Here is a 72,089-nt window from a genome sequence, read left to right on the forward strand (position 1 = left end):
CGCTTCTTCGAGTTGGGCCTTGAGGAGCAAGGACAGACAGAGTAAGGTATTCTGGTTATCATGGTTGCTCAGTCATCGATCAGGACGAGAATCCGAGAGGCCCAGGCCGGTGATCAGCATTTACAGTCCATTGGCAGCCAGATAGCTTTCGGACAGCAGACAGAGTTCACACGAGATAACGAGGGTATTATATATTTCCAAGGTTGATTATGCGTACCTCCATCTCACTCGATCAGGGAGGAGTTACTTCAGGAGGTTCATCACTCTCGATTTGCTATCCACCCAGGCGAAACCCGCATGTATCGGGATTTGAGGCATTCCTATTGGTGGAACGGCATGAAGAAAGACATCGCGGAATTTATAGCTAGATGTCTTGTCTATCAACAAGTGAAGGTTGAACACCAGAGACCTGCCAGATTACTTCAAATGGTATAAGTTGAAGTGCCTAAAAGTGTTTGGATAGCCTACAGAGGATTCATCGTTACTTGCGAGGAGATGTATACCCTATGGTCACTCGTTAGAATTATTACTCAATGTTTTTGGCCAAAGCATCACATGTTAAGAGTGCAAGACTCTTATACATATGTATGAGTAATTTGAATCCGTAGAACGAGGAAGTATTACTTGGGCTAGGTGTGACGTAGTCAGCTTAGTGGGGACAAGACACATAGATCATGTCATAAACTAAGTAGGTATAATACGAGTGAAAGGAACGAGGCATAACTCACAGTAGCTACTGAAGGGTTTAGAATTAATTCTAAGATCAACTATGATTTTCTGACTAATTGGGGATCATGATATACTACTAGGTGTCACTCATGATCGTTCTATAATTAAGTAGTTAATTATGGACAGACAAGATAAACTGGGAACCTATTGGGTCACACAGACTAATGAGTCTCTAAAAAATGTAAAACAAGTTAAAGAATAGGATTCTTAAATCAAGAGATAAATGTTTGGTTGGACCATACATAAGACAAATATGGAAATATTTGTCACAATGGAAGCGCGGATGGGTCGCATCTCTTATGGAAGAGTTGGACCATATTTGGTTTAATCATGAATTAGTCATGAACCAACTTGGTTTAGTTATGAATCAAACTAAGGGGTTAATGGGCTAATTTTTTGTTAAGGGATAATGGATTGGATTTGGGTTTTCTAATCTAACTCATTAATGAGGGCTATATATTGATATGGTTGAGAGAAAATTATAGACATGAGATCATTAATTGGCTTGTAAGGTTTTTAGAAAACCTTAATCCAATTTCTCTTCTTCTCTCCCTCTCCCCTCTCTCTTTGCTGCCGCTAACAAGGGGAATCCCTTCCCCTTGTTGTCGTGACCACCACAAGGAAGAAATCTCTTCCTTGTGTGCTTCTCTTCTTCTTTCTCTTCCTCTTGATCCCTCTTCTTCGCTCGTGGCTAGTAACTTTTGAAGGAGAGGCTTGTACTCAAGGAGTTGTCTTGAGGAGCTCAGTGTGGATACGAATAGAGGCAAGGTTCGACAACGTCGCTACAGTTGATGCCCTTCTTGTTACAGGTCATCCGTAAGGTACACCTACCGTAAATTTACTTTTCGTAAAAATTTAATTATGCGATCATTTTTGGCATGTTATATCCTTGTATGCATGTGGTACGTGTGATGTAATAATTTAAGAATTATTATTGTTTTATTTTCCTCTATGCATGTTTATGAAACGTGTTTTAGCACACACCGCATCGGGCATATTCTAACAATATATACTATTTAACTCTATTTTGTAAGAACCGGTCGGATCAGTCGACCGAATCAAGGGATTGATTGACTGAACTAGATCGACTCAAACTAGAGATCAGACCAAAGCAGAACAAAGCAGAGTCTGATCAAAACCTGATCGATCGACCGAACTAGCAGATTGGTTGACCGAACCATGATGATATAGCACTAAGCACAGATCAAATCAAGCTAAAGCAAAGAAGGAAACCAAGCTAATCTGTCGACCGAACCCAGGGATCAGTCGACCGAACAATCACCTCATTAATGATGAATTAAATACGAATCTCGGTGAACAGGGAAAGTTCACTGTTCGATCGATCGAATAAGATGATCGGTCGATCGAACCATTAAAGCTCATAAATGCACAAGTAACAGATCTCAGCAAATTCAGTCGACTGATAGGATCTTGGTCAACCAAATGGATCAGCCGACCGATGGATTTATTAGTTGACCGAACCATACTATAAAAGGGGAGCTTGAGGTCTGAGGCAGTAACGAAGTTTTATGTTCACCTCTGTGCAAAGGCTCTATTTGTTCTACTGCTCTACAACACATCTTCAAGCAAGCTAGTGCTCCGACAAGGCACCGACGATCTTCATCTATACTCTTTTTCGATATACTTTAATTTATCTTGCATTATACTTAAATTCAAATAAGATAGTAGGGTGTTACTATCTTATACATTTCATCTGTACGAATTGCTTCTTTCCAAAGTTTCAGAAAGAAGAGTTTTAGTGGATTGTCCAAAGGTGTGATCAAGAATCGTGGGCCTTGGAGTAGGAGTCAACATAGGTTTCGAATCAAGTAACCACCTGAGTATTCTATATTATTTTTCCGCTGCTACTTTGAAAATCATTCTACAAATCGACATGAAAAGAAAGAGTTTTAAATGAGAGATATTCACCCCCCCCCCCCCTCTATTCCTCCATTTCTATCCTTCAAATATATATTAGGATTAGAGGGAATTATAACTTAAACTAAAATGACTTACCATCTAATGAATTATGGGAAATAATGTTTGGTAAGTTTTTGTAAATTATATAACTAAAAATGGTAAGAAAATGTTGTTTGGATTGTCTAAGTAGCTGCTACAATGTGTAGCAGCTAGCTGTGGAAGTAGTTGCTATAACGTATAACAGTTAATTATCGAAGTAGCTAATATGACATGTAGCAAGTAACTACTGTCCAAGTGGCTGCTACACGTTATAACAGCTAGGGATTTTACATGGTAGAATAAATCCTAATAATAATTTAGATTAGAGGGAATTACTACTTAAATTAAAATGACTTACCATCGAATCAATTGTGGGCAATTGAAACGACTTAAATTGGCAAATTCCCTGTAAATTATATAACTAAAAAAATAAATTTTATCAAAAAAGATTATTAACATTGGAAGATTGTACGTTGTAGGCTTCAACAGCCCTTATTGGATCCTCTTTACTCTTCAAGGACTGGTATATCCCTTAAAATGATTAACTTGTGTAAATGTTGTTATTCATATTTCATAAACACTTGGCTGACACCCAATAAAGACAACTTATATTTTCCTCTATATTAATTAAATAGATTATTTAGAATCACGTATAAACAATATATTAGGATTAGAGAAAATTACAACTTAAAATGAAATGACTTACCAAGTAGCTGATGCACATTGTAGCAGCTAAATGTCCAAGTAACTGCTATAACATGTAGCAGCTACCTGTCCAAGTAGCTGCTACACGTTATAGAAGCTAAATGTCCAAGTAACTGCTACAACGTGTAGCAGTTAACTGTCCAAGTAGCTGCTACACATTGTAGCAGCTAAATGTTCAAGTAGCTCCTACAATATGTAGCAGCTAACTGTCCAAGTAGCTACTATACGTTGTACCAGCTAGCTGTCCAAGTAGCTGCTACACGTTGTAGCAGCTAAATGTCCAAGTAGCTGCCACACATTGTAGCAGGCATCAAGCTTATAAATCCTAATAATATGTTAAGATTAGAGGGAATTACAATTTATCATTGGTTATGAAATGTGGGAAATGATGTTTGTCGATTTCTGTGTAAATTATATAACCAAAAAATGGTAAGAAAAATATTGTTTAGATTGTCCAAGTAGCTGCTACACGTTGTTGCAATTAGGGCTTATACATTGTAGGATAAATCTTAATAAACAAACATTATACATAACTGAAAAATAGACAGTGGAATAGAAAGGCTTATGATCAAGAATGGAGAGAAGCGCTAAGAAAAGCAGTGTCAGCTATATATGTTTGCAGTGGCAGTTTGGGGAGCTTCTAGCTAACTTGAGAACAAGTATATAGCTGCTTAACTTGCAGCACCTTTGCTTTTCTTGCCAATAGGAGCGAGATAGAGTGAAAGACGGCGACGAAGGAAGGAACGAGAGCGAGGGAAATTTAGATTTGAGAAAGTCGAGAGATTAAAAGTTGAGGGTGGGGTTTTGATTAGAGGGCAAAAGGAAGAGAGAATAAAAGAAATTTAATAATGTAAAGAAATCGAGCTGACAATGTCACATAAGTACGTCACTCATAGTTGCACAAGAGTCGTTGGACAACAAATCATATATATATATATATATATATATATACCCGCGTGGGCACTTGACTGCATACGAGTGCCCGAATTAGTGTAAGTACATATGCACCCGGAACACTTTCGGGCACCCTGCATGCACTCAGTCATCTAAGTTAGGTGTCCAACAAATCACTTTTATATAGAGAGAGAAAGTCTTGGTACACTACTTATCTTATAGTGCTCACCTTGTAAGCCACATGTGTAATTTTTTAAAAAATTTCTTTAGTTTTAATATTATAACCTAAACCCTAAAGACTAAACTCTAAGCTTAAAAAAAATATATATATATATATTTAATATATATATATATATATATATATATATATATATATATATATATATAAAAGACTAAACTCTAAGCTCTAAAAAACAAAAAAAAATAATATATTTAATATATATATATGTAAACCGATCAATGCATTGAAGCAAAAGATAAATGATGATAAATGAATCAATGTTCATGAACAAATTTGATATTTGTCTTAATAAGAGTTTGTTTATATTTATTCAATGCATCTAAAGATCAATTGAATAAATAAACTTTAACAACTAATTAAATTAAATGAACAAACTTGAACACATATGTGTTTAACTCATTAATATTTGTGTGTTTAACTCGTTAATATTTGTGAACCTTATTCATCAATAAAACTCTTATCAATATGTTAAATAATAAATAAAACTTTCAAAATGAACAAACAAATTTATATTATCAAGTTTAATAATTAATCAAACAAGTTTAAAATGTAAAAATTTAAAATAACCAAACAAGTTTGAATTGAGAGTTCGATAAAATCTAAACGAACCAAGCTCAACATTATAAAAAAAATTAAGTCAAATTTGAACAATCATTTCAACGATTTGATTCCTTTTAGGTTTGACTTGACTTAACTCAATTATTTTATCAATTTGAATATCATAAAGCTGGGTTAACTTGAGTTGTTTAAGATTTAGGGTTTACAGCCCTAAAATTCACTTATCAACAATGAAAAATCATGACTGCATGAGCACAATCGGCATTATGGTCCAGTTTTTAATCATAGCATTGCTGGATGGTTGCATGATGAAAGCATTTTCATTTTTCCAAAGAGAATCCAATCACCACAGGCACTTAACTTACCCTCTTCTCTCTTTCACGGTTTCCTCTTCACCAATAATCCTCCTTTGGCTTCGCCCGAGAGAAGCCATCGAGCACACATCATCATCCTCTGGTTTTGCAACTCCTTCATAAGAAAGTAATTAAGAGGGAAGAAAGAAGAAGTAAGATTAAAAAAAAAAAGCAAAAGAACAGCCCTGATTTAGGCTGTCAGAAAAAGCAAAGGATATATATTGGAGTTTGATGGCAAAATTACATTCCAAGGGTGACTTGATACGAGTGAAAAAAGATGGTCAAGTCCATCCTCCAAGACCTGCTTTATTTATCGGAAACCACCAGTTTTTTTTCTTCTCCCTTTTACTTTCTTGAGAAATTCACTATGGAAATTGCAGGATGCTTTCGCCTCTAGCTTAAAATTCCTTCCCTCAACTCTACATTGAATGAAGATTTATAGTATTTCTTTAAAAACCAACAGTGGCTATAGTCTTATCTTACTTTGCCCTCTGTAATTTCTGGATTAAAATTTATATCATATCCTACATGAAAGGAAAGGTTCTTGAACCTTGAAGACAATAACAACAACAATATCTCAATTCTCAACCTTCTAATTAATGTAATTTTCACTCTTCTCTATTCAATGTACTAACCACCATAACTTTGATATCAAGTGACGAGGGGGAACTCAAATGCACCTCATGAATGTCTCAAAAGATGTCAATTACTATATGATCCATGTTCAAGTATAAGTCTTTGGCATCCTCCCCGAGGCTCTTTATCTCTTCTTCTCCTTTTGCCAGTGTTCAAGGAGTGGCAGTAGAAAAGAAAAGTGAAAATACAATTTAGATTCTCCATCGTTGAGGCCCATTGATGGATGTATAAAGGGCACCCTAAGCTCACAAACCTAATCCAAGCCAACAGCGACTGATACTTACACATTCTACCTCATCTCTCCTCTTTCTCCTAGTGAAGGTAAGTGAAGAAGAGATTTGATGTTTGTTCTCTCTCATTTCTTTTAGTTCTTTCTCGGTTTCTCTTGTAGTAATCTTCATGTCTTTTTACAATTGTTCTCCAGTGCATGAACATGAACATGAACGTAAAAGAGCTCAGAGTTGTCCTGTTACATAATCCAATTAATCGGTAATGGATTTTGCAGGGTTTTGATTTGAGAAGATGAACAGGAAACCTGGAGATTGGACCTGCAGGTCCTGCCAGCACCTCAACTTCAGCCGGCGTGATTCCTGTCAGCGCTGCGGCGACCAGCGGCCGACCGGCAGCGACCGCTCCGACTACTTCAGCTTCGGCGGCGGCCGCGGAGGCTCGTCGTTCGGCTTCATCGGCTCCGACGTCCGCCCCGGAGACTGGTACTGCTCCTGCGGCGCCCACAACTTCGCCAGCCGCTCCAGCTGCTTCAAGTGCGCATCCCTGAAGGAGGACTCCGCTGTCACCGGCGGCGGCGGCAGCTTCGACAGCGACACGCCGCGGTCCCGGGGTTACAGCTTCGGCGGAAGCGGCGGCGGCGGAGGCGTCCGTGCAGGATGGAAGTCCGGAGATTGGATTTGCAACAGGTGTCATTGGATGGATTCCTCTCTTCGCTGTCTAAATTTTAAACAAATGAAGAATAATATTTCCTAATCATGAGCGTGATTTTAAAAGGTCGGGCTGCAACGAACACAACTTCGCGAGCAGAATGGAGTGCTTCCGCTGCAATGCGCCGAGGGATTCCGGTACATTAACAATCAATTCGCGAGATTAATTGCCTGCTCTGTTCTTGAGAAAATTAACCTGAATTCATCGACATTTTTGCGATGACAGGCACCGAAGTCTGAGAAGAATCAAGGCGGAACGAACGAATTATGAACGAACGAATCAATGCATGAGAGCTTATGGTTTCTAGTTTTGTTTTGCTTCTTTGGTTTTGATGTTCATGCATGTACTACCGAACTAGTTAGTGTGTTTGCTGCACCTTAATTTTCTGCTTCATTTAGTATCTTCTTTTTTAGTTTCTTGTGATCGATGCATTAGATAATGAAATTGACGTCTGCTCTGTTGTTGGCCAAAGTTGACGTGCCAAAACTCATAATGCAAGTGTATCGATCTTTGTTCGGCCTTTTGCTTTTAAAGCATGTTTCTTTAATCAAGATTACTCCTGCACTAAAGGATGTGATATTTCATGTGATGAAAGAAAATTGCTCCGGTCAAAAGTTTTAAAGCGCCTTGAGTTTTTATTTGCATTGCATTTGCACCATCGTTACTTTCTATTTTGGCAGGATGCTTTTCCTTGATGTATTTGGATTGCACTTTAGGAGCTTTTCCAATCGCAATTTCATGATTTGTGTTCTTAAGAACGAGCTCGCTGTAATTCTGATTGGCCAAAACTTTATTTGGAGGGAGTAATAAGGCAGTTGCTGCAAGGGATAAAGGAAGCTCTCGATCGTTAGTACGTTTGAATCAACCCTCCCAACTCATTTAGTCATTTGTAGTCTATCTCTTGGTCTGCACCCCAGAAATGGTTCACTCAAGACTTAATTGGCTGACACCACTTTTAATAGCTCCAATCCATTGTATATCCCACGCGATAGCTTAGATGGAAGTAGCATTCCTGAAAAACCCCACGACACATGCTCAGATGGGATGAATTAGGTAAATTAGGCTGATTTAAGCTTGCAGACTGTTTACACTATTGGAGCAATATCAAAGAAACGCCAAAGAAATAACACAAAACAACAAAATCAAACAAAACATTGTCAGAATAATATTTATGAGATAAATTTGGCGACAGCAATGGAGCTTATACGCATTTTGGGAAAAGTAAAATTCAGTAGGGTACACTGTAAGGGGCTAATGGGTACACAGGAATTGGATGGCATCAACAAACTTACGATCTACCCAGATCCAGGGAAGAAAGTTCAAACGCGGCTTCACCTGTTAAGTGTACAACACAATCAGAGATTACTGACAAATTGCTGCTCACAAAGATTTTTTATCGTTTCAGATTGCATCCAAACAGTCAACTGATCCCTTCTGCTCCAATTCATCACTTTGATATCAAATGCAGTGCGTTTCGTTGAAACTGTCTGATGAAAGAAGGCGGCTCATTAGCACTTTAAGCCTCTCAGCACCGGGACCAGGCCGGAGCTCAGTGACATTCCTCACTTGATACTGTAGATCATCACTTATATTCATTTTTAGTGCATCATACCATTTGCTAGGCACAAAACCATCCAGATCACGGCCCAAGAGCTCCTTATCAATCTTGTCAAGAACAGTGTCATTTCTGCCAAACTTCCTGGCAAATGGAGCATTGCTGATGACCATCTTTGAGAAGTCTTCTAGGGTGAGAAGGTGAGGATGCTGCTGTGGAGGGTTATCCCAAGCTATGAAATGAAGATCATTGTTGACAGTCGTGTTACGAAACTCAGGGGCATTGCAGATGACTGTCTGAAAGTATCCCTCAGGGGACGATATATAGTTTGCATAATACATTAGAATTGTCCTTGGAAGGTTGTCCCACCCCCACAAACAGAATTCAATGAACTGATGAGAAAGCATCATCCAAGCAGAACCTGTGAGAAAAAAAAAACATATTAATAACCACTAATGCCCCAGTGGAATCATGCAAAGTTTGAACAAGGAAAATGTATCGAATAATTCACTGGAAATTGACAGTTCGTGAATAGCTTCCTTACTAAATCATCTATTTTGATTCTCGAGCTCTTTTGAACACAATTTTTTTTTCACCATTCAAACAGAAGGTGGAGGTAACAATAGCAAGTTCATGGTTTTTTCAAACATTTCCAATGAAAAACATAAGAGGCACAGATAGATAATATACATATAAGACAAACACGAACCAGAATTATTTGGGGTCAGACACACAATCTTATCCATTTCCCTTAACGAAATCTAACAAGGTTATATCACTGCTAAAATTAAGATCTCATAAGCCGCGTTTAATGGTGTTATGTTCTCTTTAATTTCTCTGTACCATTCGTACCTTCAATCCTAATTGACTTAGCTAATCTAATTATTCAATTCATTAGTTTCCTTTGAATATGAAGCTAACATCTCAATCAATTTTCTATCTTTTATGGTCCATTTGAACTACATCTAGCTACTTTTAGATAGTCATTGTCATCATCATCATCATAGTGTCATGTTTATCCTAACTATTTGGTAGTTCACTACATGAATCTTATCCTCTATTGAGCTCAATGCAAACCATATTGAAATTAATTAAAAAAAATTTGTTACATTGAATATTCTTTTTAAAATCCCTCACTATTGCTTACACAGTCCACTCTAATAGATTCAACTCTTCTAATTTATAGAACCAGTAACTACTTTTGAACATGGATAATAGTAATTTTTATGTTATTTTCTCATAAGTACACACTTTCCTATAAATATTTGTTTCTGTGTCACACTGAGCTTTTATGGCTGTCTTTTACAAAACTATCAATTATCACTGATAAAGTATGATTGACCATACATCACAATCTTATGAGAACTTCCATTTAGCCTAAGAAGCATTTGATCAAGACCCAGTACTGCAGAAACTCCTCAATTCTAACCATTCAGTCTTTATCATATTCATGATTGTTTCACCAGAACTCTTTATTTAATAATATTGTACATAAAAATTATTACAAAAATTTCCTCTTCATTGAACTTAACTATCACCTCACTTGTTTTTTTTTCTTATTGTTGAAACTAGATTTCCTGCATAAGAGTTTTTAAAGCTTCTCTTTATGATTCATGCATAAATTCATTCTCTATTCTCTAATCAATTAACCAATTATATTAGCAAATAACATACACCATTAATGTTTAACCCATAGAGGTTTATCCAGAATATATCTGGCAAATTTATCTTAAAAAGTGTTTAAAAAAAAGGATGAAACTCACTAGAAGAATCAATTATTATAACCTCAATAACTCCAATACTGGTAACTACATTATTGAACATATTTTTTCCACAGCGATATAAAAATAATGTACTACTGATAATAGTAACTAAACTAACAGATGAAAAGAACAATTAAACAAGTCATACAAAGGAGTACATTTCAGACAAAAACAACATGTAAGGAGTACATTGATCTCATGCTGCCATTGAACACTTATGTAAAGGATCTATGGCTAGAAAATATCTAGATGTCTTAAATTACACTTAACCACATTAAATCAAGTTTTCTTTATTCCTCCTCTAACTCTCACATTCAACTCTAATTGATTTGATTCATTTAACTACAGAAATTACTCAGTTGATCAAGAGTCAATCATGAACATGACTGTATCATCTTTATTTTCTCTTATTGTATTATTCATTGAAACTAATATCTAATTTCACTTGGACTCTATTTTATCTATCATAAATTGTGGGAGAATCATGGGTAATCAACCCAAGATGCTGTCATAAAAGTGTGCATAACTTCACATGGATGAAAAAAAAAAGATAAATAATAGAAACAAGGCATGGCTATTCAACCATTAGTCTCAAACAATTTTTGTGAATTTAAAAAGCAACGGAAGTTTGACATGAATCTTATTTCCCTTCTCTAATCCACCTAATGATTGTCATTCTTCTTCTCAAACTCACAATCTGTCTGTAGCATTCATGTTAAAACACAGGGAACTTCTGCCCAATCTTACAGTCTGTAGCATGAATGTTAAGACCCAGGAACCTTTTTTCAGTCACACAATGACTGTAGCATACATGTTCAGATTCAAGGAACCATACCCTTAGCTCCAAATGAAAGACTAGTGGTTCATATTCATTATTAAGCATACATCATGTAAGATCCAAGGAGCTTTACGATCTCACATCTCTGTAGCATACATGTTCAGATTAAAGAAAACCATACTCTTTTCTTCAAATGAAAGACTAATGATTCATAATCATGATTAAGTTTCCACCACCATAGAAATGGGTCCAAGCTTTCTTCATTTGGCCCCAATCAAGCAAACTGTTTTATCATTTTCATAGCAACACTCACAAGAAAGAGATGTATATGCCTATAGACTGGAACCACATGATTTCCCTGTCTTTGTATGCCATCCTTTCACATCAGTCATGCACAATTCCTACACTCAAGGAATATCTAATTTAGTTCCTGCATTGTAGACATGAGGGCCAGTGATATAGCCTTGTAATATTGTAGCCACAAAATGTACCCACCAATGAATTTGTGGCCTGTCCTTCACAAAAGATACAGGGTGTAAAAAATAGTCAATACAAACCATACACAGTGTACAAAGGTTATGCAAATTTATAAAAAATCAGGGACCTAGTTATTCTAGTCCAAACCAACCCCATTGTTGCGAAACCTACATAGCTATAATAGGTTAATTCTATTAAATGTCAAATTATTCCCTTTTCCAACTCTGCCTACAACTTGACTCCTGATTCCATATCCTAGCATTGTTCCAGACTGTAACGCTTAAAGTTCTTCTAAATTTAGAAAATAAAAGAATGAGATTATACTGAACACAATGATAGTAAGATTTACATACAACCTAAGATGAGAATATATCATGTCATCGACATACTGTACTAATTCCTTGAATGACAAATGATAAAAAGGAACATGCCACATTACCATGAACCACAATAATCGTAATAGTAAAGAAAGCAGTTTATTAGAAAATTGTCATATAAAAGTAAGATTGCAGATTTGGTAATGGTTAAACATCTCTCTTGTTCTACTCAAGTACTAAACTGCTGCAAATGTTATTATAAAAAGACTCGAGGATAACTTGGAAATCTAAAAAGTTCCACTTGGGCAAACCCCAATACGTGTTTCTATCATGTCAGTTTAAGCATCCAACAATAACTAACAACCCAAGTACTAGAGAAATAGCTGCTTCACAGAATAATGTGTTTAAAACATACACAGTAAAATGAAAAAGGAAAGAGCACATAATTCATGTACACCTTAAGTATAGACTAGTGGGCACTTAGTCTTTGTACCTATAAAGAGCTTGAATGCAGTGGGTACGGTTCTTTTCTCAGTAATCCAAAAGACATCAGTTTTCTGCAAACTATAAAGCCCAGGGTCGATAATTATTGGCTTAGCTCGGAAGTGCCTGATATTACAATTTCAAGAGCATCAATAAGCATGATGTAAATCAAGGGATGTCTATAATACTGCCAATCAATGAGTGTGTCTTACGTACTCCTTCCATCCAATGTCACTTGTATGCTCAATAAAGTTCAGCTCTCTGGGTACACTTGAAAGTGCATAGAGTAGATCTGCTCGAGAAAGATAAGAAACTATGCAGTAAGCAAAGCTTCAAAATGTTCTTTGCAATATGAGAATGACCAAAGTTGGATTTGATTTGAAATATCAATTAACAGAAATATATCCATGAAATAACACATTGGATCAATTGTGAGAAATAATCACCCAATAAAAGTTTTGAAAAGGTAATCAAGATTTTAGAGCATGGACAGTAACAAATGAACTAAGATACAGATAGCCATGACCATCCCATAACTATTCTTGTCACAAACTGGAGCGTGTTATTCAGCAGGGTTGTGTGCAAGAAAGACTGCTTGTTTCGGATGTAGAATGATCAGAAAGTCAAACAAATGATGATGTACTTTATTGCTGAATCAGGGAAGAACTAGCTAGAAACTTATTGCAATGCCTATAACCAAGGGTATCGTACAGTTGAGAACTACCTCAGATAAACAAAACAAACCTGATGGGGGTACTGCTAAGAGGATCCATTATTCAAATACTTTAGGCAATACCTAACTAGCAGTAACAAATGGGTAATAGGATTGACATTCCCAAGTATAGATCAAAAAGAAAACTAATCAACATCCAATTGCAGATGGGAAACTATATATGAGTGACAAAATAATAGTTGGGTTTCAAACCTCACCATCCTGGGTGACAAGAGGGTAGTCGGAGGCGCTGAGATTGATGAACCAATCCCAGTCGCCGCGCTCCTTAAGAAGGACAGAGGCGGCGTGAAGCGTGTTCGTAACCATAGTAGGGCCTCGGTAGGTGACCATATTCGCCCGATCTATGACCCTCACGTTTCCGAAACGAGAGTACACAGGATCGTTTCGTATAGCAGCGGCGACCTCTAGACGTTCCGATGCAGGGGCTTCAAGATCGAGGTGAACCACGTACTGATTGTTCGGGTGATAGAGAGCGCGGAGGGTCCGCCGCAAGCTACGGCCGTCTCCGGCCGAGCCGGAGATGAGGTATGCGAGGCGGGGGACCGGGCGAGGCGGCACGGCGTCATGCGGCGAAGAGGAGAGGAGCTTAGACTCGACGAAGAGAGGCTCATCGGAGACGGTGCTAGGGATCTGGGAGAAGGATAGGAGGAGGAGGGCCTGTTGGGACAAGGAGGCGGAGGAGAAGGATGAGATGGAAGAGGAGGAAAAGGCGAAGAGGGAGGCGGAGATTACGAGGGATGAGAGGAAGAAGGAGGTGAGCAGGGGAACCATCCATTTAGTCCTCCGCTGAAGCTGATACGGCGGTGGAGGCTGGGTCTCCATTGGCCAGGCGACGGGCGGTGGTCAGTCACTCCGCCGCCCTCCGTTTCGGTGCCACGGTGTAGTCAATCCGAGCTCAATTCGCTGTATTTACGAGTGGAAACGATGGCATTGGGTACGTGTCCGGGAGGTCAGTGGAATCCTGATGGACGGTTAAGATGGATCTGGTACATGGAAGGTGGGCGGTTGGTTGGTCGTCGACGACGACTGAGTCGGGTGACAAAAATGAAAAAAAATATTCAAATTCCCAGAGACGTGGGACAAAGTCGCCGTTGACCTGACGTTTGTGAATAATTCATCCTCTTCATTGATTAATATTTTACACATTAATAATTCAAGATAAACACGACTTTGTAAATTAGAATTTCTTTGCAAATCTCACTTGTATTTGTAAAGACATCCTCTAGTCAATTGTTTGCCAATGGAAGACGAGCATTTGGTGTGTGTTTTTAACTATTGGTATAATTTCATATAAATTTTAAAGAACGCGAAGGTAAGGCCTTCCAAGTAACTCGATATACCACGAAGAACATTAATTATATCCCCCTGTTCCATCACAAGACTCAACCCATTTAATTGGCAATTAATGCATCTAGGATATTTACAACACGACCTACCAATTAACATAATTTCCACTGGCAATTAATTCAATTCGGTTCTCAATAATACGATTCCATTGTCCTTTTCTCTCGTAGCTTCAAACAAAAAAGGCATTTGTTTCACTCGATTATCATGATATTTTTTCTCTCGAAAGAAATCATTAGTCTTACTTATGCTTCATGGAGTGAAATTTTCATGTACCCTCATATGAGTAGAATTTTCATGTACCCTATGGATCTGACTAGCGCATGAAATATTATCATCATGAGATTTGAAGTTCAAATCTCGACAAAATCAAGATAAATATCTTCTCAAATATAAAAAATAATTAATCGAAATTATTTGCTTCTCTTATCAACCTGAGAAACAAGCGAAATGTACCCTTTTTTTTTCCTACTGCAAATTCTTCTTAACACAGCAGCATGAAAGCGAATTACACAACGACCACAGATTCGTTTGCGAATAACATAATCTTGTGAAACAGCACGCTATGAAACAGCAAAATAGTCGTAATACTTTTAGTTAATAGCTGATGAATCCTTCATTTGCTACGGCAATATCAAACGGAGTATATCGCCTGAATATTTGAATGATTTCTCAGTCTCCTCCAAACAATGATCCTTCTCTTCTCTAGACCAGTTCTGCAAAAAATATGAAATACAAAGTGCTGTAGGAAATCTGGAAAAAAAAAAAGGGCAGCAGAAACTTAATAAGCAAGAAAATGTCTATGGTCATACCGAAGCAACTTTATTCAGCTTATTGCGCACATTTTGCAACAGTTCGGATAGATTGCCATCCCACTTGTAGAATGCTAGCTCCTTGTTGTCTAGGATTTTCTCTGCCGCCTAGGAGGAAGAGATGAAGTTAAATTGACAAAGAATCAATGAATTTAGCTAACAGCATTATGACAAGTACATAACAAATTGTGTACCACCACAAATAAGCTGTGACATGGCCAAGTGAATTGAGTGTGACACAATTAGTTAGTCGAATGAGATTATTTGTGTGCCGCATTACTCTGATTTGCAACAGATACAAAGGGCATGTAAATCAAGAATGCAGCTAGCTATGATATCATGCCTTTCTATAAATGTGCGCAGATAAAAACAGCAGGCTGGTCTGAGACCAAAGTTATGACCCTACATGGTCTTCCACATGTTCACAATCGATCTAATTTGAGCATTCAGAAATGGAGTGGTGAACTCTCAGCATTAGCTATGCAACTAAGAACAGATTTGTTGTCAATTGAGGAGAACCTGTCCATTTTGGGCACTCATGCTGCAAACTCTATCTTTGGGCCTCCAAGGATCAATTGAAGTATAGTACTATTTCTTAAATACTGAACATCCTCAATAACAATGTATTTTTATAATCTAATACTGCAAATATTTTTTTCCCTACTTTCCTTTATTAGTTCTTCTTGCAAGGCTCTTCGTTGTGAGATTTTGTTTCCAAATTAATGAACAGAGCAACTCAAATAAAGTTAATGAAATGCATACCGAGGGAAAACATTTATGCCGGATCACCAAATTATTATAATGTATAGAGTAACTGAATTTCTAAAAGCTAAACTGAAAATAGATATAGAAAAAAAACTCTAGTAATACATCAAATTGTCTGGTAAGGCAACCTTTGCACAAGAAATGTGTCATTTCAGAACATTTTAGGCAGCACAATGACATCTGGAAAACGATATTTAGATATTAAAGTACCTTGCTGCCAATCATTCGACCACCAGCAGTGTGAGCAAAGTATACATTATAGAAGTGACATATGAATGCTTGAGGATCCTTTTCGGAAAGCTCCTCCAGATACTGAGCATAAGAAGCACCAGGAGCAGAGGGGTCAGGAATCGTATGCCCTTGGCCCTTAAACCATTCTAAATCTTTAGCTAATTTGTCAGACCTTTCCAAGCCAGTATTCTCGAACTCAGCATCTACAAATAGTGGCTATATATCATACTGAACTAGGTTCCAATTTCCAAATACATGCTAAGTAAATTTACTAGCTAGTGCAAGAAAATTAAGAAATAACAAGCGCAGCATCCATTGACTATTATATTTAATCAAAATATAATTTACAGGTGATGCAACGACAAGGAAGAGGACCCAAAGACATTCTTTAATCCAACACAATCTAATAAACAATATGCTCACTCGCCAATAAATACTCATTCTGATGCTGATTGTACAAAACAAGTTACAAACTGTAGAACTATTTCATCTTGTGCAATAAAACCAACAATGCATCTGAAATAGTTAAAGGGATATAAAGTTGGTCAATTTTTTAATTTTTTTGAAAACCCTATGGAAATTTTTTAACAGTTGGGATCCAATTTAAGTTTTCATCTCCCTTCCATCCATAGATTGACAAAAAGCAATCAATTGCACTTTAGGAAATTTGTTTAGGTGTCAAGTGTCAAGAACAAATGGACAATGGTGTGAATACAAGTTAGTCTAGCTAGAGTGAATAGGTGAATGCAAGTTAGTCTAGCTAGAGTTTGTAAAGTTGAGTATGGGTCCAAAAACTCGTCAAACTATAGACCTAATTCCTGTACTTACTGCTTTCCATTTATTTGAGTTAGTTGATAGTTCTGCTGAGTGTATTCAAGATATTCATACCGAAATTTGAATAAAAATTGCAATAAATAATGAAACATACAAAATTATAACTAGCACATACCATAAATTCAAGGAGTTAAACATAAGGGGCTATATTCTTGCTAGCATCTACCCCAAACACTTTCCTAGAAACACCTTAAAAAAACATCATGCTCACTACTTTGGCCCCTTTAAATTATGAGAAAACTTGATTATAATGCATTGTTAGTAACTCACCAACTTAATATAAACATTACTATAGCGCAGAGGATTTACAGCATTCGTACTGTCTTCCATCTATTGATATTTCTATATGCCACACCACCACAGTATTAGTTTCTATATTCCCATTATAACACTCAGTAGACCAAGCACATTATAGATGCTCAGACAGTGCTAGCCTCCCACTGTCTCACAGCAACAAAGGGTTTTCGGACGCCAATGATGATTGGGCCGGTGAGGACCAACTTGGACTCCTCATGAGTTACTCAAAGAAATGAAACAACAATATATCAATTTATCCACAGAGGTGCAATTAGTTCACTTGATAGATTTTGATTGTTCACTTGATAGAGTCAAATTCTTCTTGATGAGGGAGAACGACAAGTTTATTATTTTATTTTAATTTTTTTAATTCTAAATAAAAGGTTATTTATAATTATGACAGAGATGTTAGCTACCTAATGCGCATTATTTTCTAAGAACATACCTTATTTAGAATCTATAAAAGAGTTAAGATCTTATATGTTTAGGTATCTCAAAAATATCTTTCTCTTCGCGATTGAGTTGTGAGTTCAAATTTTTGACGGCGCAATTAGTTCTTACGATCAAACAAAACTGCAAACAGAAACATAAAAAGGTGAAAGTAGAAGGAACCAAAAACTTACACCAGGGATAGGCGGCATTCCGGATGATTATTTCCAGGGTATCATACACGATCTTGCTATCAACTAGGAAACGGAGGTACCCCTCCATGGACGGTTCCCACTTAAAAACCGGCGGCCCTTCAGGCTCCTTCTCACCCTCCTTGGCTTGATCCCTGGTGTGCAGCTTCATCGCAACTGCCCTCATCTCGTCGACGAACGCACGGTCCCGGCCGGAGGCCTGCCGCTCCTTTGGCATCTCGGTGGCGGTGGCAGTAACGACAATGGCTCGCAGGGGAAGTCGGTCGGAGGTGCCTCTCCGCTGGCGGTAAGGGAAGTTTAAGCGAACGGGGTCGGTAAGGGAGGCGGGGATGAGGCGAGCTCGAGGACAGGAGGTTCGGTATTGAGAGACGCGAAAGGCGGAGGAGGCCATAGTTACGCGTATAGTTATGACGACAACGAAGCGAAGCCTTGTTTAGGGCTTGTGATGCAAGGAATAAGCCGACGGAGCGGAGAAGAGTGCTTGTAACAGCTAGCTCGGTGTGCTTCCGTTGCATCTATGCAACGGGATCTAAAAATAAAATATAATAAAATAAATGGAGGGGAGGATTCGGCAGATTTCCGAGATTATACGCACAAGTTAATACCCATATGTTAATTGGACCGTTCACGGGGGTGCATCAAAGGGTTGACAGTTTAATATAAAACGAGTAAAATAATTTAAAAGGTCTTTTTTATTTTTATGTTTTATATTAAATTCGCACTTTTAAGTTCACTATATTTGTACGTGTTCAATTAAAAAATTAAAGTCAGTTACGATTCTACTGGTCAAGAATATGAATGATGCCTGATCCATTCAAATAGCCCCTTTGGCCTTTTAGTGCGGTAGAGTTGATATTAAGATGGCAGAGTTGTTTCGATTTTCGCAAGATTTATTATCTGAGGATTAAATATTTAATATCGAATCTCCCTTTTTCTTCAGTCTTCTATTGTCTTCTCTCTTTCTGTTTTCTGTAATTCAAGTATTTAAAATTGTCTTTGGGAGAAGGAAAGGACTGTTGTTTTATATAATTCAGCTCTCACGGTTTTGCCTTGCCACAGTCGTTGTCGTCGTCTCCGGAACTGTCATCTTCATTGCACTCTACTGGCGGAAGCCCATCTCCTTGTCCGTCGACGCCGCGCGCCCTACCGTCCCCCGCAGGCGATCTCCACATCCTCTGTCGTTAATTAATTCCTCTCTCAAGTCGTCGAGTTGTGAAGAGGCGCTAGTGAAAGAAGCTCTGACTTCTCTCTAGAAGTCAAGGTTTGATCGCCGGCCGGAGGTAGGGCTTCCTCTTCGACTGTGAGGAGAGTGTTAGGGTTAGGATCTAGATGCGTGTTGGAGCTTCATCAGTAGTGTCTGCGGCTCGCTGGCGCACCTATTTTCTTGACAAGTCACCGGACTGTCCTGGGCGAAAGACAGTTTAGGGAGGGCTTGAGGATGAAGCTATGATTTGGACGTTCACAGCTGCTGGATAGAGACAAAGGAAGTGGCGATCACTGCTGAGGAAGAAGCGAGCACTGCCAAGGAAGAAAAGGAAGGTACAACAATTAGCTAGTAGGCAGGCACTGGGACGCTGTGGAAGGTTGCCGGTACAACTGCTGAAGAAGACAAGGTGCATGAATGTGTGCAGACCGTAACAGAGACCTGCAAATTAAAGAATCATGGACAAAGATACATTTGATCATACTATACGTAATACAACATCTCTTCCGTGTTGGCCCTGGGACGGGTTGACGGAGGCGCTGGGACGAACGTATTCGTCTTTTACCACCATAGTATACATAATACTACATGGCAAAAACAACACCAAAGACTCGGCTAGGCAATAGCTGTTGGTAACCGAAAGGTGATAGGTGATGTGCGTAAATTATATACATTTTTATGTATGTTTGGATACACATTTATTTATATTTCATGAACATAATTTATATTTATTGCACTCTATTTCTTTATAATGTCATACTTTCACTATATTTTGTTCGGAGATCTGCTCTTTGCTTGTTTTGATTGACAGAACGTATATTGGAGCGAAAATAGAGTAAAAACACACACGATAATAACTTTGGAAGAGATCAAGTCAAGGTCGTGTGACCCACATGACCGTGTTCCCCCACCAGAGGTAAATCAAGCCACGACCGTGTCAATATCTTGTGGCCAGGCATCACACGGCCATGCCAAATGGCATGGCCGTGCCAACTTTCCAAAGAAGAAGCAGAATATGGTCGTGTGGTGCAGACCGGCCATGTAGCCTTACCAAGGAGGGAGCATGACATGGCCGTGTGGTGCAGACCGGCCGTGTCACCTCAGCAGTGTATCCAGCACACGATCGTGTAGATCTACACGGCTGATCCTGTCCGAATGTCGAATCAACGGACGCTGGGCACGTGACGCTTCCGGCTGCTTGCGTGGATCTTCGACTGGCGGCACAAAGCTCCGGCGAACCTGCACAGAAGTCGGGCCGGGAAGGGATTCCCGACGGCGACCCTCCGACGCTCAAGTCAGGCGAAGCTCCAGAAAGAAACAGTGGCTTTAAAACTTGTAGATTGCGTACCTCCGGCGAAGAATGAGGGCCTTTATATAGGGCAGCGAAGAAGTGAGTGTACACCTACCGAGGTGTACACGTGTCCATAGCCCACACTCCAGTAAGGACTTGTCAGTGAGCTTCCCTAACCCATACTGCTACAGTCTTAGCATGTCCTCGATGGGACAGCGGAATCCCCTATCACAAGATTTGGAGCATGGCCCACACGTGAAACATACCTGCTGTCAGAAAAAGACGTTCCTTGTCCTTTTCCCCTTTGCTCCAAATCTGGCTTCCGGGCGGACAGTTCCCTCAACATCCGGCCGGACATACGCGATGGTTTACTTGGGGAGATCCTCCATCACGTGCTTTACGGGGACTATTAGCAGTGTTACCTTATGGCTTTGGCCGAGCGTGAGGTCCGCTCGGCCCACGACCTTTTCTACTGAGCGCCGGAACCCTGATTTCGACAGGGTGCCTTTAACCATCAGCCGTATATCGTCCGGTCGGCAAGCCGATCGGACCCATCCCCCTCCGGGCGTTCGATTCCGTCGGCCGGCCGGACGTCCGGTCGGACCCTGCCCTCTCCAGCCGTCCGGTTGGTCCCGGCCTTCTCTGGGCGTCCGGCCGGACCCGGCCCTCTCCGGATGGACGACTGCCACTGTGGCTTCCACATGGCGTTGACTTCACAGGGCGGGCCCCCTGCTCTTACTACCGGATCACTTGCCTCCCCTTCAAGTCTAGTCGAAGGAGGCGAATAGTCCGACTGACTGGACTAAGAATCCGGCCGAGCGGTTCCTCCATGCTTGTATCATCCGCTCGGCCAACCATAGAGGTAGCCTTAAGCGAATCAACAATGGTCTTCACCGGATCTCCTCGTATTCTGCGCCAATCTTCGACATTAAGGTTGAGCATGCTTTTATTAAATGCTCCGAATGATTGAATGCCACGTGGAGCACTGCCATCGGTGTACGGCGGCGGTGGCGTGATGTTTTGATGTGATCGAAGTGATTCGAAATGGATGGCTCGATGCATGCTTTGATTCCCGTGACCTGGATCCAACGGTGGAGGCTGCCCGGCCCTCACCCTATAAATTCTTCGTTTTTCCTTCTCTTCGTCACCTGCCTCCGCGATTTCGACCATTGCCTCCTGCGCTTTGGAGCTCCGGCGATCCTGTTTCTGCTCTCCGACGCTCTCCGGCGCCTTTTTCGCGATCCCTTTCCCCGCAGTAAGGTTTTATAGCTTTCCTTCCTCCTTTCCGGTGTTTCCTCCGCATTTCTTCCTCAGTTTCGATCCTTGAAACCTCCTTTCGTTTGCTGTTGTTTTTCTCCTGCCTTTTTGCCTTTTGATTCCTTCCGATCGGCCCATGGCTAGTTCTTCCCATCCCGCGGATCAGTCGCTCGGCCCATGGTACACCACCATGCAGTCCTGATTCGAACAGCGGGACTTCGATATTTTGACAGATAATTTTGAAATCCCAGAGGATTTCGAAATTCGCTTAGCTGGTCCCTCCGCTCGGCCTCACAGGCCGCCGCGCGGAGCTTTCTGTGTCTTCCGAGACCAGTTTACCGCCGGTCTTCGTTTTCCTGTGCACCCCTTCATTATAGATGTCTGTAATTTTTTCGGTGTGCCGCTCGGCAGTTTAGTACCCAATACCTTCCGTCTCCTCTGCGGTGTTGTCATTTTGTTTAAGATTCACAACATCCCCCTCCGACCGGAGGTCTTCTTTTATTTCTATTACCCCAAGCAAGCCGAGCCGGGCACCTTCATGTTCCAAGCTCGGTCCGGCTTGGTCTTTTTCAACAAACTCCCTACTTCCAATAAACATTGGAAGGATTATTTTTTCTACATCCGTATGCCCAATCAGGCAAACTTCCCGACCCAGTGGCAAGTCAGTCTGCCCCCCACTCCCGAGTTGAAGAAGTTCAAGACCCGACCGGACTACCTCCATGCTGCAAATATACTGGCCGGTCTGCGACTTGACATCAACAAACTTCTCCACGAGGGAGTGATGTACATCTTCGGGCTGAGTCCTATACAGACCCCTCTTCCGGCCGGCTTCGGTAAGAACTTTGGTTGGACATTTGCTTTGATTGCTAACTGATTTCTTTTCCTTTCTTTGCAGCGGACATCGTTATGGATTCGGTCATGGCCGGTGTTTTGAAGAGGAAGGCGGCCGCTCTGGAAGCCGCGACGGCCAAAGAAATGGAAGCTTTGGGTATCCAGCCAGTCGGATCCCACGAAGGAGAGAGCGGGACTCAAGCTGAGTCGACCGCTCCCGCTTCTCAACAAAACGTGGCCAGCGGAGCCACTCCTTCTGGAGAACCAACTGCCCCTGAGGAAGGTTCCGCTCGGGAGGAGGAGCAGCCCTTACAAAAGAGGTGTCGAGTGGAGACTCCCCTGCGGTCGGCAACCTCTGTGGTCCAACCATCCGAGCGGGTCACTGCAACTGCTCGGGGCAAGGCGCCAGAGGCCGAAACCATCTCGTCCGACCGGACTCCTTCGGATTGGGACGAGCCAGCTGCTCTAGTGGAGGCTATTCCAATCAGCACCCTTCCGCCCGCTCGCCATTCAGCCCAGCGCTCGACCATTCATTCCCAGTTTTCTACGCCGGCTTCTGATCCCCTTCCGACTGCCGGTCAGACGACCCCCGTTCATGGCCGCACGATTCGGGTCACTCTTCATCTTCCGACTGAAGAGCTGATTCCAGAGGCCGACCGTCCATCTGCGCCCGAGCACACCATCACCTTGAAAGGGCCCCTAGCCTAGATGTGGGCCGATGCTCGGGCCCGCACTGCGCTGATACCCCTCGAAAATTTGGCTAACAGCCATATGCAGCAGGTCACAGGGGTAAGTTTGTAATCTACAAACTTTGGTGTTCATTCTTTCCGATCGGCCGCTAATAGCTATAATTTTCTTTTGCCAGAGATGGGTGGAGGAAATTACGGTTTCCAATCGCTTGGCCTTGGTGGATGAAGAGCTACGGCAACTGAAGGCCGCAGTTGGTCCGTCCGGCCTTCAGGGCCCTTCCTATTCCGAGCTGCAAAAGGAGCTGAAGAAAGCTCAAACTCTGCTGGCGGCCGAGCAGAAGAAGACAGCCGACCAGGCCCACGCCTTGGCCGAGTCCGAGCGACAAGTCAAGTCGCTTGACACAAAAATAACCCTGGCCACCACTCGGAAGAATACAGCTATCTCCGATCTGGAGAAGAAGAACGTTGAGGCTCGGGGCCTGGAGCTGAAGATAAAAGAGTTGACGGAGCAGCTCGACAGGGAAAAGTCGGGCCGCTCGGCCGACGCGGAAAAGCTTAAGAATCTGAACGAGGCCCTCACAGGCTCCCAGGCGGCTTTCAAAGAATATCAAGAAGCCGAGCCGAGCCGAGTCGCCGCTCTGCGACAGAGCTACATCCGATCGCCCGAATTCTCGGAGAAAATTTGCGAGCGGATGTACTCAGCCTTCGACTTGGCCATGACTGCCACTATGACCTATCTGAAGTCGAAGGGCCTTCTTCCGAGTCCACCAATATTCCGGCCGGCGATCAGGTGGCGCTCCTAGATAACATCCCCAAGACCCTCTACGATTATATAGAGTAATTTTTGTAATTTGGCCACTCGGCTAAATATGATCCCTTTTGTACTTAGGCCGCCCGACCTGAGATTTTATTTTTAATGCAATGCTTTCCTTTCGCGCACTCTATCTTTTTGCACTGTCCTTTTGCTAATTAATATGTGTGTTGCCCGCTTGCCTATTATCACACCTCTGGCATTCGAAAGGCATTCTTGCGAAGTACTTGGCCATGCCCTTCCGCTCGGGCAAATATTCCGGACGCGTAACATTCCGCTTTGCTAGCAAGGATCGCTCGCTATAAGCCTACAAAAACCTTTGGGCATTGAGCCGAGTGGAACGTAGAGTCGGTCGAACAATATTGGCGGCGAACTTCTCGGACACTTGTAGTCCTTTTTTTTCGCTCGGAATATTTATAGACGCCGACTCGTCTCTCGATATTTAACGTCGGAGCTCGACGGTCTTCCGCTCGGACGTTTATAGACGCCGGCTCGTCTCTCGATATTTAACGTCAGAGCTCGACGGTATTCCGCTCGGACGTTTATAGATGCCGGCTCGTCTCTCGATATTTAACGTCGGAGCTCGACGGCCTTCCGCTCGGACGTTTATAGACGCCGGCTCGTCTCTCGATATTTAACGTCGGAGCTCGACGGTCTTCCGCTCGGACGTTTATAGACGCCGGCTCGTCTCTCGATATTTAACGTCGGAGCTCGACGGTCTTCCGCTCGGACGTTTATAGACGTCGGCTCGTCTCTCGATATTTAACGTCGGAGCTCGACGGTCTTCCGCTTGGACGTTTATAGACGCCGGCTCGTCTCTCGATATTTAACGTCGGAGCTCGACTGTCTTCCGCTCGGACGTTTATAGACGCCGACTCGTCTCTCGATATTTAACGTCGGAGCTCGACGGTCTTCCGCTCGGACGTTTATAGACACCGGCTCGTCTCTCGATATTTAACGTCGGAGCTCGACGGCCTTCCGCTCGGACGTTTATAGACGCCGGCTTGTCTCTCGATATTTAACGTCGGAGCTCGACGGTCTTCAAGGTTAATTTTGACGCTGCCGATCGGAGAATCCATTGGCCATCCTTTGCATTAATTTTGCTTCCTGCATTACAAGGACATGGGCGACTAACATATACAAATATGATTTACATTCGTGCACCTTTCACCCCGCTCGATAAGGCTGGAGATGATTCGCACTCCACGGTCGATCCAGCTGCCGCCCGTCTTCATCCTCCAAATAATATGCGCCCGATCGGAGCTTTTCAATAACCTTGAAGGGGCCTTGCCGACATCGCCGACCGGCTTGACTTTCTTCCAGACAAGATCGCCGACCTGGAATGATCTGGGGATTACACGGCGGTTGTAATTTTGCTTCATCCGTTGCCGGTACGCCATCAGCCGAACGGACGCCTTGGCTCGATCCTCGTCGACCAAATCCAGCTCCATGTTCCTCCGTTCGGCGTTGTCATCATCATAGCTCTGAATTCGGACGGACTCGACGCCGACTTCAACCGGAATAACCGCCTCGCCGCCATACACCAAATGGAACGGTGTGACGGCCGTCCCTTCCTTCGGAGTCGTTCGGATGGCCCATAAGACGCCCGGCACTTCATCCGGCCAATTTCCTCCCAAATGGTCGAGCCGAGTGCGCAGAATACGAAGAATTTCCCGATTGGCAACTTCGGCTTGACCGTTGCTTTGGGGATAAGCCATGGACGTGAAGTGTTGCTCGATGCCGTAGCTTTTGCACCAATCCTCTAGCACCTTCCCTGTGAATTGCCGCCCATTGTCGGAAACCAATCGGCGAGGGATGCCGAACCGACAGATGATGTGTTGCCAGATGAATTTTTTGACCATCTGTTCGGTGATCTTTGCCAGCGGCTCGGCCTCCACCCACTTGGAAAAATAATCCACCGCTACTAGCAAAAATTTCCTCTGCCCGGTCGCCATCGGAAATGGACCGACAATATCCATTCCCCATTGATCGAACGGACATGAAACGGTTGATGCCTTCATTTCCTCGGCCGGTCGGTGGGAGAAGTTATGGTACTTCTGGCACGAAAGGCACGTAGATACTATACGAGCGGCGTCTTCTTGTAAGGTCGGCCAAAAGTATCCGGCTAGCAGGATCTTCTTAACTAGTGATCGTCTGCCCGGATGTCCTCCGCACGATCCTTGATGTACCTCTTGGAGGATGTAAGCCGAGTCTTCCGAGCTCACGCATTTCAACAGCGGGCGAGAGAAAGCCTTCTTATAAAGCTGATCGCCGATGAGTGTGAACCGACCGGCCCTCCTTCTTAACAGCTGGGTTTCATTCCGGTCGGACGGTGTGGCTCCCGAGCGGAGGAACTCTATGATGGGTGTCCGCCAGTCGCTTGGAAATGTGAGCCCTTCCATTCGGTCGACGTGCGCCACCAACAGTACTTTTTCAATTGATTGCTGAATGGCGACCGGCGCTATTGAGCTCGCGAATTTGGCTAACTCATCGGCTGCTTGATTTTATGCTCTGGGTATCTTCTGGACAATAACTTCTCTAAAATCAGCTTTGAGCTTCTCGAAGGCTTCAGCGTAGAGCTTGAGCCGAGCACTATTGATTTCGAAGGTACCAGAGAGCTGCTGAGCGGCCAACTGCGAATCCGAGTGAAGTGTTACCCGACCGGCTCCCACATGACGAGCTGCCTGCAAGCCGGCTATGAGGGCCTCATACTCTGCTTCATTGTTGGTAGCTTTATAATCCAGCCGGACGGATAGGTGCATCTTCTCTTCTTAAGGGGAGAGTAACAATATTCCAATCCCGCTTCCGAGCCGAGTGGACGACCCATCCACATATATTCTCCACATAGCTTCCGGCTCCGGCCTTTGCACCTCAGTCACAAAATCGACCAAGGATTGCGCTTTAATCGCCGAGCGGGGCTAGTATTGGATATCAAATTCACTTAACTCCGTCGTCCATTTGATGAGCCGTCCGGATGCCTCTGGATTTAGTAGGACACATCCGAGCGGGCTATTGGTTTTGACAATGATCGTATGCGCCAGGAAGTATGGACGAAGGCGTCGAGCGGCCAGGACCAGAGCGAAAGCCAGCTTTTAGAGCCCAGTGTAGCGAGATTCAGCATCTTTTAAAATGTGACTAAGGAAATACACAGGCTCTTCTCCGCTCGACCTCACTAAAGCTGAGCCGATTGCATGCTCGGTTGAAGACAAGTACATATGAAGTGGCTCACCCGCAGTCGGCTTGGCTAATATCGGGAGAGAGTTCAGAAATGCCTTCAAATCTTCGAACGCCCGGTCACATTCTTCATCCCAGTGAAATTTTGTAGCTTTGCGTAAGATCTTGAAAAAAGGAAGGCTCCGGTCGACGGTTTTGGAGATGAATCTGGACAGAGCGGTGATCCGCCCGGTCAAACGCTGCACTTCCCTTGTATTTCTTAGAGGCGGCATATCCTGTAGAGCTTTCACCTTGCTGGGATTTGCTTCAATTCCCCGCTCGGTCACTATGTACCCCCAGAAAGCGCCCTCCTTTTGCTCCGAACAGGCACTTCTGGGGATTTAGCTTGACTCCATATTTGCGCAGCGTTCGGAAGGTTTCCTCCATGTCTTTGAAGAGATCGGCCGCTCGGACGGACTTAATGAGAATGTCGTCCACATAAACTTCTAGATTCCGCCCGATCTGCTCTCTGAATACTTTATTCATCAAGCGCTGGTATGTGGCCCCCGCATTCTTCAATCCGAACGGCATTACATTATAGCAATAAGTGTCGTCGGCCGTCACGAAGCTGACTTTTTCTTGATCTTCGCGGGCGAGCGGCACTTGGTGATAGCCCTGCTAGGCATCGAGCATACAGATTAATTCACAGCCGGCCGTAGAGTCCACCAGCTGATCTATCCGGGGCAGAGGATAAAAATCTTTCGGGCAAGCTTTGTTGAGATCCCGAAAATCTATGCATACCCTCCACTTGTTGTCCGGTTTGGAGACTAATACTACGTTAGCCAACCAGCTCGGGAACTGCACCTCGCATATATGGCCAGCCTCCAGAAGTTTTTTCACCTCCGCTCGGATGATGGAATTTTGCTCGGCGCTGAAGTCCCTTTTTCTTTGCTTGACTGGTCGTGCGTCCGGTCGGACGTGGAGCTCATGCTGCGCAATACTTGGTGAAATTCCGGGCAACTCATGTGTCGACCAGACGAAGACATCATGGTTTCTTTTGAGGCATTGGATCAGCTCCTCTTTCTGCTTCGCCTCCAGATCAGACGCGATGAAGGTCGTGGCCTCCGATCGGGTCGGGTGTATCTGCACTTCCTCTTTTTCTTCATAAATTAAAGAGGGTGGTTTTTCGGTGATGGCGTTTACCTCGATCCGGGGCGCCTTTCGAGCGGAATTGGCTTCTGCTCGGACCATCTCGATGTAGCATCGCCGAGCTGCTAGCTGATCTCCCCGTACTTCTCCCACTTTGTCCTCCACGGGGAACTTGATCTTCTGATGGAAAGTTGAGACGACCGCTCGGAATTCACTGAGCGCCGGTCGTCCTAAAATGACGTTGTAGGACGAGGGAGAGTCGACTACCATGAAGTTTGTTGTCCTTGTCCTCCTGAGCAGCTCTTCTCCCAGCGAGGTCTGAACTTCGTTACCCGTAAACCCGTAGAGCGGAGTTGTCATGGGCAATAGCTCAGCTCGATCAATTTGCAGCTGATCGAACGCCTTCTTGAATATGATGTTGACTGAGCTCCCTGTGTCAACAAATACGCGATGAATAGTATAATTTGCTATTACCGCTTTGACGAGCAGAGCATCGTCGTGGGGTACTTCAACTCCTTCCATGTCCCTGGGCCCGAAACTAATTTCGGGTCCTTCTGCTCGTTCTCGGCTACAGCCGACCACATGAATCTGGAGCTGCCGGACGCTCGCCTTTCTGGCTCGGTTGGAGTCTCCTCCGGTCGGCCCGCCAGCAATAACGTTGATCTCACCTCGGGAAGTATTGCTTCTATTTTCCTCTTCCCGAGCGGACGGTCGAGACCGTTCTCTGGACGCTCGGCGATTCTCCTGCCTTGGAGAACGATGCCGATCGGGAGTTTGTTGCTGTGGCCTACCATCTCTCGTCCGATCGGCTTCATGAGTTCTCTGTCGCCTGTCGACTGAGGGAGACCGTCGTCCGGCATTCCGGGGCACAGGATAAGTCACGAAGGGAAGACTTCGGCAATCCCTTGTATTGTGCGTGTCCGTCCGGTGGAAGGAGCAGAACATCGGGGTCCATTTCTTTTTTGGCTTGGGTCGGGCGGCAGCTACCTCTTGCACATGGGACCTGGCGTGGGGGGATCGGATTGCTTCGGCCCTTAGTCCTCTAGGCGGCTGATGAGTGGCGTACTGTTTCCGCTCGGCCGGAGGAGCCCGCTCGGCTGGATTTTCCTTTTTCCTTGCCGCTTGCGCTTCTTCCACGTTGATGTATTCGTTCGCCCGGTGTAGCATGTGATCATAGTCTCGGGGCGGCTTTCGGATGAGCGATCGGAAGAAATCCCCATCCACTAGGCCTTGTGTGAAGGCATTCATCATGGTTTCCGAGGTGGCCGTTGGAATGTCCATCGCTACTTGGTTGAACCGCTGGATGTAAGCTCGAAGCGATTCACGGGCTTCTTGCTTGATGGCGAACAGGCTCACGCTCATTTTTTGATAGCGCCGACTGCTTGCAAAATGATGGAGGAAGGCCGTTCGGAAGTCCTTGAAGCTTGTGATGGATCCGTCCGGCAGCCTCCGAAACCACCGTTGAGCCGATCCCGAGAGAGTGGTAAGAAAAACTCGGCACTTTACTCCATCTGTGTATTAATGGAGAGTGGCTGTGTTATCGAACTTACCCAGATGATCGTCTGGGTCGGTTGTCCCATTGTACTCGTCGATCGTCGGAGGCGCGCAGTGCTTTGGCAGAGGGTCTCGTAGAATAGCCTCTGAAAATTGGCGATTGATCCGCTCGGGCGATGCGTCCGCTCGGGGGGCTTTCCCCTTTCTGTCATCTCGTCTAGGCATTTCATCCGAAGAAGATCCCCTATCCCTATGAGCTGGTGCGGCTTCAGGGGTGCGGAATAGGGCTCGATGAAATGCAACGGTGGTAGGTGGTGCTTCCGCTCGACCACCAGACGCTGATGTTGTTTGCTACTCGGGCCGCTCGGCTGTGGCTTTCTGTTTTTGCTCCACAAGCTTGGCGGCTCTTATCTCGATCAGAGCGTCGAGTTCCTCGTTCGAAAGCGTCACCACGTGTTGTCGTCCAGCTTCATCCATTGTTTCCGCTCGGATACAGGAACGTTCCCACAGACGGCGCCAAATTGATCCTGTCCGAATGCCGAATCAACGGACGCTGGGCACGTGACGCTTCCGGCTGCTTGCGTGGATCTTCGACTGGCGGCACAAAGCTCCGGCGAACCTGCATAGAAGTTGGGCCGGGAAGGGATTCCCGGCGGCGACCCTCCGACGCTCAAGTCAGGCGAAGCTCCAGAAAGAAACAGTGGCTTTAAAACTTGTAGATTGCGTACCTCCGGCGAAGAATGAGGGCCTTTATATAGGGCAGCGAAGAAGTGAGTGTACACCTACCGAGGTGTACACGTGTCCATAGCCCACACTCTAGTAAGGACTTGTCAGTGAGCTTCCCTAACCCATACTGCTACAGTCTTAGCATGTCCTCGATGGGACAGCGAAATCCCCTATCACAAGATTTGGAGCATGGCCCACACGTGAAACATACCTGCTGTCAGAAAAAGACGTTCCTTGTCCTTTTCCCCTTTGCTCCAAATCTGGCTTCCGGGCGGACAGTTCCCTCAACATCCGGCCGGACATACGCGATGGTTTACTTGGGGAGATCCTCCATCACGTGCTTTACGGGGACTATTAGCAGTGTTACCTTATGGCTTTGGCCGAGCGTGAGGTCCGCTCGGCCCACGACCTTTTCCACTGAGCGCCGGAACCCTGATTTCGACAGGGCGCCTTTAACCATCAGCCGTATATCGTCCGGTCGGCAAGCCGATCGGACCCATCCCCCTCCGGGCGTTCGATTCCGTCGGCCGGCCGGACGTCCGGTCGGACCCTGCCCTCTCCGACCGTCCGGTTGGTCCCGGCCTTCTCCGGGCGTCCGGCCGGACCCGGCCCTCTCCGGATGGACGACTGCCACTGTGGCTTCCACGTGGCGTTGACTTCACAGGGCGGGGCCCCCTGCTCTTACTACCGGATCAACGGCCATGCAACATTTCTAGAGGTCAAGCATTGTCAGGTCGTGTGTGCCACACGGCCGTATAAGCCATCCAGAGAGGGAGCATGGAACGACCGTGTGAAGGCCACACGACCATGTGACCCTGGCCGACAGCAGACACCTCCGGCCGTGTGAGATCCACACAGCACGGGTCGTGTGGTGGTCATGCCCTGCTCTATAAAAGGAGGTGTTCTCCCCTTTTCACGGATCTTTGGCTCATCTTTGCCTTGGGGCTCTTCCCCATTGCTTGGGAAAAGGTTCTCCCCTTTGGGGAGGCCCTAGATCTCCTTCATCTTCGCCAATTCGTCCACCTCCGGAGCAAGGTTTGTAAGTAAGAAGACCAGCGGATCATAGATAAGCATTCCTCTCTTCTCTATCTCTTGTTTTAGAGTGTGTAATGCTTAATTTCTTGTCTCTTATTTGTAAATCCTTTGCTATGGAGTAGATCTCTAGATCTAGGATGTAGGAAGTAGTTGTGATGTGATTGTGAATGTATGAACTATGTATTTGGACATTTTCCTATGCAATGAAGTGCTTATATCATCATCTATGTGTGTGTGCGTGCCTTATGTGCATTTAATGAAATGTGTGTGAGGTTAATCCATGTAGATATAGGGTTTAGATCATCATGTAGAGGAAGAGCCCTAGAATGTAAGATCATGGGACCTTGTGACAGAAGGTATCCCTTACTTTCTACGGTGTAACCTTGAAACGGAGATCAATTCTCTACTAGGAAAACTAATTAGAGTTTAGAGGGTTCTCCCAAATTAATGTTAGGAAGTGATCTGTGTAATCTAGGAACGTAGGATCGTGGGCCCTTGTGACAGAAGGATGATCCCTATAATCAGACTTCCTAAATTACCTCTTCTACTTAATTGCATTAATCTACCGTTAGGAAGTGATCTGTGTAATTTAGGAGCGTAAGACCGTGGGCCCTTGTGACAAAAGGGTATTCCCTATAATCAGACTTCCTAAATTACCTCTTCTACTTAATAGCGGTAGAATTTGGATAAATTCTTCGGTGTGATCTTCGAGGGATAGTACCGGACTTTAGTTAAAACTCCTATATGAGTGTAAGCATGGAGTTAGGAAGATGAATAATGCATAGAGACATTAACTAGCATCACAATAAAACCGAAATCCTAGTATCTATCCATCCCCAAACCTAACTCTCCCTCTTTCTCTACTCTTTACATTCTCTCTTTTCTCCACTTTCTCTTTTCCAATTAACCTTCAATTGTCTAGATAATTCACCGTGCGAAGTTAACTAGTGCTTAATTAATAGTCCCTGTGGATTTGATATATTTTGTATTACTGACGACGTAACCGTGCACTTGCGGTGACGTAACAATAAGCCCGAGTTGATTGGATAAGGAGGGCAAATGCTCGTGAATTCTCCACAACATGGCTCTGCTTTCACTATAATAACAGAGATTCGGGGGTCGTGAAAGTCACCGGGGCTCAAGGCACATAGGCGATTGTTGTCATGGCAATAACTCTATGTATATAGGTGAGGTGGATGGAATGTTGATTAAATCGCGACGTCTTGGAGGGGGCATGCGGAGATGGCTTCTGTGTTGATCAAGTCGTTAGAAGTCTTCTGGTCAACGCTGTTGGGGATCGGTGGCCGGCTTGAAGGGAGGTTGGATAGACGGCACCCCCAAATCGATTGCTTTCTACACTATGTTAGCTTGCGCAGCGGAATATATAAAACAAACAAGCTAAAGGAAATTAAACTAAAGACAAGAAAGAATGCAAACCAAACTACACGATCATTTACGTGGTTCGGAGATAAAGCTCCTAGTCCATGGCGTGTCCTTGAGGTGGGCGATCCCTATCCGTCGGTGGATTATGTTGGTGCAATCATGCGTTGGGTGTTTTCAATGTGTTGACAACTATTTAAGTTTAGGTTAATACGTTTGGATCTAACGTGTGCTGCAAGTTTTGCAGGAAGAAGTCCAAGAAGGTCGAGTACCGGAGTCTTGGCAGGAGAAAGTCCTTGTAGGGCAGGAGAAAGTCCTTGTAGGGCAGGAGAAAGTCCTTGTAGGTCAGAAGACCGGGTGTAAGGCAAGAGAAGTCCAATGAGGTCGAGGACCGAAGCCTTGGTAAGAAAGTCCAGGGATGTGTTTATCTTGCACGAGATGTTGATTGGAAAACCAGCAAACAATCGATTGGTAAATCGATTGAGGTGCAAAACTGAATAGAATACTGCTGAATCGATCGGCCGATCGATTGACAGCCTCTGCGCGAGAGCACAGAATGAACTTGGATCGATCAGCTGATCGATTGGAGTAATCCAATCGACTCACATGCTTTGCATAAGAGCACAGTGTGAACCTGGATCGATCAGTCGATCGATTGGGTACACCTAATCGATCGGTCAATCGATTCACAAGGTTTCTGCACGAAGGAGCAGTGCGATTTTGAATCGATCAGCCGATCAATTGGAGGTAACCAATCGATCAGCCGATCGATTGAATTGACTGAATCGATCCAGTGTTGATTTAATCGATCGGGATGGTGCTCAACGACTAGATTTGAATCAATTGGAGATGTCCTCAATCAATCAAAGGCGACGATCTCGTGAGAAACGACTAGTTTTGAAGACGAATAAAAAGGGGAAGAAGTACTGTAGCAATGTAACACTCGAATACTCATTGTGCTAAGAAAAAATAGAGCTCTCCAAGTGATTTCCAAGCAAAATATTTTGAGTCTCTTCCTCCTAAGCCTAGATTTCATCTTGTAAGAGGAAGAGGCAACCTTGTAAAGGTTTCTCCACCTTCGTTTGTGATAACGAGAAGGAGAAGTTCATATTGGAGCTTAATTGTGTGGGTGTGTGCCTTGGATTAGTCACCTCAAGGAGGTGGAGACCAAGTAAACCAAGGAGTTAGCATTGTTTTCTTGTGTTTCTTGTCTTTCCTTCATTTCTACTTGCTTCCGCTAACAAGTTGTAGGTGAAAAGTCGAAGAAAGGCTATTCACCCCCCTCTAGTCAAACGCAAAGGTCCTATCAATTGGTATCAGAGCAAGGAACGCATAAGACAAACTCATCGTCAACCGAAGCATCAAGATGACATTTCAAGAGGGATATAGCACCGTTCGACCACCTTTCTTTGATGGCAACAATTTTACATATTGGAAAGGTAGGATGGAATACTATTTAATGAATGATATTGAGAATTGATTTAGTGTTGTAGATGGATTTGAGAAACCAAAAGACGGATTGGGGGCACCTCTTCCAACCAAGGATTGGACAAAGGAGATGGCAAAGAAGGCACAAGAAAATGCAAAGGTCACAACAACCCTACAATGTGGACTCTCAAACGAGCAACTAAGCAAAGTAGGACCATTCAACTCCGCCAAAGAGCTTTGGGAAAAACTCATTGAGTTAAATGAAGGATCAAGCGAATCAAGGAGAGCCAAGAGAGATCTCTTGTTGGGGCAACTTCAAACTTTCACTATAAAGACCAATTAGACTGTGAGTCAAATGCACAGTAGGTTCAAGGAGATAGTAAATGGTCTTCATGTAATATGTGAGAAAATTAACAATAGGGATCTAGTAAGGTATGTTCTTCAATCCTTTCCTAGAACCACCTTATGGGCATCAATTGTTGATGTGTATAAGGTTTCTAGAGATCTTTCTTTAGTTAAGCTTGATGAATTATTTTGGGAATTCGAACTTCATGAATAAGCTAATGTGGTTTCAAAAGAGAAAGGTGTAGCCCTTATTGTAGAAAAGAAGGAGAAGAAAAAGAAGAAAGAAAAGAAGGTGGAATCCTCATCATCCGAATCTGAGCAAGAATCATCGGATAGTGATGATAAAATGTCGGCAAGTGAAGTGGCTCACTATGTCAAAAAAATGATGGGAAGATCAAGAAAATTCACAAGAAAGGATGTGAAAAAAATGTTTCAACCCTCGAAAGGTAAAAGTAGTCAAAGTTCAAGTTTTAACACTAATGTCACTTGTTATGGATGTAACAAGAAAGGATACATCAAGCCAAATTGCCCGGAATTAAAGAAGAAAAGGAGAAGAAGAAAAGGAGAAGAAGAAAAAAGAGAAAAAGAAGAAGGAAGTCATGATGGCCCAAGCTACATGGGATACACCAAGCATTGACTTATCGGATGAAGATGAGCTTTGTCATGTTACTCGGCATATGACATTTATGGCTTTTAAAGATGACAAGGAAGTGTCAAGTGAAAAGGATTCATCAAATGAAGAGGAATCAAGTGATGAATCATCATCAAGTGATGATGATGAGGTAAAAGAATCTCCCAAAGTAGAATTTCTTTATAAAACTATTGCTCACCTCAAAAATGCTTTTGTCAAATCACAATCTAAGGTGAGGACCTTGAAGGGAAAGCTTAGGACTATTAAAATTGATGCATGCATGTCTAGTGAATCAAATATGCTCAAGGAAGAAAATGAAAAATTGAATAATGACGTGATTGAATTAAGAGCATGTTTAGAAAAATTCACAAATGGATCTAAGTATCTAGATATGATCATTAGAGATCAAAGAACCGTTTACAACAAAGTCGGAATAGGATATAAACCTAAGGAAAAGGAAGTTGCATATATGTCTCTAATCAATGGTACTAGAAATGATGCACTTAGGAACAAAGTTAAGAAAAATCTTAAAGGGAAGGTAAAACAAGCTTGGGTGCCTAAGAAATATTTGAATGACATTTCCGAATCAAGTGCATGGGTACCAAAGAGTTGTGTATTTTATGTTTCTTAGGTAGAGGAGAAGAAGGATGCAAGTAAGTGGACTGTGGATAGCGGTTGCTCAAGACATATGACCGGTGATGTGAGCAAGTTCTCCACAATAAATTATATAAAGAAGGGAACGGTATCATTTGGGAATAGTGGAAAGCTCAAGATTATAGGTAAAGGTGCAATTGAGGTATCATCTACAATCACCATTCATAAAGTCCTATTGGTTAAAAATATGGGGTTCAATTTGCTTAGTGTTAGCCAATTATGTGATGTCGGATATAATGTAGAGTTTCACCCCGATAAGTGTATATTTAAGCACAAAAATCTTGAAAATGTTGTGCTAAAAGGATTTAGAAAAGTAAATCTTTATTATGTTGATCTTTCATATACTTCTAACCCTCCTATTAAGTATTTGATATCAGAAGAAGAGGAAGGATGGTTATGGCATAGAAGACTTGGACATATCAACATGAGGAACATAACCAAGGTATCCAAGATGGAGCTAGTAAAGGGACTACCAAAGATCAAGTACATCAAGAACAAGTTGTGTGATGCATGTCAAGAGGGTAAGCAATCAAGGTCATCACGCAAAGGTAAAACTTTAACTAGCACTTCATTACCATTAGATTTATTGCATTTGGATCTTTTTGATTGTCATAGAACACTTTCTTTGATAGGTAACAAATATTGTTTGGTGATAGTTGATGATTACTCTAGATATACTTGGGTGTATTTCTTGAAACATAAAGGAGAAACCTTGGAAACATCATAGGATTTACCAAGAGGGTAGAAAATGAGAAGAATCTAAAAATTGATAAAATTCAAAGTGATCATGGTGGAGAGTTTGAAAATTTGAACTTTTCTAAATTTTATTTAAAAAATGGCTATAAGCATGAATTTTCTTGCCCAAAAACACCTCAACAAAATGGTGTAGTGGAGAGGAAAAATAGGGCCTTACAAGAGGCGGCTAGGACCATGCTTAATGCATATTCCTTACCTAGCTATTTGTGGGCCGAAACGGTTAATACCGCATGTTATATCCAAAATCGTGTCGTGATTCATAAGTTTTTAGGGAAAACACCTTTTGAATTATGGAATGACACAATTCCTACAATTCACTATTTTAAGGTCTTTGGTTGTAAGGTCTATATTCTTAATACCAAAGATGACTTAGGAAAATTTGAGGTCAAGTCCAATGAGGAAATTTTAGTTGGGTACTCATCTACTAGTAGAGGATATAGAGTATACAACAAAAAGACTCAAACGGTTGAAGAATCATCTAATGTTGAGTTTGATGAGTCTACTAGTACTTATCCTAGAAAATCATCTATTGATAAGGATATAATTGAACATAATCAAAACATTACTCAAGAAATACAAAATCTACAGTTAGGAGGTATTGACCAAGAGGGAGGAAGAAAGGGTTCGGATGACGAAAGAAACCATGTAATCATTGATCCTTCCAAAGACAATGACCCCATAACTTCGAGGACCGTAAGGCATCATCAAGATCATCCTATTGATCAAATAGTTGGAGATGTAGGTCAAGGGGTAAGGACTAGATCCTACTTTAGAGATCATACTAGTCAAATTGCCCTAATATCACAATTTGAACTGAAATCAATTGATGAAGCTTTAATTGATTCGGATTGGATTCTAGCAATGCAAGAAGAGTTGAGGGGGCGTTTGGTTCTTTCCTAGGAATAGGAATCGGAATCGGAATCATTGTATTGTGGAATGAGAATGGGTATGAGCATGAATATCACTCTTGAAAACAATGTTTGGTTAGTTGCATATTTTCTATCGGAATAAATCAAAATTTCTTTTTTTACCCTTAAAGAAAAATAAGAGAAAAAATTAGATGTGAGAGAAAGATGAATGTGAGAGAAAAATATGATGAAAGAGAATGATAAGAGAGAAAGTATGATGAGAGAAAAAGTATGATGAGAGAGAAAGTGTGATGAGAAAGAATGAAAAGAGAGAAAATATGATGTGAAAGAATGAAGAGAGAGAAAGTGTGATGAGAGAAAATGAGAAAAGAGAGTGTGATAGGAGAGAGCATGATGAGAGAAGATGAGAGAGAAAATATGATGTGAGAGAAAGTACGATGAGAGAGGATGAAGAGAGAGAAAATATAATGAGAAAAAATAAGGAGAGAGAGTGTGATGAGAGAGAAAGTATGGTGAGAGATAAAGTATGATGAGAGAGAAAGTGTGATGAAAAAAAGAGAACATTGAGTGTGATAGGAGAGATTGAGGAGAGAGAAAGTATGATGAGGGAGAAAGTATGATGAGAGAGAAAGTGTGTTGAGGAAAAAAAGGAGGGAGTGTGACAAGAGAGATTGAGGAGAGAGAAAGTGTGATGAGAGCGAAAGTGTAATGAGAAAAAAAGAGAAAAGGGAGTATGATGGGAGAGATTGAGGAGAGAGAAAGTATGATGAGAAAAAAAGAAGGAAGAGAGTGCGATGGAAGAGATTGAGGAGAGAGAAAATATGATGAGAGAGAACAAGGAGAGAGAAGTGATATGAAAGAAAAAATAAATAAATATATTTTGATATTTGATATTAAGGGAGAAAATTTTAGTTTTAGGTCAAGGGTATTTTTGGAATAAGGGAATATTTTGATTGATGAAAATAGGGTAATGACTCATTGAAGGGGAGGTACATGGGAATGAGTTATTACCCAATTTCAAGGATTCATTCCCTTATTTGCATTCCTATTCCTATAATCCAAACATTAACAATGGCAATCAATGATTCTCATTCCCATTCCCCACTCCTATTCCCCTAAACCAAACGCCCCGTGAATCAATTTGAAAGAAGTGAGGTATGGGAATTAGTTCCAAGACCAAATGATAGTACAATTGTTACAATAAAATGGGTCTTTAGAAACAAATTGGATGATCAAGGAAGAGTCACTAGAAATAAGGCTAGGTTAGTAGCTAGGGGCTTCAATCAAGTTGAAAGACTTGACTATGATGAAACCTATGCCCCAGTTGCTGGATTAGAGTTCATTCGGATACTATTAGGATATGTCGCTTATATAGGTTTCAAACTTTATCAAATGGATGTAAAATCGGCTTTCCTAAATGAGTTTATTAAGGAAGAAGTTTATGTAGAACAACCACCCAGATTTGAAGTCATAGATTATTCAAATCATGTTTATAAACTTAAGAAAGTCTTATATGTTGGTGCAGCCTTAGGTCAAGGTTGACCTGGTTGACCAGACTCGAGTTGACTTGACTCGAGTTATGTTTTGATGTTTGACGATGTTTTGACGAGAAGAGAAGTTCTATTCTTGATGTTTGACAAGAATAGATGTTTGGGAGATTGTTGGTGCAACCGTAGGTCAAGGTTGACCTGATTCGGTGAAAAGTCCAAGTATGGAGACTTGGCACTGGAAAAGTCCAAGTACGGAGACTTGGCACGGGGAAAAGTCCAAGCAGGTAGCTTGGCACGCGAAAAGTCCAAGCAGGGAGCTTGGCACGGGAGAAAGTCCAAGTATGGAGACTTGGCACGAAGAAGTCCAAGTATGGAAGCTTGGCACATGGAAAGACGGAGAGGGCTCGGTAGCTCGTTCTCCGGACTGTGGTCAGAGAGGGCTCGGTAGCTCGTTCTCTGGACTGGATGTGGAAAGTCCTAGTGAGTGAAGCCAGGTGAAAATCCTAGCGAGTGAAGCTAGGTGAAAGTGAAAGTCCTGGTGAGTGAAGCCAGGCAGTTAGAAAGTCCTGGTGAGTGAAGCCAGGCAGTTGGAAAAGTCCTGGTGAGTGAAGCCAGGTGAAAACCCTGGTGAGTGAAGCCAGGCAGATTGGAAATCCTGGTGAGTGAAGCCGGTGAAAACCCTAGTGAGTGAAGCTAGGTGAAAGTCTTGGTGAGTGAAGCCGGGCAGGAAAATCCGGATGGATCAAGGGTGATCGGACATCGGTGATGGGAAGTCCAAGTAGGTCAAGGTGACCGGATACTTGGTACGGAGAGAAAAGTCTAAGTGGGTCAAAGGAATTGACGGGATAGTGAGGGAGTCCTAGCAGGTCAAGGGTGGCCGGATGCTAGGCGCAATGTACCAACAGGTCAAGATTGACTGATGTTGGGTTGGACTTGGTTTGGGCGAAAATCATGAGTGGATCGATCGGTGATCGATCCGGTGATCATGAATATTCTGATCGGTCGGTGACCGATCGTGCTATCGATAGCATCTTGTGTGATAACTGATCGATCGGTGACCGATCGGGAATCGATCGAAGCCGAGGCGGGCGCAGAGGGCTGATCCGTCGGGACCGATCGGCACAAAGCTGATCGGTCCCGGACCGATCAGAGTTCCTGATCGATGCGTGGACCGATCGGTGGTTCTGATCGGTGTGGACCGATCGGTGGGTTCTGATCGTCCGTGGACGATCGGTGGGATTCTGATCGGTCCACGGACGATCGGGCACCTGCGTTGACAGCGGCTAGATTTCTCGTGCTTCTTTCTCGCGGTATAAAGGAGGAGAGCTTCTACATTTCTTCTTCTTCTTCCTTGGATTGAAGCTTCTGTTTCTGAGGTTCTGAGCTTTGTTGAGCTCGCTCAAGCTTCGCGTGAGCTTCCGATGCTGATATCTAGCTGCAGTTGGGTTGTGAAGTTGCTGCTTCATCGCCTCCGGTCGACAGAGAAGGCAAGCGAGTGTTGCATTCATATTGTTGTTTGTATTTGCCTCTTGCTTTCCTTGTACTCCTTTCTTGTTGTTACAAGTATTGTGGCGAGGTTTCTCCACCCACAAGGAGCATTTATTAGCCGGTTCTCTGGGGACTCATCCACCGACGGATTGATAGGCTTCGTCCACCTTATGAACACGCCGAGGAGTAGGAGTTTATCTCTGAACCTCGTTACATCGGTTTGTTTGAGGTTTGTCTTCTTTCCCTTTCGTTTCTGTGTTTATTTTCCGCTGCGCTAACACGTTTTGTAGAAAGAAACGACGATTTGGGGTCGGCTATTCACACCCCCCTCTCTAGCCTCCGTACGAAGGATCCTAACAAGTGGTATCAGAGCAAGGTTGCTCTTCGCCGGATTAACACCCGAGGGAGCACAAGCTAGAGATGGATCAACTCGGAGAAGACATCACGATTCCACCCTTCTACGAGTGCTGCGACTTCACGTATTGGAAGGTAAGAATGGAGTATTTTCTTATGACTAACCTAGCAAATTGGAATTGTGTACAAGTAGGTTTTATTCCTCCGGTGGATAGAAAGGGAGAACTTCTCAAGAAAAAGAAGTGGACAAAAGAACAAATCCACCAATCCACAATCAACGACGAGGTAACGAAAATCCTTGAATTTTCATTACCTAGTGATATCTTGTGTAAGATAGGAGGATACAATAATGCCAAGGAGTTGTGGAACAACTTGGCCAAACTCCATGAGGAGAGCCCCACTTCAAGCCATGAAGAGGAGCCTAGTGAGCCAAGTAGCTCACATCGTGGAGGTGAGGAATTAGAAGTTGAGGGCTACTCAACATCTAAAGAAGAAGAGGAGGTGAGTTCTTCTTCAAGATCGGAGCACGAAGAAGAAGCTTCTACCTCCGGGAGGGATGAAGAAGAGAGCATCCATCCATCCTCAACCCTAGGTAACTCAAACACTTTAAATTCAAGTAAATTGCATATAATGTATTTTGAGTGTAGGGAATTTGGACATTACAAGAGTAAATGTCCAAAGAAGATTAAGAAGACTCCACCGGCGCCAAAGATCAAGGAAGTCGGAGTCCCAAAACGCAAGGGCAAGGAGCACGTGGTGTGCTTCCAATGCAAGCAACGGGGACACTATAGGAGTCAATGTCCAAGGGGGAGGCAATCTCACAAGGACAAAAGACCAAGCACGTGTAAAGGGGGAGCGAAGGCAAACCCTAAGGTATCCTCTAAGGTTCATTCTTGCACTTCTAATAAGATACATGCTAGTAGTCTTATTGCAATTGTCAAGAATGATAAGCATGATAATCTTAGGAATCAATATATGTGCTTAGGAGCCAAACATGTAAGCCTAGATAAGGATAACACTAGGAAAGCCAACCCTAGAATTAACTCATCTAAGGCTAAGGAAAACCTAGGTAGGAATCCCAAATCAACTAGACATATGCCTAGGAATGCCTCAAAGAACAATGACAAATTAAAACTTGAGGTATTAGAGAAGGAGAATCAAGTCTTGAGGTCAAGACTTGATACTTTGGAAAAGGCTCTTAAGAACTTGGAGAAGTCATCTCTAGGGTTTAAGGGTCAAAAACCAATGTCCAAGGACAAGAAAGGTTTGGGTCACAAACCTAAGTCCCAAGTGGTCAAGCCCACTTATCATAATGTTCCATTCAATTATGGAACAAAATCTAGGGCTAGGAAGACCATCACCAAGGTCACAAGGGGAGTCACCCCTAGAGTTGATCTTGATGAGTCCCAAATGACCAAGGCTTTAAAGCCTAAGAGGGTCATTAGGAGGGTTGCTAGGGAAGTTATCCCTAGTGAATATTTAGTGAACCCAATGAGCTCGAATAGGTATTGGGTTCCTAGGAGCATCTTCTCTACCCCATAGATGGGTTAGAGAGTGTCAACTCCGATTAGAAGGGTAATTAACCCAACTTCGAGGAAATTGACGCTCAAGGAGCATTTTCAAGGTTTTTAGGAACCTTTGAAAATGAAATGGGATATTTACTCCTTGGAAGAGTAAAATGTCTCATCATGGAAAATGATGATGTTAATTTCAATTGGCACAATTTGGGAAAATCTAGAGAACTCTTGAGGAAAAATGAAACATGCCAAGATTTGAGGATAAATTTGATCTTTAAGTGGCATGGATGAATCTAGAGTTCAAGAAGTGTCAAAATTAGGATTTTGGCATATTAGGGCAATCAAGGGTTAAAGCTTAAGTATTAGCTAAAGCTAAGGATACTTAGATAGGTAATCTAGGTATGTCTTATTCATGCTAAATCTTGCCATGATTATTTGCCCTCACATGTCATGACATCATGTTTAATTTTATCATTTGATATGTCATGATAAAGCTTAGGTTCTTTATATGTCATGCTTTAGTTAAGTTTCATACTTTATGCCATGACATCATGACATTGGCACATGTTTTCATTTATGATATTATTTCATGCCATGTCATCATCTCTTGCATTAATAATCAATGAAATTGATTTAAGGATAAAAGCACATTTTGATATTGAGATCAAATTGGTATTTAGAAAATGCATGAGAACTTAGCCTAAGTTGACCTAAACCCATATCTCACATCAAAATTGACTTGAATGTGTTTGATACACCTTAGATGTGTGTGAGATATTAGGATGATGAGTTAGGATCAAGGTGCATAGTTCTTGTACCTAGATGAACCTAATTCAAAATTGGGGGATCATAGGGAAAGCTTATGTACAAGTCATGTACATTTAGCCCTAAGATTATGGTCCTAAATTAAAAGGTTTAAAATCATTTTGAAATTGATTTGAAAAACCTTGATGAAGTTTTTCTAGTGATAGCATTCATCATTGAACAAAGTGATACAAAGTTTTTGAAACTTTGAGCTATTTCAAAACTTTTCAAACTTTGTATCAAGATTTGAAAATGGAAGTTATTTTCATAGAAAACTATTTTTCCTTGATAGTATATGTTATGAGGAATATATCCTCAAAATTTTATAATTTTTGGAATTTTCTGAAATTTGTTGTGAGTTTCTGAATTTCGGGAGAAGGAAATCAGAACTCGAGTCTGTCCAAGGCTGGATCGGTCACTAGACCGATCCAGGGAAGGCTGGATCGGTCTGGGGACCGATCCAGAGGGGTCCGGTGACCGATCAGGCGTGCTGAATTTCGACTGTGGTCTGAAATTTCAGCTGTGGGAGTTGAGTTTCGGGTTTTCTAAAGGTTTGAAACTCTCCAAGACATTGTTGGTGCAATGGTCAAGGGGGAGTTGACCTTTAGGGGGAGTCTTAACTAATTGTCAAGGGAGAGTTGACTTTTAGGGGGAGTTTTTACTTCTTAAGACTTTTGAGGATTAGTGATAAGGAATTGTCACTAAGTTGAGTGTTGAGTTTAGTATCAAGGGGGAAATTAAGGGTTTCAATGAAAGGTATGGGACTTTCATTGGTTAGAAACTCTTGACCTTGATTCCCTCTTTTTGATGTGTGTCAAAAAGGGGGAGAGATGTCCCAAGGGGGAGAATGGGAGAATGCCCGGATAATGTTCAGAGAGAACATTGGAATTGGAAAACCTAAGTTAGGTTATCGGTTTAACCTAACTTGATTATGAATTTTGTCAAACATCAAAAAGGGGGAGATTGTTGGTGCAGCCTTAGGTCAAGGTTGACCTGGTTGACCAGACTCGATTTGACTTGACTCGAGTTATGTTTTGATGTTTGACGATGTTTTGACGAGAAGAGAAGTTCTATTCTTGATGTTTGACAAGAATAGATGTTTGGGAGATTGTTGGTGCAACCGTAGGTCAAGGTTGACCTGGTTGACCTGATTCGGTGAAAAGTCCAAGTATGGAGACTTGCCACGGAAAAGTCCAAATACGGAGACTTGGCACGGGGAAAAGTCCAAGTATGGAGAAAAAGTCCAAGGAGGAGCTTGGCAGGAGAAAGTCCAAGTATGGAGACTTGGCACGGAGAAGTCCAAGTATGGAAGCTTGGCACATGGAAAGACGGAGAGGGCTCGGTGGCTCGTTCTCCGGACTGGTCCGAGAGGGCTCGGTGGCTCGTTCTCGACCGGATGTGGAAAGTCCCGTGAGTGAAGCCAGTGAAAATCCTAGCGAGTGAAGCTAGGTGAAAGTGAAAGTCCCGGTGAGTGGGAGTGAAGTCTAAGTGAAGTGAAAGTCCCGGTGAGTGAAGCCAGGCGGTTGGGAAGTCCGGTGAGTGAAGCCAGCATTGAAATCTGGTGAGTGAAGCCGGTGAAAACCTAGTGAGTGAAGCTAGGTGAAAGTCCGGTGAGTGAAGCCGGGCAGGGAAAATCCAGATGGATCAGGGTGATCGGACATCGGTGATGGGAAGTCCAAGTAGGTCATGGGGTGACCGGATACTTGGCACGAGGTGAAAAGTCTAAGTGGGTCAAAGGTTGACCGAACACTTAGCGGGAGTCCTAGCAGGTCAAGGGTTGTGGATGCTCAATGTACCAACAGTCAAGATTGACGGATGTTGGTTTGGACTTGGTTTGGGCGAAAACCATGAGTGGATCGATCGGTGATCGATCCGGTGATCATGAATATTCGATCGATGCGGTGACCGATCGATGCATCGATGGCATCTTGTGTGATAATTGATCTGTCGGTGACCGATCGAGTCGTCGAAGCGAGCAGGCGGGCGCAGAGGGCGATCGGTGCAGGGACCGATCAGCACAAAGCTGATCGGTCCCGGATCGATCAGAGTTCGATCAGAGGTGGAACCTCCGATCGAATCGATCGTAAACCGATCAGGGCACTAGCCGTTGCGACGCAACGGCTAGATTTCTTCTGTGCTTCTTTCTCCGCAGGTATAAAAGGAGGCTGAGAGCTTCTACATTTCTTCTTCTTCTTCCTTGGATTGAAGCTTCTGCTTCTGTGCTCTGAGGTTCTGAGCTTTGTTGAGCTCGCTTCCGAAGCTTCGCGTGAGCTTCCAGTCGTCGATCAGCTGCTGCAGTTGGGTTGTGAAGTTGCTGCTTCATCGCCTCCGGTCGACAGAGAAGGCAAGCGAGTGTTGCATTCATATTGTTGTTTGTATTTGCTTCTTGCTTTCCTTGTACTCCTTTCTTGTTGTTACAAGTATTGTGGCGAGGTTTCTCCACCCACAAGGAGCATTTATTAGCCGGTTCTCCGGGGACTCATCCACCGACGGATTGATAGGCTTCGTCCACCTTACGGACACGCCGAGGAGTAGGAGTTTATCTCCGAACCTCGTTACATCGGTTTGTTTGAGGTTTGTCTTCTTTCCCTTTCGTTTCTGTGTTTATTTTCCACTGCGCTAACACGTTTTGTAGAAAGAAACGACGATTTGGGGTCGGCTATTCACACCCCCCTCTCTAGCCTCCGTACGAAGGATCCTAACATTATATGGGTTAAAATAAGCTCCCCGGGCTTGGTATAAAAGACTCTCAAATCTCCAAAGACTTTAGAAGAGGAACAATTGACCCGACCCTATTTTTAAAGTCTAAGGATGGAGATATTTTTGTTGCACAAGTTTATGTTGATGACATCATTTTTGGTTCAACAAATAATGAACTTCTTCAAGACTTCATTAAACATATGGAAAGTGAGTTTGAGATGAATCTAATTGGAGAGCTAAGTTTCTTCCTAGGATTGCAAGTCAAACAAACCAATGAAGGAACTTATGTCTATTAAACAAAATTTGCTAAGGAGCTTATCAAGAAATTTGGTTTGGAAAATGCTAAGGTAATATCTACTCCTATGGGAACTAATACCAAAATAAATAGTGATCAAGAAGGAAAATTAGTAGACCCAAAGCAATATAGAAGTATGATTGGTAGTTTGTTATACCTAACCGCTAGTAGACCGGATATACTCTTTGCGGTCGGTATGTGTGCAAGATACCAATCATGTGCCAAGGAATCTCATTTAGTGGCGGTAAAGAGAATTTTGAGATACATCAAGAGTACCCTTAATGTAGGTCTTTGGTACCCTAGGACTCGAAATTTTGATTTGATTGGATACTCCGATTCCGATTATGTGGGTTGCAAATTAGATAGGAAAAGTACTAGTGGTGGATGTCAATTTCTTGGATCCTCCCTAGTAAGTTAGAGTAGTCGAAAGCAACCTTGTGTCGCTTTATCTACCACCGAGGTCGAATATGTAGCTATGGGTAGTTGTGTAGCTCAATTACTTTGGATGATGCATACTTTAGAAGATTATGAGCTTCACTATTCCAAAGTTAAGGTATTGTGTGATAATGTTAGTACCATTAACTTAACCAAAAATCCGGTGCATCACTCTAGAACAAAGCACATTGAAGTGAAACATCACTTCATTAGGGATCATGTGGCAAGAGGAGACATTATACTAAATTATGTTGATTCTAAGTCAAATCTTACCGACATATTTACCAAACCACTACCCGAAGAGGAATTTACCTCACTTAGGAGTAACTTGATATGTGTTTTGTAGAATACTGAGTATAGCATTACATGATCCCGTATCTCATTAAGAATTTACCTCATTGCATCTCACAATAGACCTAAGATGCCTTGCTTGTGTACTTCTTCAATTAGACATTATGTGAGGTGGTTAGGATGATATTTTTGGTTCAACATGTTAGTCATGATACATTACTTTGAACCAATATGACATCTAGTAACATTAATCCTACATTACCTTAGTCCAATCATAGGGAAAGCAAGTGTAAAAATCATGTGCACTTAGCTCTACGACTATGATTGGAAATTTTAACTTTACAATATGTATAAAACTTATTTTTGAAACTTTGGTTGAAGTTTGTGTTTGGATGGGAGTTACCATTGAATAGTTAGATATGAACCTACAAAAATATTGAAGTTTTCGACGATTGTCAAATTTTGTGTCAATCTTCAAAAATAAGAGTAATTTTTTTTACTTTATTTTTCCTTGATAATATGAGACATATATAGTGTCTACACAAAATTTCATGATTTTTAGAGTAGTGTACAATTATTTGTGCATTTTCAAAACTTAGATCTGAAAGTGTTCAGAAATGCAGTAATATCAGAATTCCCAATCGATCGGTTAATCGATTGGAGAGCTCGCACTTTACCACAGAGGGCGTCTGAATCGATTAACGGATCGATTCGGCGTATTTCGATCGATTAAAGGATCGATTGAAATACTTTTCCGGAATTCACAGAGGACATCTGAATCGATCAATGGATCGATTCAGCATGTCTCAATCGATCGATGGATCGATTGAGATGTGTTTTCGATTTTCACAGAGGCCATCTGAATCGATCAATGGATCGATTCAATGTGTTTGAATCGATCGATGGATCGATTCAGATGCGTTTCTGATTTTTGTACAGCGGCTTCGTGAATCGATCGACCGATCGATTCACTTGCTCCCAATCGATCGGTCGATCGATTGGGGATTTAAAATCCAACTTAAATCATTGTTGACCTAAAGTCCACCCTCACTTACTCTCATTTCCTCTCTTTTCCCTCTCGACTGCGTCCGTGCCCTAGCCTGGGTGATTCTCCCGACGAATCTCCCGCCTGCATCGGTCGTCCTCTCCGACAGCCCTCCCAGGCGACGAGCGCTCTTCCACCTCTCTCCTGCTTCCTTTCTTCCTCTCTCGACGCATGGGGCCGGTTCTTCTTCCTCATTTATGCGTCGCCCAATGAGGACTCCAAACCCTAGGTAAATTCTTCCCTCTTTTCCCATTTTCTCTTTGGCTCTTGCTCCTATACTTGGATTTCTAATCTCCATGTGTCTTGTGTGTTTTGTGTGTCTTGCATTGCATTCTTTCTTGCATTGCATTCTCTGCTTTGGTATTGCATTTTTCTTGCATTTTCTTCCTTGTTTTTTTTTTCTGTTGCACTGCCAATTATCTTGCCATTCCTTGTTCCTTTTCATTGGTTACCCATAGGAAGAAACAAAAAGTTCATGAATCGGGCGAAGGATCGTCCATACCACCATCACGCCCATTACCTCCCATTGATCAGCGCTTTACTAATGCTGCTATACAGCAGGCTTTTAGCAAACATACCTTCAAACTAATAACCCCTAGGTTTGTTGATCTTCAATTTTACAGGGACTCTTGTTTTGATACCTATTCCCGTTTCAGGCACAATAAACTTGAGTCGTTGTTATCTTGTGAGAGGAGTATCAATGTAAGCCTTGTCTCTGAATTCTATAACAATTTACACACTTCTGATGGTGCCAACTATCGCACTCGCATTGCGAAGCGGAGCTTGGACTTTTCCTATGAGATCCTTTAGTCCTTTCTAGGGTGTCTACCATCCAAAAATGACTTTGTTTTTTATCTCACACTTCCTGATGAGTTGCCTTCACCATTTGAGCATCTCAGCATTGCATCTATTCATCAGTTCCTTTTTGGTCGTCCTCGTCCGGACGGGCCGAATGCTCAAATCACTACTTTCTCTTCTCTTGAGTTATCGGCTGAGAGCGCCGCCCTGTTTAAGGTGATCATTAACTATCTCTTTCCCATTGTCTCACGTGCCTTAGCCGCTCTTCGACCCCCTCACATGTTTGCCCTATATGTCATTCGACATTCCCTTGACATCAACATTGCTCTGAACATATATCATTGCATCATTCATTTTATTCAGTCAGTGCAGCAGACGGTTCACATGCCTTTCGGTTATCTCATCACTGACTGGCTGGAGTTCATAAAGATAGATGTCTCTCGGGGACGGTTGGAGACCATGACCGTTGCCTACTCTCGGATTTCTTCTCGCTCTTTCACGAAGACGGGCTTAGCGGCTGGTCGAGGGGGAGTGTAATGGCGAGATGGACATGCTCTTGGTGAGGGCCCTAGGGCTCGCCAAAGGGAGGCCGCGTAGGCACTAGTTCCTATGGCGCCTGATGCTAAGGAGGATATTGCGGAGCCTACTTCCCCGACATTTGAGGAGTCTGTGGATACTCATCTTGAGGAGCTACATATGGGGATGGCTGCCCTGACCACCAAGGTTGACACGATGTAGGCGACTCTGGATACTCTGGTGGGTTTGGTGCGCTCTTGGATGCCGAGTCACCCGTCTCCGTCCATTCCTCCTGCTGCAAATGTTACTGAGGATGCTGTTGCGTCTACTGATGCTCCTGCTCCTGCTACTACCTCTACCCCTCCTTCTAATCCCCTCGATGTTCTTGTTCCTACTCCTTCGGGAGACGATACAGTTGAGTTCTATGTAACTCTATGACACGTGTTACTGTACGTTATGTGGATGTTTGTTGTGGAGTCCCTCTGTGAACTTCACTTTCTTTTGGGTATATGATATACTGCTTTTCTATATTTTATTGTGTGTCTAAAATCCAAGTTGTTATCTTATGTTGACATCTGTGTGCTTTAGGGGGAGTATCCTTCGGATTTATCATGTTTGCTTAGTGCACAAATTGAGGGGGAGTTTTATTTTTGATCTTTGACAAAGGGGGAGATGTAAATTGAAGTTTATGCTTAATTAAGAAGGAAATTCATGCTTAGTCATATATGATTTGCTATTATTGCTTATAATCAAGTAAGATGACTTTTATGCCTAGTTAGTAACGATATTGTATTTACTGTTAGCTCATGCTTGTTGCTATTTACTGCTTATCGTCTTATTATGATGGTGTGTTGGAAATTAGCCTAAACTCAAATAGATTGTCAAACATCAAAAAAAGGGGAGATTGTTGGTGCAATCATGCCTTGGGTGTTTTCAATGTGTTGACAACTATTTAAGTTTAGGTTAATACGTTTGGATCTAACGTGTGCTGCAAGTTTTGCAGGAAGAAGTCCAAGAAGGTCGAGTACCGGAGTCTTGGCAGGAGAAAGTCCTTGCAGGTCAGAAGACCGGGTGTAAGACAAGAGAAGTCCAAGGAGGTCAAGGACCGGAGTCTTGGCAAGAAAGTCCAGGGATGTGTTTATCTAGCACGAGGTGTTGGTTGGGAAACCAGCAAGCAATCGATTGGTAAATCAATTGAGGCGCAAAATTGAACAGAATACTGCTGAATCGATCAGCCGATCGATTAGAGTAAACCAATCGATCGATCGATCAATTGACAGCCTCTGAGCGAGAGCACAGAATGAACTTGGATCGATCAGCTGATCGATTGGAGTAATCCAATCGATCGGGCGATCGATTCACATGCTTTGCGCAAGAGCACAGTCCGAACCTAGATCGATCAGCCGATCGATTGGGTACACCCAATCGATCAGTCGATCAATTCACAAGGTTTCTGCACGAAGGAGCAGTGCGATTTTGAATCGATCAGCCGATCGATTAGAGGTAACCAATCGATCGACCGATCGATTGAATTGACTGAATCGATCCAGTGTTGATTCAATCGATCGGGACGGCGCTCAACGGCTAGATTTGAATTGATAGGAGATGTCCTCAATCGATCAAAGGCGACGATCTCGTGAGAAATGGCTAGTTTTGAAGACGAATAAAAAGGGGAAGAAGTATTGTAGCAATGTAACACTCGAATACTCATTGTGCTAAGAAAAGATAGAGCTCTCCAAGTGATTTCCAAGCAAAAGATTTTGAGTCTCTTCCTCCTAAGCCTAGATTTCATCTTGTAAGAGGAAGAGGCAACCTTGTAAAGGTTTCTCCACCTTCGTTTGTGATAACGAGAAGGAGAAGTTCATATTGGAGCTTGATTGTGTGGGTGTGTGCATTGGATTAGTCACCTCAAGGAGGTGGAGACCAAGTAAACCAAGGAGTTAGCATTATTTTCTTGTGTTTCTTGTCTTTCCTTCATTTCTACTTGCTTCCGCTAACAAGTTGTAGGTGAAAAATCGAAAAAAGGTTATTCACCCCCCCTCTAACCAAACGCAAAGGTCCTATCAGATTACTCCCCGGAAGACCTCCGGCTAGCTCATGTAGCTCCTTGTGGGTAGAGAAACCTCACCACAACTCTCACCAAGGACTCTTTACAAGCCAGGGCACAGGTAGACTACTAATAGAGATTAACCACCTCTATTTCGTCAGAGATAACCAAGCTTCCAAGCCTTGGTTATATAGGTCGTGGGTTGAAAACCCCGCCTACCAGTCGACTGCCAAAACATGCAGTCGACTGCCCTCTGTGAAAATTCGATCGTTACATCCCAACGGCTCGATACCAGTCGAATGCTAAAACTAGCAGTCGACTGCTTCACACTGACCGAACGAACAGAAGTATTCTATTCGCTCTCAGTCGACTGCCCCAGTCGATTGCTAAAACATGCAGTCGGCTGCTACAGTACTGCTACAGTAAAACCCTAAAACTAGGAGTTTACTCCGAGTACAATCTCTCGTGCACTCGTACTCTCACCCTTATGACTCACTTGACACTTCTTTATAGCCTTGACCTCTTGCCTTCAAGTCTACTTCCTTTGGCTCTCGTCCCTCGGATGCATTCAAGCCCGCGGCTCGTCCCCAATGTCATCCTTCGCGTATGCCTCGAAGTCGCTTTCCTCGGCCCTTGTCCTCGCTGCCTTGTCCACGGTCCCTCGGATGCTCCATCCTTCACCGGACCCGAAGCCATCAACCTGAGTCACATGTGTATCCTGCATACCTGCACACTCACATATACATATCAAATACAAGGGTGAACCTAACTTAAATCCTTTGCCCAAACACCAAAACACATGGTCGCACGAACCATTGAGATTACACCAACAAACGCTACCTGCAGCCAGCGACCGGGTCGCCACGGTCCCTGGTACCCCGATGCTCGAGACATATCCAACAAGTATATAAGTAAATGACTAAGATGTATAATAATGAAATGAATGTAAAATAGGTACGAAGAACGTACCTTGGCCCAAAGGGGTGCCCTCGGGTAGATAGGTGAGCTGGTCGGGACGCTGCTCGAGTTTTCGTGATCCGGAAGAGAAGATGACTTTGAGCATGATGAAGAGTTAGATCTGAAAGCATCTAGGTGAGTGCGACCTGGATCCGAAAGATGACGTGCAGGTCGGGACCTAGCAACAGCACGCACATCGGCATAAGATATCGGCACGCAGTATGAGAGATGATAGCGGCACACCAGTCGAGATGTGACAACGACACGCAGACCGAGATGTGACAACGGCACGTAGGCCGGTGTTGGGGCTACTCAAAATTCCGTTCTGTTCCCCATGTACAAAAATTTGTACAAGCACAGAACTTTTCCTAGCAACCTATATGTTTTTCAGAAGTTAAACTTGGATTGCAAACGAAACTTAACATTATTAATCCAAGTTCAACCCATGTGTTCATCAGAAGTTAAACCATATTACAGAAGTTGATTAAATATCTATTTCAAGGATTGACTTACAGGTCATTGGCGAGGCACTCGACCTTCTTGGGTATGGGATCATCCACCGCTTCCTAGTCAAAGCTTTCAAAGAAATTGAATATTTAAACTCCTTACAGTAAACCCTAGGTTAAACTATAGAGACCTCAATCAAAGCATAAGATCGCTAGCCTCTTGTGTTGGTACTTCAGGATCCATGCAAAGGAAAAATAAACTAGTACACAGCGAAAATAATTAACTAGTTATACCTTTCTTTATAACTTAAAAACCTCTTGATCTTCTGCTGTATTCCTCTCCACCTCTTGGACGTCGTGTGGACGACGATCTACCAAGATGCAAAAACCACCCAAGTCCTTCTTTCTTCCAAGACTTTCGGCCACCAAGGGATCAAAGTTACGAACACCACCTCTTGTTCTTCTTTCTTCCTTGCAACCCGCCGGCCACAAGATGGTCGAAGCCTCTTGATGTCACTGGCCTTAGGTGAGAAAGCAAGGGGAGAATAAGAATATGAGGGGGTCGGCCACAAGGAGAATAGAAGAGGAATAGAAATTGTGTAGATGATTATCACCTCTAAGATACCATCTATCTTCTTTTATAATCCTTAGTAATGGCTAAAAAGGAAAGATTTTAACAACAATTAAAATCTCTCTTTTAAGGTTCTTATTGTGGATGGTTACAAAAGGAAAGTTTTAAAATTTAAAATCTCTCTTTTAAACATTGTAGATGGCTACAAAAAGGAAAAATTTTTAAAATTAAAACCTCTCTTTTAAATCATGGTTACTGATCCTGTCCGAATGATGAGTTGATGGACGCTGGGGACGTGGTGCTCTCCAAACCGATGGCGCGACTCTCTGACTGACCGGCTAGCTCCGGCGAACCTGCAAAGAAGTCGGGCCGGGGAGGGGTCCCCGGCGACGACCCTCCGACGCTCAAGTCAGGCAAGATGAGGACTAGAAAGTGGCTCCGAATATGCGAGAGTGCGTACCTCCGATGAAGTGCAAGGCTCCTTATATAGGGCGGGAAGGAGCTCATGCACACATATCGAGACGAATACGTGTCCTCAGCCCATACCTCAGCATGGGCTTGTCAGAAGAGCATGCCTGACGCCATACTGCTACAGTCCGAGCACCTCCATGATGGGACATTAGAACATTCCGGTCTAAGATTCCGTACATGGCTTGTCCTCCGAATATGCCTACTGTCAGAGGATGTTTCTTTGTTCTTATCTTCTGTTCAGGGCGAGGGTCCAGCGGTTCGACCGTACCGTTACGTCCGATCGGTCCTAAGTACGAATCTGCTCAGGAGAGTCTCGCTCGTGTGCTCGGCTGCGCCTGTCAGTTGCTGCTTTATGCCTATGTTGAGCGGACCGTCCGCTCGGCCAGGCGAGCTTCTTCACCCTGAGCGTCGGAAACCCAACTCCTTGTCGGGATCTGTGCCTCTGCTTATATTCCTCTAGGCTGATCGGCACTTCTTTCCCGATGGGCCTCTCGGCCTTGGGTCGCCACGTGGCTTTGACTTCCTTCAGAAAAGGGGGTCCCCCATCCTTATCACCGGATCACTTACCTCCTCTTCAAGTCTAGTCAAAGGAGGCGAAGTCCGACTGACTGTACCGCCGGTCTGATTGAATAACGCTCGTTGAACCAGCCCATGGAATGCTCTTCCGCTCGGAGGGTTTATAGACGTCGGTCCATCTCTCGATATTTAACGTCGGAGCTCAACGGTCTTCCGACCGGGGGGTTTATAGACGCCGGTCTGTCTCTCCATATTTAACGTCGGAGCTCGACGGTCTTCCGACCGGGGGATTTATAGACGTCGGTCCGTCTCTCGATATTTAACGTCGGAGCTCGACGGTCTTCCGACCGGTGGGTTTATAGACGTCGGTCCGTCTCTCGATATTTAACGTCGGAGCTCGACGGGCTTTTAAGCCTAATTTGGACAATATCTACCTGGCCGAACGGCGCAGGAGTTTCGGCGTCGAGTCTTTGGCTCGTACAATATACCTCCGGCCGAACGGTCCGGGGTCTTCGATTTCGAGCGTGCAGCTCGTACCATATACCTCCGGCCGAACGGTCCGGGGCCTTCGATTTCGAGCGTGCGGCTCATACCATATACCTCCGGCCGAACGGTCCGGGGCCTTCGATTTCGAGCGTGCGGCTCGTACCATATACCTCCTGCCGAACGGTCCGGAGCCTTCGATTTCGAGCGTGAGGCTCGTACCATATACCTTCGGCCGAACGGTCCGGGGCCTTCGATTTCGAGCGTGCGGCTCGTACCATATACCTCCGGCGGAACGATCCGGGGCCTTCAATTTCGCTGACGATGCCTTATACTTGCTCTAGTCTTCCGATCTTTTATTTATGCATTTCAAGTATACAGCTGAAAAAAGTATACAGAATGATTTACATTGGCGCACCTTTCACCCCGCCCGGTAAGACTGGAGGTGGTTCGCACTCCACGGCCTCTCTAGTTGCCGTCCGTCTTCATCCTCCAAATAATAGGCGCCCGAGCGGAGCTTTTCGACTACCTTGAATGGCCCTGCCCATGGGGCCTCTAGCTTGCCAACGTCCCCGACCGGCTTTACTTTCTTCCATACTAAGTCGCCGACTTGGAATGCTCTGGGGATCACTCGTCGGTTATAGTTCTGCTTCATTTTGTCGGTACGCCATCAGCCGGACGGATGTCTTAGCCCGTTCTTCGTCGACTAAGTCTAGCTCCAGCTGCCTCCGCTCGGATTATGATGTTCTGCTCGGCACTGAAGTCTCTTTTTCTTTGCTTTACCGGGCGAGCGTCCGGTCGGACGTGAAGCTCGTGCTGAGCTATGCTTGGAGAAACTCCGGGCAGCTCATGTGTTGACCAAGCGAAAACATCGCGGTTTTTCTGGAGGCATCTTATCACCTCTTCCTTTTGGCCTGCCTCCAGGTCGGACGCTATGAATGTGGTGGCTTCCGATCGGGCAGGATGGATTTATACTTCCTCTTTCTCTTCATAAACCAAGGAGGGAGGTTTTTCAGTTATGGCATTTACCTCGATCCGTGGTGTTTTCCGCCTGGAGCTAGCTTCCGCTCGGACCATCTATACATAGCATTTCCGAGCCGCCAGCTGGTCCCCTCGCACTTCTCCAACTTTATCTTCAACTGGGAACTTGATTTTCTGGTAGAATGTGGAGACTACCGCTCGGAATTCACTGAGCGCTGGCCGCCACAGAATGACATTGTACGTCGAGGGAGAATTAACGACGATAAAATTTGCAGTCCGCGTCCTTCTGAGCGGCTCCTCCCCCAATAAAATAGCCAGTCTGACCTGTCCGACCGGAAGTATTTCATTGCCTGTAAACCCGTAAAGGGGGGTTGTCATGGGAAGCAGCTCGGCTCGGTCGATTTGCAGTTGGTCGAAAGCCTTTTTGAACATGATGTTGACCGAGCTGCCTGTATCAACAAAAATACGGTGAATAGTGTAGTTATCTATTACCGCTTTGACGATGAGGGCATCGTCATGTGGGACTTCGACTCCCTCGAGGTCCCTGGGTCCGAAGCTGATTTCGGGTCCGCTCGCCCGTTCTCGACTGCAACCGACCGAGTGTATCTCAAGCCGTCTGACACTTGCTTTCTGTGCCTTGTTGGAGTCACCACCGGTCGGCCCGCCGGCTATGATGTTGATCTCTCCTCGAGACGCGTTGTTTTTATTTTCTTCCTCCCGAGCAGAAGGCCTAGGCCGCTCTGACCCTCGGGGATTGTCTTCACGCCTATGAAGTTGATATTGCTCGGGCGACCTCCGGGATGTGCGCCGACCGGCTTCTTGGTGCCTCAATCGCCGATCGGGTGTTGGAGATCGGCGGCGGCCACTCCGGGGGACGGGATGGGCTATGAAGGGAAGACTTCGGCAATCCCGGGTGTTATGCGTGTCGGTCCGATGGAAGGAGCAAAACATGGGCGTCCATTTCTTCTTTTGCTTGGGACGCTCAGCCGCGACCTCCTGAATGGTATGGTTCCTTGACTGTGGGTTAGGACGAGCTGCTTCAACTCTCGGTCCCCTTGGCGGCTGATTGTTAGTTGGCTGCTTCGGCTCGGAATGGGTTTGCCGATCGGGAGGTGCTTCCTTTCTTCTGGCCGCTTGAGCCTCTTCCACATTAATATATTCATTGGCCCGGTGCAACATATGATCATAGTCACGGGGCGGCTTCCGGATCAACGAACGAAAAAAGTCGCCGTCTACCAGGCCTTGTGTAAAGGCATTCATCATGGTTTCTGAGGTGGCCGTTGGAATATCCATGGCCACCTGATTGAACCGCTGGATATAAGCTCGAAGCGATTCGCGGGTCTCTTGTTTGATGGCAAACAAACTGACACTAGTCTTCTGATAGTGCCGACTGCTCACGAAATGGTGTAGGAAGGTCGTGCGGAACTCCTTGAAGCTTGTAATGGATCCGTCAGGCAGCCTTCGGAACCATCGATGTGCAGATCCTGAAAGGGTGGTGAGGAACACCCGGCACTTCACACCATCTGTGTACTAATGCAGAGTGGCGGTGCTATCAAATTTTCCCAGATGATCATCTGGGTCGGTGGTCCCATTGTACTCTCCGATCGCCGGGGGTGTGTAGTGTTTCGACAATGGATCACGGAGAATAGCCACGGAGAACTGTCGATGGATCCGCTCGGGAGATGTGTTCGTTCGGGGCGCCTTTCCTTTCTTGTGGTCCCGAACGGGAGCATCGTCAGACGAAGACCCTTGCTCAAGGTTAGCCGGCGCAACTTCCGGAGGTGTACAGAATAGAGCCCGATGGAAGCCTCCTGTGGATAGATGCTCCGGTTGGTCTACTGGAGTCGCCCGACCAGCCGATGTCGAAGTAGCTTGTTGCGGCGCCCGCTCGGCCCGAGCCTTTTGCTTCTGCTGCTACATGAGTTTAGCGGCCCTTGCTTCGACCAGGGCGTCAAGTTCCTCTGGAGAGAGTGCCACGGTGTGAGGTCGTCCAGTTTCGTCCATCTCTTCCGTTCGGATATAGGTGTGTTCCCACAGACGACGCCAATTTGATCCTGTCCGAATGATGAGTCGATGGACGCTGGGGACGTGGTGCTCTCCAAACTGATGGCGTGACTCTCTGACTGACCGGCTAGCTCTGGCGAACCTGCAAAGAAGTCGGGTCGGGGAGGGGTCCCCGACGACGACCCTCCGACGCTCAAGTCAGGCAAGATGAGGACTAGAAAGTGGCTCCGAATATGCGAGAGTGCGTACCTCCGATGAAGTGCAAGGCTCCTTATATAGGGCTGGGAAGGAGCTCATGCACACATATCGAGACGAATACGTGTCCTCAGTCCATACCCCAGCATGGGCTTGTCAGAAGAGCATGTCTGACGTCATACTGCTACAGTCCGAGCACCTCCATGATGGGACATTAGAACATTCCGGTCTAAGATTCCGTACATGGCTTGTCCTCCGAATATGCCTATTGTCAGAGGATGTTTCTTTGTTCTTGTCTTCTGTTCAGGGCGAGGGTCCAGCCGTTCGACCGTACCGTTACGTCCGACCGGCCTTAAGTACGAATCTGCTCAGGAGAGTCTCGCTCGTGTGCTCGGCTGCGCTTGTCAGTTGCTGCTTTATGCCTATGCTGAGCGGACCGTCCGCTCGGCCAGGCGAGCTTCTTCACCCTGAGCGTCAGAAACCCAACTCCTTGTCGGGATCTGTGCCTCTGCTTATATTCCTCTAGGCCGATCGACACTTCTTTCCCGATCGGCCTCTCGGCCTTGGGTCGCCACGTGGCTTTGACTTCCTTCAGAAAAGGGGGTCCCCCATCCTTATCACCGGATCAGTTACAAAAAAGGAAAATTTTAACAAAAATAAAATCTCTCTTTTAGACCATTGTAGATGGCTACAAAAGGAAAGATTTTTTAAATTTAAAACTCTCTTTTAAAATCATGTGAATAGCTTTAAAAAAGGAAAGTTTTTAAAATTTAAAATATCTCTTTTAAAACATTATAGATGGCTACAAAAAGAAAGTTTTAAAAAATTAAAAACCCAATTTTAAACTCATCTTGGTCGGCCCCTTGCTTGGGCACCAAGTAATGATGTGGCCGGCCACAAAGATGACTTGGGTGGATGCGAGGCTTTATACATAGAGGCTACAACAGGGACCTAGAGGAGGAATTAGTTTTGGCCTCCTGATGAGCTTGAGCTTCCTGTGTTCTACCCGAACACCCAACTCAAGTTCATCAATAATAACTCATATCGTTAAAGAGTTATTATTGAACTACCACACCAATCCCATATTACATTATGAGCTCCTTCTTATCATGAGTGCATTAATCTCCCTGTGTTTAAGATATCGAATGTTCATTAATTAAATGAGTTACTGACAACTCACTTAATTAACATCTAGCTCCAAGAGTAGTACCACTCAACTTCATTGTCATGTCGGAACTAAGTCCACTTGCAGGGTTTATATGACAATCCTTATGAGCTCCTCAAGGAGACATCATCATCCTAATAAATAGGACACAGTTTTCTTCTATAATCAACAACACAACATATAAATAATATTATTTCCCAACTTATTGGGCCTATTGATTTAACGAATAAATCTCATCCTTTGATAAATTAAAGAAATAAATACTAAGTACATGTGTTTGTTATTATATCGGGATTAAGAGTACACACATCCATAATAACAGAGGTTATGTTCTTTTATGCAGTCAGTATAAAAGGAACAATCTCAAATGGTCCTACTCTATACACACATAGTGTACTAGTATAATTTTATAGTTAAGATAAACTAGTACCAAATTACACTACAACTATTCCAATGGTTTGTCCCAATCCATCTTGGTTGTAAGCTTCTATTTATAATTTATAATGAACTGATAACATGATCTTTTGTGTGACACCATATACCATGTTATTTATAGTATAAATTAAATGGACAACTGCATTTAAATAAATGCAGACATTTGACCAATGTTATTCTCATTTCAAAATAAATGTTTATACAAAAAGCTAGGCTTTTAGTATACATTCTAACAATCTCCCACTTATACTAAAAGACTATGCTGCCATATATGCTGTCATATATTTGATCCTCATCCCCTCAACATGCCCATCAAAAGCTCTCGCCGGAAGGGCCTTAGTGAAAGGATTTGTCAGGTTATCTTCTGATGCAATCTTGGCGACAACAACTTCTCATCGCTTTACGATGTCTCGTATCAGGTGGTACTTGCGCTCAATATATTTACTTACCTTATGGGCTTGTGGTTCCTTCGAGTTTGCTACTGTACCACTATTATCACAATAAATTGTAATAATTTTGGTTCTTTCGAGTTTGCTTAATTAGTTTCATGCATACAACATGTTCGATCAAATGCTTCAACCAATAGGTAGGTTTATTTTGATGCATTTTAGTTCAGTTAATTCTTGCTTTATTTTGTTCTTTCAATTCCGTTAAGTTCTAGTTTCGATTGAATGTAATTAGGATAGATTAGCTTTAATGCTCTAGGTTTCGTTCTATGCTTAATTTTGTAGATGCTTTACTTTACTTCATGTTGCCTTTCATTTCCTGCGATTGTAATTTAGGTTTGGTTAGCTTTCCTTTACTTGCATTGTCTTTCATTTATTAGATTAAGTTTCATTTGATACTTTGCTATTTCATTCCCTAGTTTAAATGTGTTGATGGTTAAACCATAACATAGTGTAACAATACGTTGTGGATTAATTATTAGCACCTAGTTAGATTTCATTCCAGCATTAGATTAGTTTCTTACTTGCTTTGCTTTTAATTTGTTAGGTTTAAAATCAAAAACCCAAACCCCCATTTCATATTAAAAACCCCCAAAAATAGAAATAACATACAATCCTAGATTACCATCCTAACGTTACTTTTGTTGGCAGACGACTCGAGTCATTTCTATGCTACATTAGCGTAGGAGGGGTTTGGTACTTCATTGTTTGATGCCCAATTCACGACAAAATTGGGTCATAATCAAATTGACGTCGTTGCCGGGGAACAAGTAGTGATGTTTGGTAATCTTAGGATTGTTTCTCTATTTTCTCTCTTTTCTTGTTTCTATTTTTTGTGGTTGCAAAAAAAAAATTTCAAAAACATTGTTAGGGGCTTAATTATTTCCTCTCTTGTATGCATGTGTGTTATCTTGTATATTTTCCTGTGTTTTTTGATAGTATTTACATGAGTGTTTTAGGTAAGATCAGGAAATTTCTTTTGTGTTATCAGTAGTTCCAGAATTTCAGTGTAATCAGAATCTTAGACTTGATGAGCAACATGGAGAAGGACATTGAAAAGACTCTCAGAGAGCTTTAGGCACCAGATTTATCAGTTGATTCATTCTGCATTAGGTACTCTGATTTAGAGGTAGACTTCGAGCTATGGAAAATTGTTCATCTATTACCGAAGTTTCATGGACTTTCTGGTGAAGATCCCAATAGACATCTGCAAGAATTGGACATAGTGCGCTCTTCATGGAATCCACATGGCGTGACAAATGAAGATGTCAGACTTAGAGCATTTCCATTCTCACTGGCAGATTCAGCAAAAGATTGGTTGTATTGTCTCCCACCCAACTCTATCACTAGCTGGATCGAGATGAAGAAATTATTTTTGGCAAGGTTCTTTCCTGCTTCTAGGATTGTAGCTATTCGGAGGAGTATTTGTGGAATCCAAAAATTCACAGGAGAATCGTTTCAAGATTATTGGGATAAATTTAAAAGACTTATTGCTAGTTGCCCTCAGCACCAGATAAGCGATCAGCTACCGATTATATACTTCTATGAGGGATTGTGTCCCATGAATAGGAGTATGGTTGATGCAACTAGTGGAGGAGCTCTAGTAAACAAGACATTTACTCAGGCTAGAGAACTTATCGACATTATGGCTTCAAATTATCAACAATATGGGACTAGACCGATGATTGCTAAAGATGTTCATTCCTTTGTCAGTGTATTCCAGACCAGGATCCAATATCAGCAGCCTAATCCTCAGTATTATCAGACTCATCAGTAGGACAGGTATAATTTAATTGAAGGATTCAGGTATGAGAATACACAACAAGGGATTTCTAAGTGGTCCTAGTATTATCAGCCTTACTTTCAGCACCATCAGCTTGAGCAGGAATTTAGGGAGCAGTCACAACAATTTTGTCAACATCAAGAAACTCAATTCAAGCCAAGAACACATTCATCAACACAGATACAGTTGCATTCAGATCAACCTACTGCGTCAATTCCTAAGGAGATGGATTGTAGAGTTTGTAATATTCCTGACTTTTATTCTGCTACTCTACAGGACTCTTCTAGTTTTTTGTATCATGATATTATAGTTGATTCTAATAATTTTGTTGTCGATGATATTGTTGTTTCAGATAGTCTTGATGTTGCAGGTATAGGAGATGATGATGGAAGTGTAGGGGAGACCCAAGAATTGCTTCCAATGACTATTTTACCATTTGAGCTAGTTGAGTCTGCAGTTGTACTATGTGACGATGGAAGTGTAGGGGTAACTCAAGAATCACTTCCATTGATTGTACCTGATCCAGAGCCAGATCTTTTACATGATCACGATAATGTTGCATTTATTGTTTTAGACCCTCCAGGTATCTTTCAGGATGGTAAGGTCAATATTTTTTCTGAATTCTTAGAAAATTCCATGGAGGTAATTCAATTTGATTGTAGTGAATGTGACATATCTTTTGATTCATGCTCTGTTGATTTTGATATTGTTTATAGTCCATCTCACACAACATGCGTGCAGGAAATGCATCCTTTTCTTTTTAGTGCACAAGAATTTTTCAGACATTTCATTCGCAGTCAATCATGCAAGGATGCATTCTACTACTTGAAGAAAGCTCTAACACTTTATGCAATAATGAAGCTTCTGGAGTAGACACTCCATCTGAACCGTCTTCGACCACCGGAGAAAATTTTTGAGAAGTCAAAGGTGGAGGGAGTGATCCTCACTTCACCTACATTCATCCCACTTCCAGAATGACTTCTGGAACTGAATCGACTCCGACCACCAAAATTTCAAGGGTATCTGTTCCATCTCATTTCTTCTTTTCAGCTTGTATATATTGCTTTGCTTTATTTGCTTTTGCTTGATTGTTTATTTTTAGTTTGTCTTGTCAGTTTTCGTAATAAATTCCCTATGTGTTCTTTTTATCATCTTAGAAATTGTGAAAGCTAGTTAAATTTGATTGTCGAGTTTAATGATTTATTGTCATGATTGGATTCTTGGATTGCATGTGATTACAAGTTGGTGATGGATTTCATATTGATAGATTGAGATGATAATTTTTTATATACCTAGTGAGGATATTTTTGAGTCTATTATTCCTATTGATGTGTGATGCACTTGTGGTTAATGCTACTCTAGAACTTGCTTAATTCTTTCGAGACCACATTATCATAGGTTTACATGATTTTTATGAAGACAATCTCACTTACTTTTATCCATTCCTTTTGTTATCACATGTTTCTTGAATAAATTCATATCATTTATCATATCATTATTTTCTCTCTTCCATTTATTTCCATTTATTTTACTATCTTATTCTCATGGATGTGGACATCTTGGATGCACATGATGAGTATTTTGCCTGAGATGGACAAAGTTTAAGTGTAGGGGAGAGGAATAGCTTAGTGTAATTTAGGATAAGCATAGGTGAACCATGCTTGATTATCATAGGTGAACCATGTTTTTTTATCATTTTAGTTGAGCTATTAAGGGTGATTTTTGAGTTGTTGCATAACATATTGGAAAAAAAATGAGAAAAAAATCATAAAATCAAAACAGTACAGAAAATAAAAAAACAGTAAAGAAAAAAAAGAAAAAAAGGAAAAAAATAGAAAAAGTTTTGACATGTTGTGCTATTTTATATTCATTTGTGATAGAATTTTTGTGAGTGACAATTTTTACTTTAGCGATATTGAGGTATTATCGTATATCATGTGTAAATTTTTAGTGTGAAATGCTAAAGTAGGAGTTGTTTACATTTTTATTGTATTTGGGAAAGGTGATAGAACTTTGTGTTAGTAATAATTTTTATTGTAGCGACATTGAGATATTATTGTAGATCATAAGTGGATGTTTATTGTAAAAGTTATAATAGAGATTGCTCACATTTTTATTGAGTTGTGGAGAGCTAGCTTAGAAGTTTGGATAGAATATCTTTTTGGAGCATTGTTTTCTTTGACTCATTTATGTAGCATTTCAGTATGTCCATGTCTTCCACCATTACCTTATTTTACCTTCCTTATTTCTTCTCTTATACTATCATTTGCTTGATTCATGTTTCCCTTAAATTTCAAATAATGCCTTCATTATTTTATTGTGCACTCTTATGTTTATAGTGGTGGAGATTAGAAGAAAATCAAGTATATGGTAGTGCATTAATCATGAGTAGCTTGAGTGAGCTCCATTATTGTATATATATAAGAGAAGAGCCACAATCACTTACCTTGTGAGGTTATTTTGTTATCATTCTCATTTTATCCATTATGGATTGAAGTTATCATGCTTGTTAATTAGTGTATGAATTAAATCCATGAATGCTTTGGTTATTTGAATTAGACAATCATAGGTAACTCTCTTTTTATTATTTTCTATGTATGATTGAGAATTGCTAGGGGAATTCATCGTAGTTATTTTCTTGTTTTATTTACATGCTCGAGACGAGCAAGCATAAGTATGGGGGAGTTGATAACATGTATTTTTGTGCATTATTTTGGCTCTTATTACTTAGCATTTTTATCTTGTCACATGCTAATTTTGTGTTTATATTACATTTTGTGAGTTGAATATATTTTAGACTTAATTATAAATTTTCTACAAATTATGGATTTAATTTCATATTTTTATGTATTTTGTAGAAAATTCAAAGAGCCATGGATTAGGGTCAAGCATGATCAAATTTGACTTGATTTGGAGGTCAAATGCAGAATCAGTGTGGACCGTTGATCAAGATCCAGTGAGATCCTGCCCCTTCAGTCAGATCAAGTGATCCAGCCGTTCATCCTATTTTAAGTGATCTGGACCGATTTAGAACTCAAGTCATCCAAGGTTCATTTAGAGCTCCGATTCAAATTTGATCCAAAAGTCCACTTTTAAACTCCAAATCTTAAGCTCATTCCTAAAGCCCACACTTCTAAGCCCAATTCCAAAAACCCAATTTCAATCTCTTATTGGATCCAGATTTTTCCTTAACCCAAAACCTAACTCCTCAAACCCGAAACCCATTAAGAAAACCTTACCTCTTCTTCCACTCACGCGACGGCACAGTAGCAACCCTTCCTCTCGCGCAATTTCCTCCCGCGGCGGCTAGGGCACAACACCGGCGTCCTTCTTTGTTTCTTCCTTTTCTCTCCGGCCGGCGACCCTACTTCTTCCCTTACCTTTACTGCCGCCGGCCGGCCAACCACAGTCCACTCTTCTTCTCGATTCTAATCGGCGACGGCAGCAGCATAGTGGCGGGATCAGCAGGTTTCGGCAGCGATTTCCGACCAACTCCACCTCACCGGAGGGGTTCTCCGATGAGACCTCCACACTCCGGCAGCCTTCTGACAGATTACCATCTGGGGTTCAGGCAGTAGAGCAAGGGAGCAGCAGCCGGCTGTGTTTCCATCTCCATTTCCAATCAGCTTCCAGCAGAGGGGTTCTCGCTGGAGGATTCGTTCATCGTCCCCATTGTCGTCGAAGCGTGCAGCAACCATCAGAGTGCTACTGTCCACCGATTTTGGGGGTTCCGGAGTCGGGTCTTCATGTGACAACGAGGGTACTCATTGGTATCGGAAGCGGATGAGTGAATTGTAGTTGGATTAGCTTAGTTTAATTCTGTTAATTTTTCCAATTTGTTTGTGTTGATGCTTTTGATTGAATGCTTGTATCAAACTTGATTCCCCATGTTTAAATTGCATGTATTATGCTTAATTAGTTTCATGCATACAACGTGTTCGATCAAATGCTTCAACCAATGGATAGGTTTATTTTGATGCATTTTAGTTCAGTTAATTCTTGCTTTATCTTGTTCTTTCAATTCCGTTAAGTTCTAGTTTCGATTGAATGTAATTAGGACAGATTAGCTTAGGGTTTTTTAATGCTCTAGGTTTCGTTCTATGCTTAATTTCGTAGATGCTTTACTTCATGTTGCCTTTCATTTCCTGCGATTGTAATTTAGGTTTGGTTAGCTTTCCTTTACTTGCATTGTCTTTAATTTATTAGATTAAGTTTCATTTGATGCTTTGCTATTTCATTCCCTAATTTAAATGTGTTGATGGTTAAACCATAACGTAGTGTGACAATGCATTGTGGATTAATTATTGGCACCTAGTTAGATTTCATTCCAGTATTAGATTAGTTTCTTACTTGCTTTGCTTTTAATTTGTTAGGTTTAAAATCAAAAACCCAAACCCCCATTTCATATTAAAAACCCCAAAAATAGAAATAACATATAATCCTAGATTACAATCCTATCGTTGCTTTCGTTGGCGGGCGACCCGAGTCATTTCTATGCTATATTAACGTAGGAGGGGTTTGGTACTTTATTATTTGATGCCCAATTCACGACAAAATTGGGTCATAATCATGACCCAGGGATATTGCACTAGCAATCTTTCCTCGTAAGTATAAATTGTTAGTATTAACCCTAAGGGTGCGTTTGGTTCGGGGTTATTCTTGATAACCTTGGTTATCCATCCAAGGTTATCAACAAAAACCTTGTTTGGTTTAGGTATTCGATGATTCTCGAGTAATATTCTATGCCCGACACGTCAGCAAAAGGGTCATGTAGCCCGGAATCAGAAAATCTCAGAAAACTAAGGTTTTTCTTGATTCCGGGGTTAACGAATTTTTTATACCAAAAATACCCTCCGATAAGAAAAAACATGGAAAAAAGAGAAAAAATGTAAAAAAAATATTTAAAAAATGTTTAAAATTTTTTTTAAAAAAAATATATAAATTTTTAAAAAAAAAATTAATTTTTTTTTAAAAATTATAATTAAAATTTTTTTAAAAAAAATTAAAATTTTTTAAAAAAAATTAAAATTTTTTAAAAAAAATTAAAATTTTTTAAAAAAAATTAAAATTTTTTAAATAAAATTAAAAATTTTTTAAAAAAATTAAAATTTTTTAAAAAAATTAAAATTTTTTTTAAAAATTATTTTTTTAAAAAAATTTAATTTTTTATAAAAAATTATTTTTTAAAAAAAAAATAATTTTTTTTAAAAAAATTAAATTTTTTTAAAAAAAATTTAAATTTTTTAAAAAATTTAAAGTTTTTTAAAAAAAATTTAAAAAGTTTTAAAAAAATTTAAAAATTTATAAAAATTAAAAATAAAATAAATAAATAAAAATTTTAAAAATGTAAAAAAATAAATAAAATATAAATATGAATAATATAAAAAATATAAAAACATTAAAAAAATAAAAAAAACACATAAAAAAGTAAAAAAAAATATACAAGAAAAAGAAAAGTAAAAAAAACATAAAAAATAAATAATAATATTATGTATAGTTGATTTTGTAACTGAGGGTAATACGGTAAAATATTAAACTAAGGTATTCATTAAAACCTTCAAACAAATAAGTTTTTGTTGTATTACCTAGGTTGAACCAAATAACATTTGGTTATGTTTTATTCCCCATAACCTTAGTTATGTGATTACTTAGTAATCACATAACCAAGGTTATACATGATAACTTGAACCAAACGCACCCTAAGAGTCAATTATGAGATGATTAAGCTTATTGAATTAATGGATATAGATTTATTAGGTTAATGATTAATCCAATAAGCTAAAATCTAACCCATTAAAGATAATTAATGGAGATTAATTATGCATTGAAAAAGAAGACAAAACTTTTTGTATTCCTTGGCTGAGTATAAAAAGTTTTTAGAATTCATTTTCATTGAGATGATTTTGACTCTTCTTCCTCTTGGTCGAAATTTTCTTGAGTGGTTGCTAGCACAACAAAAGTTATTTCTTCTCCAAGTTGTGAGTTTGTGAGACGGACAAAGAATGTGTTCGTGTGGATACCGTAGATGTGCGAACACCTGATCGTGCTGAGATCTGTATCCAAAGACAAGTTACTGTCGGGATTGCTTTGGACACTCAACAAAGGTAACGATTTTATGTGATAGAATATGAAAATGTAGTATACGATATTTGTAAGGATCTCTAGAGGGATCCTTTTCCGCTACACATGTGATTGTTTTCGCATAAGATCCCAACATAAATTGTATGTATCAAATGAATCCAATTCAAATCATTCCATAATTCCACACTTGTAATTGAAACATGTGTTTTCTACTTAGATGGGCAAGGCAACAATGCCACGTGTAGGAGGTTAACTGATCATCTCTTCGAGCGTGTTTGTTGGTCATTTTAATATTGAATATGCCATTGGATATATCTAGCCTTTAGATATCATTGCATAATGTTCCAGTCGCATAAAAAAATACCATTTAAAGTTATATAATAATAATTATTACTAAAAGTTAAACGAAAATCCTTTCTATTTAAGCAACAAATAAAAATAATGTTCTTTATCAAAGAAAGAATAAAATAACAATTATTTAATTCCAAAACTTGTTTACTAGGTAGTTTTAACAAATAAGTTACGATGGCTATAGCTACAACCTTTACTCTATTGCCAATTCACAAATTTGTTTCTCCATTGACCAATCTTTTACTATTCCTTAGCCCTTGTATATCATTACATATATGTGAGCCCACCCAGTATCCAATATTAAAGTGTATAAGAAAATAACATAACAATCAATAATGAAGATATCTAAAGCAGATAAGGCATCAAATGTTATCTCTTCTTCAGAAACTTAAGATAAATTTTGTAGTTTCTTCTCTAGTGTCCTCTCTTGCCACAATGTTGACATCGACCCTTCGGTGCCGATTCTCCTTCCTTAGCCTTTTCTTTTCCTTTAGCTTGAGTTTTTGAATTCCTATTAAAACCTTTCTTTGAGGAATCAAACAACATCACAACTTTCAGTTCTTTCTTAACCAATGGCTCACTGTCTTAAGCATGTTCATCAACTCAGGAATTATAGATTTAAGTTGGTTCATTTGATAGTTCATCACAAACTATGAATTACTATTAGGCAAACTATCTATAATCAAGTCAATACTACTCATGATCTATCACAGATCCTAGCAATCCTAACCACTCAATGTAATCATTCATCTTTAATACAAACTATAGTACAGATGAACCCTCCTACATCTTTGAGCCATAGAGGAGCTTGGAGACTTTGAATCGTTCAGATCTCACTTGCTGATCAAACAACTCATGAAGATGATAAATAATCATATAAGCATCCATCTGCTCATGTTATTTTTGCAGTTTAGTAGACATTAAGGCCAGCATGATACAACTCACAAGTTCAGAATCAGTTATATGCTTCTGATGGGCCAACATTTGGTTAGAGATTGCATCATCCGCTAGACTCATAGGTAGAGACTCTTCAAGAACATAAGCAATACTCTCAACCTGAGAACAATTCTCAGGTTTTGAAGTTAGTCCAAGAAATTTGGCCCGATCAATTTATTCATATCCAAAATCGAGCACAAATTAATAGAAGACATTCTTATTCTATTAACTTAGAAATACAAATTTGAGCATATAAGAGAGATGAATTAATTATGTAATGCAAATCATTCATATACATTATAGAAATCCCACTTTCTTATCAAATTCAAAAGTTCTTATTTTGAATTCGGGAGATGGTAAATTTTCTCTAAGTGAGTTTATATCCACTATAAATAAGAACAATCTTAGAGTGAGTCCAATAAGTCATTCTTAACTCTAGTGGTAGGTATTAATTATACAAATTATATATCATGTATATATAACTATTAAATTATGCTATCAACTTTTGATATTTGCATAAATGTTAGATTGTTAACTCATTAACATATATACATCATATGCATATCATCCAACTTCACCTCTTTCCCCATTAATCTTGGAGTAAGTCAAACAAATTATTGCTTCAAGTTAAAGCAATCCATTAATCATAAGATCATATCTGGATGGTTCGGACATGTTTAATTTCAAGTTAGGTTTAGAGTGAGTCCAATAATCCAAATATGAAATTAAACTCTAGTTCTTATCATATTAATAGAAGGTGTAAAATTTAATATTTTATAGGAGTTTTAATTAATCTAGGTCTCATCAATCACATGTAAACCAAGTATACAAAAATCTATAAACAATTTACATAGTATAAATATGGCATATCTAATAGCATAAATCATGGCATATCTAATATAGCATAGATTATGACATAAGTCATATCATCGTTGCCATTAATTTAGGAAATAAATATATTAAAGAATTTGATTTCAAAAATCATAATTCCTTAATTAGATAAGGAAATAATTTTCAAATCTAATTACATATCTTATTAGGAAATTGATCCTGTCCGAAAGCTGAATCAACGGACGCTGGGCACGTGGCACTCTCCGAGTCGTTGACGTAGATCTCCGACCGGTCGTACGACCCTCCGGCGAACCTGCAAAGAAGTCGGGCCGGGAAGGGGTTCCCGGCGACGACCCTCCGACGCTCAAGTCAGGCAAAGCTCGACAACAAAGAAGTGGCTCCAAATATCGTAGAATGCATACCTCCGGCGAAGTATAAGGCTCCTTATATAGAGCTGTGAAGGAGCTCACGCACGCTTACCGAGGCAAATACGTGTCCTTAGCCCATACCTCGGTATGTGCTTGTTAGACAAGCTTACCTGACACCATACTGCTACAGTCCGAGTACGTCTATGATGTGACAAGGGAACCTGCTGTCATAAGATCCTGCGTATGGTCCAATCGCCGAACATGCTCGCTGTCAGAATATGCCTCTCTGTCCTTTTGTATCTTCTGTTCCTGCGCTGAGCGTCCTACCGGTCGGCAGTCATGGGCATCGTCCGACCGATCATTCGTGCTGGTCCACTTAGGAGCTTCCCGGTAATGTGCTCTTGTGGAGACTGTTCGCAGTATCCGCTCGGCCATATGTCTCTGTTCAACGAGCGTCGGAACCCCTAGTCCCGTCGGGTCGTCTTTGGTTCAGCTGGGACCCCGTTCGGCCGACCGATCTTCGCTTCTCCGGTCGGACGTCGGATACTTTGACCTCCCCGTGGCGTTGACTTCCCAGAAAGGGGGTCCCCCGTTCTTACCGCCGGATCACTTGCCTCCCCTTCAAGTATAGTCGAAGGAGGCGATTAGTCCGACTGACTGGACCATCAGTTGGGCCGAGCGGCATCATGAAAATACCATCCGCTCGGAAACAAAGGGGGTAGCCAAAACGCCAGTCAACGCCAACTTTCCTCAGCGCTCATTAAATGCATTCCAGTGGCTGAATGCCACGTGGCGGTGCTGCCGTCATCGTACGGCGACGGCGTGGGTTTTGATTGGATCGAGGCGGTTCGAAATGAACGGTGCGATGCGTGCTCTGATTCTCGCGACCTGGATCCAACGATGGAGGCCGCTCGAGCTCCACCCTATAAAAGCTTCGTTTTCTTTCCTTCACCTCACGTCTGCTATCGCGTGCCTCCCAATTCCTCTTGCGTTCCAGACTTCCGGCGATCTTGCGCTTCTGTTTCCGGCGGTCTCCGGTGCTCTTCCCTCAATCCTCCTCTCCGTTGTAAGGTTCCGCTTCTTTCTGCTTCTTTTTCTCTTTGTTTCTGGCATTTCCGTTGCTTTTCTTTCCCAAGTTTTCGTTCTTGGGCTACTGTTTCTTTGCCATCTTCTTCCTTCTCTTTTGATTTCGTCCGTCCGGACCATGGCCCAATCTTCTCAACCCGAAGACCAAGCCCTCGGCCCATGGTACACTACCATGGAGTCGCGATTCGATCGGCGTGACGCCGACCTTCTAATTAATACTTTTAAGATCCCCTCCAACCTTGAAATCATCTTACCCACAGATTCTGCTCGGCCAAACAAATCGCCGCGCGGAGCGTTTTGTGTTTTCCGTGACCAGTTCACGGCCGGTCTGCGACTCCCCATTCATCTCTTCTTTGTAGAAGTTTGTAACTTTTTCGTCATTCCGCTCGGAAGCCTAGTCCCCAATACTTTCCGCCTCTTATGCGGTGTAGTCGTCCTCTTCAAAATCCATAACAT

General features: G+C 42.3%; 3 protein-coding genes across 3 annotated transcripts; 1 reads left to right on the top strand and 2 right to left on the bottom strand.

The window, feature by feature from the left end:
• The first annotated feature begins 6,261 nt into the window (after window positions 1–6,261).
• On the top strand, window positions 6,262–7,613 carry LOC122027508 (TATA-binding protein-associated factor 2N-like). Its single transcript, XM_042586500.1, has 4 exons — window positions 6,262–6,396; window positions 6,581–6,992; window positions 7,081–7,151; window positions 7,240–7,613. The coding sequence occupies exons 2-4, from the start codon at window positions 6,598–6,600 to the stop codon at window positions 7,251–7,253; spliced, it is 480 nt and encodes a 159-aa protein (XP_042442434.1). The 5' UTR covers window positions 6,262–6,396; window positions 6,581–6,597; the 3' UTR covers window positions 7,254–7,613.
• Window positions 7,614–8,156: 543 nt separating this feature from the next.
• LOC122027144 (beta-glucuronosyltransferase GlcAT14B-like) lies at window positions 8,157–14,063 on the bottom strand. Its single transcript, XM_042586018.1, has 4 exons — window positions 13,318–14,063; window positions 12,604–12,679; window positions 12,398–12,513; window positions 8,157–8,990 (listed from the first exon to the last, which is right to left on the bottom strand). The coding sequence occupies exons 1-4, from the start codon at window positions 13,940–13,942 to the stop codon at window positions 8,473–8,475; spliced, it is 1,335 nt and encodes a 444-aa protein (XP_042441952.1). The 5' UTR covers window positions 13,943–14,063; the 3' UTR covers window positions 8,157–8,472.
• Window positions 14,064–14,867: 804 nt separating this feature from the next.
• Window positions 14,868–18,562, bottom strand: LOC122026239 (heme oxygenase 1, chloroplastic-like). Its single transcript, XM_042584896.1, has 4 exons — window positions 18,027–18,562; window positions 16,252–16,475; window positions 15,277–15,384; window positions 14,868–15,180 (listed from the first exon to the last, which is right to left on the bottom strand). The coding sequence occupies exons 1-4, from the start codon at window positions 18,433–18,435 to the stop codon at window positions 15,088–15,090; spliced, it is 834 nt and encodes a 277-aa protein (XP_042440830.1). The 5' UTR covers window positions 18,436–18,562; the 3' UTR covers window positions 14,868–15,087.
• Window positions 18,563–72,089: the final 53,527 nt, after the last annotated feature.

Source organism: Zingiber officinale, chromosome 10A, assembly GCF_018446385.1.
Source record: "Zingiber officinale cultivar Zhangliang chromosome 10A, Zo_v1.1, whole genome shotgun sequence".
Taxonomy (NCBI): domain Eukaryota; kingdom Viridiplantae; phylum Streptophyta; class Magnoliopsida; order Zingiberales; family Zingiberaceae; genus Zingiber; species Zingiber officinale.

Coding starts and splice junctions, on each gene's coding strand:
- LOC122027508 (XM_042586500.1), top strand. CDS start 6,598: ATGAACAGGAAACCTGGAGATTGGACCTGCAGGTCCTGCCAGCACCTC. Junction 6,993..7,080: donor GGAGATTGGATTTGCAACAG/GTGTCATTGGAT, acceptor TGATTTTAAAAG/GTCGGGCTGCAACGAACACA.
- LOC122027144 (XM_042586018.1), bottom strand. CDS start 13,942: ATGGAGACCCAGCCTCCACCGCCGTATCAGCTTCAGCGGAGGACTAAA. Junction 12,514..12,603: donor AGTGACATTGGATGGAAGGA/GTACGTAAGACA, acceptor TTGTAATATCAG/GCACTTCCGAGCTAAGCCAA. Junction 8,991..12,397: donor TGCATTCAAGCTCTTTATAG/GTACAAAGACTA, acceptor TTTTTCTCACAG/GTTCTGCTTGGATGATGCTT.
- LOC122026239 (XM_042584896.1), bottom strand. CDS start 18,435: ATGGCCTCCTCCGCCTTTCGCGTCTCTCAATACCGAACCTCCTGTCCT. Junction 16,476..18,026: donor GAATGCCGCCTATCCCTGGT/GTAAGTTTTTGG, acceptor CACTATTTGTAG/ATGCTGAGTTCGAGAATACT. Junction 15,385..16,251: donor GTCGAATGATTGGCAGCAAG/GTACTTTAATAT, acceptor TCTTCCTCCTAG/GCGGCAGAGAAAATCCTAGA.